Source organism: Papaver somniferum, chromosome 2 (assembly GCF_003573695.1).
Source record: "Papaver somniferum cultivar HN1 chromosome 2, ASM357369v1, whole genome shotgun sequence".
NCBI lineage: Eukaryota > Viridiplantae > Streptophyta > Magnoliopsida > Ranunculales > Papaveraceae > Papaver > Papaver somniferum.
Window position 1 is genome coordinate 62,468,554 of NC_039359.1, and position 72,089 is coordinate 62,540,642.

At 37.8% G+C, this 72,089-nt stretch overlaps 5 protein-coding genes and 1 pseudogene across 6 annotated transcripts; 4 read left to right on the top strand and 2 right to left on the bottom strand.

Moving 5' to 3' along the window:
• Positions 1-6,630: 6,630 nt before the first annotated feature.
• LOC113351197 lies at positions 6,631-11,721 on the bottom strand (annotated as a pseudogene).
• A 7,192-nt stretch (positions 11,722-18,913) lies between these two features.
• On the top strand, positions 18,914-20,851 carry LOC113353412 (mediator of RNA polymerase II transcription subunit 9-like). Of its 2 annotated transcripts, XM_026597017.1 has the most exons (6): positions 18,914-19,311; positions 19,430-19,492; positions 19,600-19,680; positions 20,195-20,253; positions 20,337-20,422; positions 20,530-20,851. In XM_026597017.1, exons 1-5 carry the CDS (start codon positions 18,985-18,987, stop codon positions 20,380-20,382), a joined length of 576 nt encoding a protein of 191 aa, XP_026452802.1. In that variant the 5' UTR covers positions 18,914-18,984; the 3' UTR covers positions 20,383-20,422; positions 20,530-20,851. The 2 variants fall into 2 exon arrangements, with proteins under 2 accessions (XP_026452802.1, XP_026452803.1); XM_026597018.1 differs by lacking the exon at positions 20,530-20,851 and having other exon boundaries at positions 20,151-20,253; positions 20,337-20,376.
• A 5,965-nt stretch (positions 20,852-26,816) lies between these two features.
• Positions 26,817-27,317, top strand: LOC113351198 (pentatricopeptide repeat-containing protein At1g62910-like). The gene has a single exon (XM_026595227.1). The coding sequence runs from the start codon at positions 26,817-26,819 to the stop codon at positions 27,315-27,317; it is 501 nt and encodes a 166-aa protein (XP_026451012.1).
• Positions 27,318-27,336: 19 nt separating this feature from the next.
• On the top strand, positions 27,337-28,136 carry LOC113351199 (pentatricopeptide repeat-containing protein At1g63330-like). The gene has a single exon (XM_026595228.1). It carries the CDS (start codon positions 27,360-27,362, stop codon positions 28,134-28,136), a length of 777 nt encoding a protein of 258 aa, XP_026451013.1. The 5' UTR covers positions 27,337-27,359.
• A 1,538-nt stretch (positions 28,137-29,674) lies between these two features.
• LOC113351200 (F-box/kelch-repeat protein At1g57790-like) lies at positions 29,675-30,547 on the bottom strand. Its single transcript, XM_026595229.1, has one exon. The coding sequence runs from the start codon at positions 30,545-30,547 to the stop codon at positions 29,675-29,677; it is 873 nt and encodes a 290-aa protein (XP_026451014.1).
• Positions 30,548-53,428: 22,881 nt separating this feature from the next.
• On the top strand, positions 53,429-55,411 carry LOC113351201 (protein trichome birefringence-like 2). Its single transcript, XM_026595230.1, has 4 exons — positions 53,429-54,051; positions 54,343-54,439; positions 54,523-54,731; positions 55,069-55,411. Exons 1-4 carry the CDS (start codon positions 53,429-53,431, stop codon positions 55,409-55,411), a joined length of 1,272 nt encoding a protein of 423 aa, XP_026451015.1.
• Positions 55,412-72,089: the final 16,678 nt, after the last annotated feature.

The window sequence follows — 72,089 nt, forward strand, 5'->3', positions numbered from 1 at the left end:
CTACAATTCCAAATCAGGAACTTTCTTGTGAATACGCAAGGAAAAATATCTTACTTGTCTATCCCCTCCAAATCAAATAGCCACTTAGACGGGTATACCACATCCGCACGATTATGTTTATCTATAAGTGAGCGTTCTATCCAACTGTAAACGCACCATGTGGTTTAGAGTCACTTGATTTGGGAAACAAAAGGCTATCAAGTACTTTTATAAATATCTGTTATCTCTTGATTCTTTCAGAGATACATAACATCCACATATATATGCTGCATTTCAAGTCCTTTTGGAATTACCAAGCTAACTAAGTAGCGGAACGCCACAACGTTCATTACAAGAGAACACTTCCAGGGATTTCTGAGAAACCTTGCGCCACAAGGAGAGTCTTTATACTTTAAGACGTCTTTCTTCTTATTATGATTTGTGATAAATTAATCATGTATGTCCAATAGGATTTACACTTAGTTGGTTAGCACTACCACACCAAATACTTGTATATTATTTGTCAAAAAAAAAAACAAGTTCTACCCTGGATTGTATAGGCCAAATATGCTATTCGTTGACATTAAGAAACAAGGAGCATAGTTCGATCTCATGTTTCTCTATTTCCTTAAGCAAGTGTATATGAAATTAGTCAATATGCTCGCACGATCTTTCCATTGACTAGTGCGCATTCTCATAATCCACTTGGGATGTCATTTTTCTCTGGAATCATTAAACTTCGGAGCGTCCTCCAGTTTGATTCATGGACATATTCAGAGACAATCTTATGAGATGATTTCTGATGATATAAATAAGTTGTGCCTTACTCACCTACTTCCTTTCTAGGTGAGGATTGATCGAACCAAGTGGTCTCTCCAACTTTCTTTATGGAGCCACAGCCTCAACCACCCTTCCACTAAGTGTAGTTGCAACACCTTAGTCTATGGTGTATATCCCTTATTGAGGATTTTTAACTTTGCAGGTAGGCTTACAGCTACTATGTGTGATCTCATCACTTTAGTGATATCAGTGTACATTCTGAAAATCGATTATTCTTTGTCACTTCACATTTATATTTGTGGAGAACAAGAATCAATATGAGACATAGTGGGAACATACCACGACAATTCATGTCGTTCCCTTAGAAAATACTTTTTCTTATCTCCCCTAAACAACGGGAAGATTGTCTCATTAAAGTGATAATCCGCAAATCTAGCGGTAAGAGATCTCCTGCCAAAAGTTTTAAAATGCGGATAATTGTTGGGAACTCATTTCCAACTGTTTGAGGGTGAAAACAGTTTCTGCTGATTTCGGTAATTTCGGGCGTGTAGGTGAGAAACGAGTCTAAACCCTAAACAATATACTGCAAGGGAGTACTTTATATTCGAGAGATCAATCTGTACAAATCCGGCCTAAACCAAGAAATGGCCGTTCCAGACTTGATTCGGTCACAAAGAGGAGGAGAAGGGTTGGTTTTGGGGAGGGAAGCGAAGAGAGTGTTGAGACCAGAATAGTTGATTCTGGAAGAGTAGTTGTTTTGTGACTTGTATCAGAAAGTGGGAAGCTAACAGATGGGAAAGCTAACAAACGTTTTTTTGTGCTCCTGACCATAACTTGTTGTTCAGTGGAAATAGATAATGCTTATTTATACAAGTCGAAGTGAAACGTACTCTGGTCTTATTAAGAAATGAAAAACGGGTGAGTAAATGGGAGGAGGTGGTAACCAGTAACGCTTGGAATTGATGTTCCATAAAAGAAAGCGTTTCACCATTACTCCCTGTATTTACTAACCGCCTCATCCTTATGACACTTTCTTATAACGAGTGTAGTGTACGCCGCACGCTGTAAACCGTCAAACCAATACCCAATGAGCATCCCCCAGTTTGTGACATGTGTTGATTTCTCGAGTGTTTTCGTGGAAAACATGTAGCATGTTGTTGTTGTCTGGCAAGTTGAGCTTGAGAGACTTGTCGTCTCGGTGGTGACCTCCAACGGTCGAGATTTTGCATCTTAAGAGGAAGGTAGCCGTCGATTATTGCATCCTTTCGTTTGGTAGCCAGTGGCATGAAAGTATGATCAGTATGGCTTTAATATGGCGCAGTTTAGGCGCGACCAAAAGTTAGGGTTTTATCTTTGTTTAGGCGCGACCAAACTAGGGACAAAGGTTGCCATGCGTTAGCTTGTAACCTTGGATGGCTAAGATCTGCATCTTAGATGAAAAAGTGGTCGTTGATTGTTGCAGGCCTTCGTTTTGGTAGCCGCATAGGGAAGGCCGGCATGGTATGGCGCAGCAAGGTGGTTGGCATGCCATTGGAACATGTGGCATGGCATGCCTTGACGCGGTTTGGCGTGGCCAAAACTAGGGTTTTGGTCCAAAGATTACCATGCGCTGTTTGGCGACCTTGTACGGATATGATTTGCATCTAGGATGGAAGGGTGGTCGTTGATCGTCGCACGCCTTGGTTAGGTAGCCGCATGGGGAAGGCCGGCATGGTATGGCGCGGCAAGGTGGTTGGCATGCCATTGGCACATGTGGCATGACATGCCTTGACGCGGTTTGGCGTGGCCAAAACTAGGATTTTGGGCCAAAGGTTACCATGCATTGTTTGGCGACCTTGGACGACTAGGATTTGCATCTAGGATGCAAGGGTGGACGTTGATCATCGCACGCCTTCGTTTTGGTAGCCGCATGGGGAAGGCCGACATGGTATAGCGCGGCAAGGTGGTTGGCATGCCATTGGAACATGTGGCATGGCATGCCTTGGCGCGGTTTGGCGTGTCCAAAACTAGGGTTTTGGGCCAAAGGTTACCATGCATTGTTTGGCGACCTTGGACGGCTAGGAATTGCATCAAGGATGGAAGGGTGGCCGTTGATCGTCGCACGCCTTCGTTTTGGTAGCCGCATGGGGAAGGCCAGCATGGTATGGCGCGGCAAGGTGGTTGGCATGCCATTGGAACATGTGGCATGGCATGCCTTGGCGCGGTTTGGCGTGTCCAAAACTAGGGTTTTGGGCCAAAGGTTACCATGCATTGTTTGGCGACCTTGGACGGCTAGGAATTGCATCAAGGATGGAAGGATGGCCGTTGATCGTCGCACGCCTTCGTTTTGGTAGCCGCATGGGGAAGGCCAGCATGGTATGGCGCGGCAAGGTGGTTGGCATGCCATTGGCACATGTGGCATGGCATGCCTTGGCGCGGTTTGGCGTGGCCAAAACTAGGGTATTGGGACAAAGGTTTGGCATGCCATTGGCGCATGGTGCGGCTAGCATGGTTGGGGCCAAGGCAAAGTGCGGTTGTCTTGGCATGGTGGGGCCAAGGGTTTGGCATGCCATTGGCGCATGGTGCGGCTAGCATGGTTGGCATGCCTTGGCGCGATAGACATGGCTGGCATGGTTTGCCATTGGCACAGTGGTGCGGCTGGCATGGTTGGCATGCCTTGGCGCGGGGATGGCATGGTTTTCCATTGGCACAGTGGTGCGGCTGTCATGGTTGGCATTCCTTGGCGCAGAGATGTGGCTGGCATGGTTTGTCATTCGCACAGTGGTGCGGCTGGCATGGTTGGCATGCCTTGGCACGGAGATGTGGCTGACATGGTTTGCCATTGGCACAGTGGTGCGGCTGGCATGGTTGGAATTCCTTGGCGCGGAGATGTGGCTAGCATGGTTTTCCATTGGCACAGTGGTGTGGCTGGCATGCCTTGGTGCGGTAGCATGAGAATTAGGGTTTTGCATAGATGATGTCGGTCAATGTTAAGGTTTTTGCCGTGGTACATGACACATAAAAAAAAGGTACCCTGGTAATTCTTACGTAGGCATGCTGATCGATTCAATAAATGTGCTAATGGTCATAGTGACGTCATGTCAGTTGTACGGTTTTACGATTTTAACCCTAAGCTAAAAACCACCATCAACACCAACATAACTACTTAGCAGTTTTGAAGACCCATCATAGTACGATGTGGAGTCGTAATGACACATATATAGTGCAACCAAAAATGCATAAGAACACGAATGTCAAGCTTAAATTCAGTTAACCAATTGGTATGCAAAAAAGGTTGACTAATTTTAGGTTCTAAAACTAATTAAGTAAAGATGCGTGTAATATGCATATCCCCAAAGAAATAAAGGGTAGGTTGGTACGCATAACCTATTCCTTAAACACCATCTGTAACCTTTGATGGTAGTCTCTGGGAGACCATTGGGTATAAATATGATCTATATTGATCCTATTAAACATGCAATATTCATCAAGTCCTTTTGATATAAATTCTTTAGCATTAACAAGGGTGGTGAGCCTTTGAACTTTGCATTGTGTAGTATGTGCTAGGAGTTTTACAAAAAATTAAACGCATCATTTGTTGTGAGCAATAACTGATTTAATGCGTCGAATCATCCACCAGAGCCATAAATCACTTGAATGTTCCACATTCTGCATGGATATATGTTCACTAACAACACTTTATTCTTCGAAAAATGAGTTAGTTACCATTTGCATCTAAGTAAAACAGGATGGTCTCAATCATGATTTACTAAAGAAAGATTTTGTAATATGAGTGACGTGTTTTCTTACTCTAAAGCATAATGAGGAGAGGCAGTGCAAATCTAGTAACTTTAGAAATCATTGATTGTGACAGATGCCGTAACTTCGCATTCTATTAGTTCATTATCTCGTACCCTCAAATGAAGTGATACCTGTGTTAGTACTTCAAAACGGAACATCATGTCACAACCAATGTGCCTTATGGTTATGTAAAAGTCTTTATGAATCAATCCCAATTAGTTAATTATTGGGGTTAATATGAATTCAGTAATTCAAGTTCCAGTAATTTACAATTCACTAGATTGACACATTAATTTTCTAAGGATATGCTTCCTTCCACATTCATTAGAAATATTTTATAGATGCAATCAACTTCATTATCACTGTAAGTTTACAAAAAGGTAGGTAATAGTTCATGCATGAACATCCTTTGGTGTGATTAGACCCTAGTACATACAGAGCTTAGACGTTGAGTCTTGAGAGATTTAATAAGTGGTGTGGCCTTATTACGTAACAAAAGTCGGATTCAACTCAATTACTTTAGAGAGAATATATGTTACGTTTCATCCAGATATATCTCAACTGCTTTAGAGAATTTATATCTCGTGGTTTCACTCCATAAGTGCAGACATTGGATCTAGTTCAACTGAATAAGATAGTCAATTGGCCAGGCAAAGTTCTAGTTGCCATAAAAATTGATGTAAAAATTAGTTGCCACTATGATACACACATTACATTGTATATATCAACACCTATGACCAGGTGCATTTTCAACTCTTTCATTTATGATGGGATCTAGAATTACATCTTAGCTTCATCCCATATTCAGTTGATACCTGTACTTTGGTGTCATTACTACTGGGAAAAAATACATCTTTGTCTCATAATATATATGTCCCCTTTCACATGCTTTATATAAGTCATTATTTCTAACCCTCATTACTTTGGGGTTCTTTCCTTTTTCAATTTTGCTACATTTAACTTAATTTGAGAAATTTCTTTATCTCAATAGGCCAAGAGAATTTCACTATACATGTCAACCAATTACTTTGGGTTGAATAGGTTCTAAAGATAATTCTCTTGTTGTCATATTTCAACATATACTGGTTCGTTAGTATCATGGATGAAGTAGAGAAATGGAAATTTGCTGACTCATATCATCTTTTGTGTGTCCTTCCACAAAATTTGGAATACATGTGATTTGTTTCACTACACCAACACATCCGATTTGGGACGGATATACGCGTTACAATGAATTTCACCAACACATATATCCGTTGGAAATATGGAGTAGCAAATTTGTGTGCAACGCGAAATCCGTTGGGAAAATTAATTTTTGCAACGTATAAAAAAGTTGGGCAACCTCTTTACCAACGTTTGTTGAGCAACACTTATGTACGTTGCAAAACCATTTACAGATAAAAAAATAATTCCAACGATAATTCCAGGTAAAAAAAAAAACTCCGACAATAATTCCGGCAGATTTCTGCACCTTCATATACCATTGTAGATCAACTAAAACACCCAATTTTTCATATGAACGTATGGTTGGTCATCACAATCCATCAAGATAAATTCATATATATCATCTTGTAATAAATATATGAATCAACATGTAACCAATGAACTATAATAAACCATATAATTATTTGGTTGATTCAAAGATAAATAAGGTCACGAATCCAAGTTTATGAATTTCAAAATATGAATTAGTTCATAAGAATACCTTCAGTTGTTTACATATACGTTGTATTAGAAGTACCAATGGTGGAAGAGAATTAAGTCAATATCCTGCAGAGTAGAAGACATATATGTTTTCTCTCAGCAGCTTCTTTCCTGTCACTACCAGATTTCAACTTAGCCAAATACCTACGATAACCAAGAATAGGAAATTAGGTGTCTGTGATGCAAACTTAGTAACTGAAATCTTAAGAATGGAACAATGAAATCTGTTATGCTGCACACTGATAGAAAAATATAATGACCAAGTAGAGACACAACAAACAAAATCAAAACCAAGGAAAGATATATACACTTGTCATTGTATGCTCACGCAGAAATTCAATCCTGATTTTTTGGAATGTACTTTTTGTGAAATTGGAACGAAAAAATTCAAGTATCCCACTTGGAAATTGCATGGGCACTAAAGAAAGTTCTGTATTCATTGGTGGCATGATATCTTGCATGTAGCATCACTGGGGTAGGCCACGGCCAAAATACAAAAGTTTCAAAGAACATTAAGATAAGTGAAATACCACTGGCATCAGGAAAGCGATAACATATAAAAGCTGTGAGAACAGCCAAGTGGATTCCTCCAAAAAATCCAACCAACTGCAAACATAAATGTAAAAATCCATTGCGATGTATTCAAGAAGGCATTGGACTACCAGTAACAAAAAACGGGACTGCTCAAAATAAAAGTTAAACTTTAAAGGAAATGAAAGTTTCCATACCTTCCAATATACTCCTCACCTTCTCACACATAATTGAAGGCACACCCGCAACACTAACTGGAACTTCAGGAATTTATCAAACAAATGGAGCATTAGAAATGTACGAAGTAAAAACTGCACAATTACGACCAGAATCTCATCTTGGGAATCCATACCAATCCCCAGAGTCAGTAACATACCCCGTGTGCGTAGGAAATTGGAAGATATGGTTTGAGAAACACCAAATTCTATCAAACCCATTTCTGTAAAATGCAGGAAACTGTGACCTACCTCTAAGTTTGGAACAAGTTGAAGAATTTTCATGTTCGCACGTACTCCAGACGAGCATTTCCAGCTAGTTTCATCAATGTTTTCTAAGATGAATGGATTGAGAATATCCACATTCTGCAGGATTCTACACAACATAGATGTCAGGAATCAACAAGGGAAATTCAAATAGACCAATAAAGCACCGATTACACCATATATATCATTTTCAAATTGTAACCGCAATCCAAACACTTACATCAGGCACTGACATGACTTTAAGTTGTGCGTATGGAAGATCGACAGAGATCCCGTCATATTTAATTCGCATAAAAGGAATTTTTGAATCCTTAGCGCAGAGAAGGTATGATACCTCTTGCCTAGTTTCAAGCATCTGGCGCAGAACAATAAAAAAATCCTCCAACACAACATTAAGAGAAAACAAATCAAAGGGTAAGAATCAATAAAGTGGACTACTCTTTGAAATCTTGATTAAGTTCAGGTGTTAGCTTGAAATAAGCCACACCCATTGCATATCCAACTTAACGGACTGAAATAACAAGAAAAAGGAACTTCCATCCTTGCTGGCAAAGTAGGAGCCAATACATAAAGCATCAATATCTGAATCAGAGCCATGAACCTAAAAGAAGTTTTAAAGACAATTAGTTTGAAAATGTAAAGGTCATGTTAATTGAGCAAGTGGCAACATCAATTAGACGAACAGAGAAGCAGCATTAAGCACCATTTCAAATGGAAACAAGTATATTCAAGAATGCAAATCCAAATTAAAAATCAAATTTGAAATACTCAAACCAAGTCCATAGGAACCATATGTCAATATTGTGGCGGAAGTGTAAAAAATTTGTTCTTTTGGATAACCACGTTGCCAAGCAACCATTTGTATCAATTCCATTACTATCTACAAGACGATCACCATACAAAATGTCAGATATTATACAAAGCCCATCAAAGTAATCTACAAAATAAGTTCTAAAGGCAAGTCTTACTAATTACTATCTGGGTCAAATCTTTTGCTCCACTGGATAAAATAGATTTAAAGGCTTATGAAGACGTGGAAAATAACTACCTCCTTTATCTACTCGGCTCTTTTAGATGAGCATAGTCCGATACTTAACCTGGTAGTGATAGATAGCACTGAAGTTTAGGAAGAAGTCCTGACAATCAAAAGCAAATTGAAGTGATAGCATTAATTGCAATCATTAGTAGAAACAAAAAGATAGGAATATCAAAATTGGATAGGAATATCAAAATTGGAGCTGGTCACAAGTTACTACTTCACATATGCAGAAAGCAAACATCACAGATAGGAATATTGGTCGGTTAACATGGAATTGAACTGCAATTTTTTAATACTCCACAAGTAACTGAACTGCAATCACCATGCTTGAAACATCATACAGATATATAACAGTGAAAAAGGGAGAATCCTCACCAGTAAGAATGATCGATACAAAATCAAACCTCTCAGGTATTGCATTACCACAAACACGACAAGGGCAGGAACACTTGCCAATCTATCTAAACATGAATATCATTAGGACCTCATGTAATTCCATGGAAGACACGACCCATTTTGTCCATGAATATCATTAGGACCTCATGTTAGTTATTTCTTCATTGCCACAACCAATAGAAAAAAAATAGTGGCAAGGTCTTGAAACGTCTCTAACAAGTATGGCATTTTGAGATCAAACAAGGGATTTGAAAAACATCCAAATCTCTACTGTAGCTTCTTAAACATGTAACGCAAAGTCACTAAAATACAAACAAAAGAACTGAAGTTTACAATAAAGCGTACTACAGTGAAAAATCCATTTTTCTTCATTAAAAGATGAACGCCGAATTGAGATGGATCGATCACTTACTATGTGGCAACCAAACTAAACAAGTACCAAGACTAACATGCCACAAAGTACTTAGATGGCTCTACCAAGTACCAAGTTTGAAAACATAAGATGACAACAACATTCTCTAAAAATTAATTTAACAGTAAGAAGTTCATTTAAGTAAACACGCTTTGCTTAAAGCTACCATAATTCAATAGCAAACCTAAATTCAGAATGTACTGAGATATGAAGATATATAATTTATATGCTTAGTCATTCAATTCGAGTACCACAATAGTGATAGAAAAAGATGATCTACTCAGAACTGGTGACTAAGAAGTAAGAACTGGTAACAACAATATGTCAAACACTATATGTATCTCAAAGTCGCAGAGAAATACAAAACGCCAAACCAAACAGACAGAAGCAATACTTGCGATTCCACTAATTCAAAATCTGGTTGTACCCATGTTAACCAAAGATACATACTTGAAATGATAAGCACATAGTATACCAGAAGCGCTCTAACATATTAATTTAGTTGTAATTTAGTTGAGATGTCGTAATGGTCTAAGTAAATCCATTTCGGAGCACTTACAAACTAACCTGTAAGATTCATTCCCATCACAACAATTGCCAAACAGTATACTTTTCTTTAAGTCGTTTCAGCAAGCAATTTACAAGCACAAATAACTCAAAATCCACCTCAAAGCCATAAACCCAACTTTTTATGCAATTCATTCACTTTTATATGAGACTTTACATAAGACCAACATCAACAAACCATTAAATTGATAGCAAAACACAGCCATGCCTTGAAATTTTACATAATACAAAAAAAAAAAAAAAAATCTAATACAGCAAGACTCCAAAGTAAAACCCCTAACTTCAAAACACCAAAACAACTTCAATAAACACATTAAACTGAAATCTGAATACACCCAATGCAGTAAAACTCCAACCTCACTGAGTTAGGTCAAACAATAAATCAAAAGATAAGCAACAAAATCAAAATTAAACAACAGAAGTAGCAGATAATGGTTTATACCTGATGATAATCAACAAAGCAATCAACTATCAGATGAATTGTTTTGGATTTCAGGAACATAATTGATTATCTAGGTTTAGGAATTTTTTAAGATTTTAGAGAATAGATCGAGATTTAGATTAGGATGGCAATTTGCCGCACCCAAACTCATGGATCCGCCCCTAAGGGTTAGGGTTTTACCTGTATAAACGGTGAACGGGACGGGCACGGGGAATCTCGGAAAGTAGTGACGCGGGGATGGAATTCAAGATCCCCACCCCATATCCGCCCCATACCATAACCTATTATGTCTGAACGGGGAATTTTTTTGGAAGATAATGAAGAAGATCATGGCGAGATGATTAACATAGAGGAAGATGGTTAATAATGAGGAAGTAAGAAGTAAAAGGAAGTATAATACTTAATTGTGGACCAATTGTTTACTTTATTTTTCAATTTTAGCTGGTTATTATAAAATTAAAATTTTAAAATGCACTGCTTAGGTTATTATTATTGTTTGAAACATTATAATTATTTTTAAATTATTATTATTTACAAAATTTTAAATATTTATTCTAATGTTATGTTAACTCATGGGAAATCTATCCCCTACGGGGATTCCCCATACCCATCCCCGCCCCATTCTTATGGGGAACGGGTAGGGAACGAGTTTTGGTTTTTTGAACGGGGTAGGGGATGGGATTCAAGGTCCCCACCCCATACCCGCCCCATTGCCATCCCTAATTTAGATATTGATTACTGAAAGAAAGGTCTTGATTAATAAATCTAGAATGATCTCTGGGTTTTATTATGAGAGAAAACTGAAAGAAAAACTGGGTTTGATTCGTTTTTTCACGGAAGAAAAGTTCTCTGGAAAAATAAACAAGAGAGAGTAAAAAACGATTGGAAATTTTCTAAAAAAATAAATACTACTATAATAAAAAAGAAAATCTTATATTAAAAAGACTAGGCTACTAAAAAACCCGAAAATATATGATATTACATATATGCCATTGATGTACAACGTTTTTACATTTTTTAAAGACGTTGCTCCATTAATTTCATTTACTAAAGCAATATTATATATTTTGCACACCCCCGAAATTGATGTGTTGGAAAATACAAGATATGGTGTAGTGTTTGCAACGTATCTTTTGAAAATACCGACTCTTAATAGTCCAGTCAGTGGATTGCATCTCACGGAACATTTCAAATTTGGGAAGAAAATATCAAGTACTCAGTAATGGTGCTCAAGTACTTCTAAACCCCACATAAATACATTGGAATTGAGTTGGTACAACCAATTAAACAAAATACACCATTCAACTATAGCCAATATCATATTAAAGAGAACAAAATAACACTAAAACCAAAACTCTTAATGGTCGAGATCAACAGTCATAGTTTAAGTTGACCGTTTATATGTTATGGACTTATCTTAAGACAAAAAAAAAAAAAAAACCGGAACTAGGCTTGTTTCTAAAAAAACAAATAAATAAGCCCAACGAATATTCGATATAAAGACCCTACATTGGTTACATACCTCACTTTTTTTTGGGTGCCCACTGTATATAGACAAGCCCGGAACATCCTTAGTCACGCACGTCACAGAAGCAGAACTGAATGTCATGTCCCTTATCCATATTTTTAGTATATCCCTAGTTAAGGGATACCCATTTGGGGCACCCTTTGTTTAGTAGAGTTAGCCGGGTCACGAGTACATCCTCCATTCTTTCTCTTTGGAGTATGCCCTTTATATTCTTGGGTCTGTATCTGATTTTTTTATCCAAATTGAGTAATATAATTATCCTTCTCTTTATCATTATTTACATGTAATTCTCTTATCCATGGCTTTTTTGTCTAATTCTTCTCTATTCCTGTTCTAATTCTTCAATAACCTCTATCAACCAGAGATTTGGGTCGCTTCTGAGCATCATTTGTAGTGTAGACCACTACAAATTGGTATTAGAGCAGTCGATTCTGCGACTGCTTCCGTTACAATGAAGTATTTATCACGAAAATTGAATGAAATTGTTAAGATTCAAGCTGATTCCATTAACGAAATTGATGAACTCAACGAATTACTGAAATTACCGTCAGAAGGATACCTTAAAGCTATGGGAGACATGTTCAATGGGGTGTTGGATAATTATTATGATAAAGGTTTAACGTTAGTTGTTTCAGATTGAGCTGTAGGTTCTTCTCCAACAACATATTATTCTAACAGATCTGGTGAATCGGATTCGAAGATGCTCGACAATAAAATGGACATCAATTTGAAATCATTTCCACCTGATTCAAGTGAATCTGATTCGGTAGAAGATTTCTCTCAAAATTCTTTCACTCTTACAACAACAGATGAAGGTAAATTTCAATCTAAACTCAAAATTGATTTCTCTACTGTTGATGGAGCTACAGATTCAATTCAGGATTATCAAGAGGATTTACATATCAGTTTTAATGCTACTGTTAAATTCTTACGTAGCATCGGTTCTGATGTTATCAAAGATTTACTTCTTCAACCTGTAAATCAAGGTACCTCTATATGTGATACATTGTCTGGTTTCAATTTTATTCACATGTTGTTTGATTGAGGAAAACTTCCCGAGACCATGTTTTGGAATTCTTTGCCGAAAAGTTCAGATGTCGATTGTTCATATTTTTGTCAGCGTCATACATAGTTGAAGTGAAGAATTCCGAAAATCCTTATTACTTGAAGGAGTTGTATATACCAAACAATTTACACTGTAAGGACTGTTCTTATCTTCTTCTAGTCGACATACGCTCGTTATTCGATCTTGGTAAGTGTGCAATTACAACTTGGAATTCTTATGAGAAATTGATTTGTCCAGTATTACATACCTTAGGGTGTCAATCAGAAATAGTTTTGTACCTTCAATTATTTTTGTATGTGTTAGTGATAATCTTATTAGTGAGGCTGGAAAGATCTTGGTTCAATTTTAATGAGTTATTATATTAAGAAAATTACTTATGAGCCATATATTAAGCTTTGGTATAGCTTGGGGTTATTGTATGTTTATTCAAGTGTGCTTGTAATTGTTGAAAATGGTGACAATGGATATGGTTGGAAGCTGTTTTTGAAGATGTCACAAAGCAATAGTATCACCAATTATGGTTGTGATCTTATGTTGTTTGGTAGAGGAAGATTGGATGGAACCATACTATGGAGTTCTCATTCAAAAGGTTTTAATGCTTCATGTTTGATCTTAATTCATGATATCCATAAGTACACATAAATGATTGATCTAGGGTTGGTTCTTATGTACGCAAAAGGTGGAGAATGTTATTATTTTTTCCTGGTTTTTGCTGGGAGAGTAATTGATAGAGGAAGAATGTTTGGGTTGAGAAGGAGATCTTCTTATTATGGAAGCATCAACTCTGCATTTTGTGTTTTTATTCTTACCTCTCGGGTAGTAGCTCTTAGTATATCGGTTCTAAGGTATAATTATGATTGGAAATTTGTGTACGAAATTTCTCTTAAACTTGGGTACTTACTCAAATTTTTGTTCGTGAGTTTAATGGTGATTTTGAGTGTTGAAGATGGTGGTAGTTGTGCTGCTAGAAAGCTATCTTACAAAATGCAGCTATAATGTGATAATCTTTAGACCACTAACTTGAGTTTTCATATGTCAAGGCAAGGGGAGTATCGCAATGCACAAGAAATTTTTGATCGATTGCTTGTAGAGAATTTTAAGTGCAAGTTTCTTTCAATCGAGATGTTGGCTATCATTCTTCACGGGTTCTTAAATTTACAGCATTGGGTTCTATTTTATCCCGTGTTTTTGTTTGCTATGAGTCATGGAATTTGGCTTAGACAATTTTTTAGAGCTTATTATGCATCAGGTAGGAGAATATACTCTAAGTTTCTTACAGTTTTTAATTCAGATGGTGCAACAAGTGGTTCTAGTAAGTTTTTTGATGACTTTTTGCGGCACAGTAAAATTCTCTGGCAATCTCGATTCTTCTGATGCCAAAGAAAACTGACTATGACATTTCACCGAGACTGAGTGAGCAACTACTGGTGAAAGATTGTTGTTCTTCTATTCAAATGTTAGTGGGATGGAAGATATTCTTGGATTTGGAGATATTCACAACCAACTGGGGAACATTACTACTTTGGGAACTCGTCATTCTCATAGAGTACAGCCTTTTGGTTTCTTATCTAAGTGTGAATTCACCATGTCTCTTTTTTGGTTGAGTATGAGACTTTACAGTAGTTTAAAATGGTTTCCCGTCATGTTACTTGGATCACCTAGTTCTACTGTTAATTGTGTGAGTAAATGGAGTTGTAGTTTGGATAGGAAACACTTATTGTTTTCTCTTACGAATGGAGTTTATGAGAAGATAGAAGAAACTAGAGCACAAAATTTGTGTTCTTATTGTCTGAAGAATTCCAGACAGGGAATAAATGTTCCAAGCAACTTCAGTTTCTTATGTTACTTTTACCCAGGAAACATTAGATGCAATTGGTGGTGGTAGGGATAGCAATTGAAGTTGTAGCCAAATACATGGCATCAATATACATAGAAGTATCCATTCGTTACTGGGATGGTAGCAACGAAACTAATACCCTTATGCATGTAATTCGGTGTCAATTGACTGCAACTAACAATGGAGGAGGTCAGGTGCCACACTTGCAAAACAATATGGAGTGTGGAATATGTCATTTATATTCTTGAGTTTGTACCTGATTTATTTATCCAAATGAAGTAATAGAATTATACTTCTCTTTATCATTATTTACCTGCAATTCTCTTACCCATGATTTCTTTGTATAATTCTTCTCTATTCCTGTTCTAATTCTTCAATAACTTCTATCAACCAGAGATTCAGGTTGCTTCTTAGCATCATTTGTAGTGTAGACCACTATACTGAACATGACAAAAAAAATTGGACCAGGTTGGCTAGGTTGGATCGAACCTGGTTGGCTGGACAGGACCGAACCGGTTGACTCTCTCTGACCGGACCGGGTTGACTCTCTCTGGGTGGACCGGGTCGGACCAGATCGGGTTGACTCCCACATCGAAGGCTGAAGTTTTTTTTTTCCTTTGGATCTGGAAGAATCGACAAAGGAGTGATCCTTTGATGTATTTCCCAAACACTTGGGATAATCAAATCCAATTGGTGCCATTTTACAATACATGTCCTCAAGTTTTAAAATGTTTACAAACAGAGACTTATTAAGTCTAATGGTGTTTGCCCGCTCTATACCAATTGAAAAGGAGAGAGTACCAAGTGCATCACCAACTTTTTCATTCGGAAACATGTATGGACAAAACCTAATACAAACGCAAGCAGACTAACTTAATGATTCTTGACAATATGTATATAGTGTTTATATCTCTATCTATTCTCAATCAGAAAGTCTAGACAATGGAGTTTGTGAACCCGATTGTTAAGAAGAATACACTGTCGATCCCAAAAATCAATATCAAAGATCAATATAGTCGTATTCGATTAATCCAATCGGAATTTTTCCAAGTATGAAACTTGTTATCTATCCTTCGAATTACGAATTCTACAAGAACGAGTCTCGTAATCGATCACAAACACTATGAACATATCTACTAAGATTGAATATGTGTAAATCAAATAATAAAGATAAACAATATAATGCGGAAACGGAAAAATACAAGATACCAGAAGTTTTGTTAAAGAGGAAACCGCAATAACAAAAAAATCCCGGGACTTTGTGCAGCTAAGATCACCAAACTGGTATTATGCCGTTACAAATAATAGCATACTCTCAGACTTCATACTGAAATGTAGTTGAGACCTAATCCACCCTCCAAGCGATTTAATTATAGTCGCGCTCATTACGTTTCTTGAACCTCACAAGGTTATACGCAATTGATTCCCTTAGCTGATGTCCTTTACATCCTAAGAGTTGGTTCAACCTAAATAAAGACTTTTGATACCAATCTTCCTATAATAGATAAGCCTATTTGGTTTCCCTTTAGATAAAAGATCAAGGCTTGGAAATCTTTTGTAATACACAAAGCCAGCAAACCTCACAATTCAGAACACTTACACTTAGTTAGCTGAGAAGTTTATAGTTATCTATCTTGTGGAACGACAAATACTGAGACGAAGAGAACTATACGGTTTTTATCTAGTCGTATACCTAATTTTATTTCTTAGATGAAACTTAGGTTAATAAAGGACGACTCTAGCTATCAACTAGGACACGGAAGTTTCAAAGATTGAATTTGTCCAGTTGAAAGAACATCTTTTTTGATGGATGTTCAAGACTGAGGGTTGCTAAGAATTCAACCTAAGATAGATGGAGTTTTAAGAGCAAACCCTTTCTCTATTTAGATGAAACTCTAATTAAGGTTTCAAGTAAGCATATGAGAATTAGTCTTGAAATTACATACAAGAATATACACAGAAGTATGGTTATAGAACCGTGTATAATGACCGTTCTTCAGAAAATATGCCTTATGAACCATAAGAAATTTGATGTTTATTTAAAAACTTAAGAATTTAATCATGATACAGATACATAGATGTTTTAATGCTAAATGATGTCTTAGAGATGTTTATGAGACTCATAGCGATGCTAAACATATTTGAAAAGTAAGTTTGTAAGTATCTGCTAATTTTATTGGGACTGCTCGTGAAACGGTTCCTAAACCGTAAGACAGTTGTTCGCAAGTCAGGGCGCAACTATTAGTGAACCAGGTTTTCCAACCCTACTCGGTTCGAGAACTCAGATGGACACGGTTCGTAAACCGGGTTCGCCAACTACTTAGCCTTTTACACCAATATTAAAAATTTACATCACCACGGTTTGTGTATTGTCCCGTTCTGGAATTACGGTTTGCGAATTGGTTCACCAACCTTCCTGTATTTTAGAAACTCAGATATCTATGGCTTGCGAGATGGTTCGCTAATATACCCTGACTGGAAATATCAGAAGTTCTTAATTTATGTCTTTTGATATTTGAAACATTCCCAAATGATAAAATCATTGCTTGGCCAATTTTCAATTGATCCACAAATTAATTCTTGAACCATAAATTGAATCGATCTAATATTGTTAAGGACCTATGAATATCCAATACTTGAATCATATTTCGAGATGTTTAACAAGATAAGCTTGACCCAAAATTTCTTTTTTCAATTAAATCTACTAGATTCATACGACATAGTCTCAAATAGATAAAATGGTAAGATAGTGAGAAAAATATAATGATTCAGTCTTCACATACCTTGTTGATGAAGTTCTCCAAATGTCTTTGTCGATCTTCAGTCTTCAAGGGTAAGTGATATCTGATACTTAACTACCAAATTGTAAACCTAGTCCGAGATTAGATTTAGTAGACTAAAAATTAAGATATAGATTTGTTCCATTAACATTGACAACAAGTTTGAGATAGAAAAACTTGTGGGTTAAACCAAGCAATGCTCTAACAGGCAGCCATGGCTAAATTTTTCTACCAAGCTTCTTTCCTTTCTTATCTGACCATGCTTCCAATTGTTCTTGCAACTTTCCCTTGTTAGTACAAGTTATGTCATACTTTGTTATGTAGTAGTACCACGCTGAGAGAGTAGTTTCAAAGAAGCAGTGGGTGATTCACATCTTCTGATTTACTGTTGTTATAAGAACAATAATTAACTTCCATTCCATAATCTCTTTTATCCACCACCGGAGTATCTTTTTGCATCACAACTCTAATGAATATATGCACTTTAAGAGGGACAAAGTTGACCCGTATATTTGTATGAGGAGTTGTTAGGAGTCTGATGTAGTTGTTGTTGTACCCACATCTTTGGCAGTATAGTTTATTTTTTGAGTTGCAACTAATTCATCTTCAGGGTCTTCTGCCAAGGGAATCATCCAAGGTATTGCGTAAGTCTATGAACTCCTCTAGTTATCTTTTTAATGTGATTTTTCACCTGTTTGTTTCTATCAGATCTACAATCTTGGCATTCTTGTTCACTACCAGTTTGAAAGCTATTGGATGAGACAAGTATAGTAGATTGCTATTATCCATTTGGCATACGTATATCGTGGAATAATTAAGAAATGAATCACAACCTCTAAGGCGTAGAGGCTCCTTGACATATATGCCTTCTTTATAAGGACAACATAGTGGGCTTTGCAACTATTCTATACTTGTTAAAATTGAGTGTGCATATGTAGATTTTGTGACAGGTTTATGATGTGCATCTACTCAAGCGAAGCTCAGGTATTACGTCATGGGCTATTGTGCCTGTTATCCATAATCGGTATTCAGATAGATTGCATATAATTGATTAGTATCCTGACTGATTTCCTGGAAAAAAATCCATGATAAACTGAATCAATAATCATCGTCAGCAGAGATATTCTTGCAACTCTTCCTCAAGCAACCTGCACTTCCATTCCTAGATATGCCATTCGACAATGGATATTATGCCTAAGGACGAGAGTTTCCGATCCCCTCACTTATATGCAAAAAGTAAATGCAGTAGAAATATTCACAGCTTGTTTGGTTGGGTCTAAGTTGGGAATAAAATCTAACTCGACATTTGAATCGACGGAATCAGATGTCAGATCTTTTTTTTGTCAAATCCAATCAGATTTTTTTTTCTTCGTCTGACTCGAACTGTCGACCTCCTATTCGAGAGTCAGACTCCCCAACTGGGCTAATCCAAATAGTTTTTTTTTGAGGTGGATGTAGTTAATCACATTAGACGGGAGCTCCGACTCGGGTTGGTTGTTGTCAACATCCGTACTGTACAAAGGAAATCCCAACCCGGTATATGCCTTCTCTTATACCGGTTCGATTTCACAACAAAATTCTAATGTAAATATAGGTCTCTTCTCCGTTCCGCCTTCTGAAAAAACTCCGCTGTAACAAAGTGACAAAGGAGAGAAAAGTTAATGGAGAACCCATACTCAGGAGGAAATTGGGTTTCTCTCCCAAATCCCCAATCTAACAATCTTACACCAACTTCTTCAAATCAAGAACGTTTCCTCCTTCAACAGCAACAGCAGCAGCAGCAACAACAACTTCTTACGCTTCAGCAACAACAGCAACAACAACTCCTTCAACAACAATTACAGCAGCAGCAGCAACAAAAACAGCAGCAGCAGCAACAACAGCAGCAATTACAGCAACAAAGACTTATTCTTTCACCGCAGCAGCAACAGCAACAACAGCAAAATCAGCATCACCAATCTTTAGCTTCACATTTCCATCTCTTACATGTAAGGAGAAACCCTAATTTATACTTTTTTGAACATATTGGATTAAAGGGTTTTGATTTTTTGAACATATTTGTAAAGTTATGATTTTTTTTTTTAATTTGGGTTTTTTTTTATTCAGTTGGTGGAGAACTTATCTGATGCAATTGAGAATGGAACTCGTGATCAACATTCTGATTTGTTGGTAAGTATGAAATTTTTTTATATGTTTTGCTCTTTGAACTGTTGTGTGATTTTGCCCTGTACAAATTTGTGATTTTGCCCTAAATAGCTTAGAAATTTTGTTGGTAGGTTACTGAATTGACTAGCAATTTCGAGAAATGTCAGCAGCTGTTGAACTCTATAGCCGGATCGATTAACACGAAGGCTGTGGTAAGGATGATTATCTAGAATTCGGAATTTTGTTTTTCGGTTGTAGGGTAAGTTTTATTTGCTTATATTTGATACTTCTGTCGTTGCTTGTTGGATAGCGTCTATCCAGAAACCGAATAAGCATGACTTAGTATGGGACTGGGCTAATGTTTAGGTTAAGGGTACTTATAGATATTAGACATTATAACATTACTGTTTCTAGGCTATTTGATTAGACGCAGATGAAAAATTTGTTGGGTGTGACATACTTAGTAACTAGTCTAAGTCTGAATAGATTATCTTGACGTATGAGCATAAGGTTAATTCGCTTAGGTTATAGACACTCTACTTGTGCAAATACTAGTAATCCCATGAATTCTTGATCAACTGGAGCATCCTGTTAGCAAATAGTTGATTTTGCATCCTTTGAGGCATAAAACTGCAGACATGTGTAGCTCAGATGTGACTGAATCTTACAAGTATTACCTCAGTTGGAGTCAACTGTGATGTGGACCTTGTTTTGTGTCAATCATAGACTGTTGAGGGCCAAAGGCGTAAGCTTGAGGAGGCCGAGCAGCTACTGAATCAACGGAGGTTTGTGCGGCCTTTCTACATATTCTATTTCCTTTTAACAAATATTAGTTAGTACTGAACACTATAAACTGCTCTTGACACAGGGATGTAATTGGCAAATTTAAAAGTTCTGTTGGGGGGCTGATTTAATTTGATTGAAAGGCGATAATGTGTCATCTTTCTAGAAACGGTAACGGGATTTCCATATACCTTGTCTACTGCTAATCATTTAGTAAGATGTCCTGTATGCCAATATTACTATGCGTGCATAACTCTTCATTTTATTGGCTGTACTAGGGCATGAACCGTTCTGCAATGATGGCATGGGCTTTGGACTGTCGTTTGATACTGCAATTTGTGGCCTTTTGAACTTATTCGATGTTTCTCCTATAATATTTAATCCTTAGTTTTTTTTTTTTTTGGTAACACCAATTCTAGATATTTCACTCCATGTATTTTGTTCAGGATGTACCTTAGTAATTAAGGCCGCATAATACTGAACACTTGTGAATACTGAATTCAAGAATGAATTTAGAAAAAATCATGTCATGCCAAATGGATTGAGTGTAGGTTCTTCGTTGATTTGAATGGTATATATATCCAACTTAAAAGGTGGGCTGACCTTTGGATATTTATTTTTTTGTTGTTCACAAATTTTGTAAATGTGTATCTTTTGGTGTATATATCATTTACATCAAAGACATTTACATCAAAGAGTTCGGAGAATCCTGTCCTACCAGCCGGGTTTGAATATCCAGATAAGAATTTGCCAGCTAACAAAGAGTGTCAGATAAGAATCTTGTCCTGCAGTTTTCAGGAATTGTTTGCAGGACAAATGAAGGTTATTAGAGCGGTGCAGTGTAGTTGGGCTCTTCCAATTGATGGTTTTATCCTTATTTATGGTGATGGGGCTGCAAAAGGAAACCTTGGAGCTACTGGTTTTGGGTTCGTAGTAAAAAATCACATTGGTTTGGTTTGTAAAGCTGTTGCAGGTGGTCTGGGAAGTGCCAGGAACTCTGTCAGTCTTACAGAGATTCTGTTGATTCTTTTTTGCCTTGGAGTAGGTTCAAAGTCTTGAGTTGAGGTCTGTTAGCATTAATTCTGATTCATAGCAAGATGGAGAAGCAAGTTGCTTTCATGAAGTCTTGGTTATCATTTTATCCCCTGTTTTTCTGCTTACTTTTGAATGGCCTGAGCAAGCTTATTTTCGTTTTGTATAACCGCAAATGATTCATGCCATGGATTTGAGGAAGAGTTTGGATGATTTAGTATCAAGATTACTTGAACCCTGCTTGGTCTAACTGCCTTCCCGAACCCTCTTGCTAGCTAGGAGCCTTCTGCACATGCTCAAATATTGTATCAAGCCTCCAGTCTCAGGCCTATGTATTGCTAATGGGCTTCGGTTATATTGTACGAAGGGAATGAAGTATCTAACTCGGTGTTGCGGGATATCTTACAAAGCTCTTCGCGTTTGATTCTGAATTTCCGATGACTGTTTATGCGAAACTTGTAATCTGGTAGCAGTCTCGTTAATAACAAAATTAAAGACGCAGTATCCTTACTTTTTCATATCGAGCAGACAACCAACATCAAGAGAAGCTTGGATGTGCATCAAAAGTTTAAAAAAATGAGCCCATACGTGCACATATTTCTTCTTCAGAGAATCTGATCTGAAGTTATGGGAACCCTATCCACATCGTGCTGTTGTGATGTCATTGCTCGATAAAAACTTCATTCCAGGAGATAGTTAAAGGGTTGCCCTTTTCCCTGAAATGTGGGAATTTTACATTTGGGATGCCTCCAGTCCGGGCTTAGCCACATGAATCACTAATGGGCCATGAGATGGGATTCCTGATTCCTTAGCCAGGCACAGGCAGTGATCCCTGTGTATCTTGCAACATCGTAATGGTGAAAGTTTCACCGACAGTGGAATGATATTTCCTTTGTCTCTGCTCTCAAATTTTGGAGTGGTTTGATGTATTGTGCTCGTGCTGACCCGGCACACTTTACACCTCTAATGTTGTCCACTGTTATACGGGGCTTAGTGTAGTTCCCCCTCCCCTGTTTCTCGTTAATTTATTATAAACCCTTTGGAACTTCTGTTATTTAGAAGAAAAAAATTGTTAATTAGCTCCCCTTGAATTTATGTTTTACCTAATTAGCCTTTTCTGAAAAACATTTCTGGCTCCGTCCTGCTGTTATCCTTATAAAATCGAAAGATTTGCACGGAACCGTAAACTACAGAAGCCTAGTGAATATATCTTTTCAAAAACCAGTGGGACTATACCGAAAAATCCTAGGCTGCTTATAACTCATAGGATGAGATTGAGTTGCATTTGACGTGTAATCCAATTGTTGTGCCAGCTTGTTAGATATATTGTCAAACAAACTGATATTGTCAAAGCTGAGTTGAACATGTCACACATCAAACCAGCAATGATTCTACCCGTACCCCCACAAAAACAAGATAAAAACCGCTCTCTCACGTGAGAGCGGGTCCATACCCTTCGTGAATAGCAGGGGGTCCCACTATTGGGCCCATCATATTAAGTTTGTGAGAGCGGATTGTTTTTGGCTTTTTTTTGGGCGGTATGTTAAGATTTGTAAAACCAGTTAAGGTAACACAAAATTAGTTAAAAAGGCCAAAATCAATAATTCCTTGATGAAAAGGACATTTAGATTTTGATACCGTTTAAATGGACAAAAATGTAAAAAGAGCCGAGATGTAAACAGTTTCATCCTACCCATTTTCAAATATTTTTTTTATTTTTAATCTACATCAGGATGATCCAGTTTCATCCTTATTATTTTTTAAGTTCAAGTCAGGATGAATCCAGTTTCATCCTTGCTATTTTTTTGGTGTCCATTTCACCCATACTAATTTTTACTCGTCCATTTGAACCATGTTTTAAAAATATTTGGACAAATGACTCATTTTCCGGTAAAATAAATAGAAATAGTCATAGAGTTGCTTTACCAAGCAGTGTTTCAAATTTTAATTGTGTACATTATTTTTATTTATATTCTTCATGGTGAAGAACATTTAAGCACGATTTGGTTGTTTGGTTTATGTTGAACATGTTTAGATTTCTAATAAAATGTTGTCTCTGTAAGTTTTCTTTACACGAGAAGCGCCGGCATTCAAATGTTTAAGTTCCACAACACCGATATTGGTTCCGGCATTAAAAGCAATTTAAATTCTATGCCGCCATTTGTACCGCCATTGGTCTTACACAATATTAGAACTGTTGAAGATCCATAGCTATAACAATGAGAAAGCATCGGTCTCGATCATTGTTATACAATGTCATAGTATTATTACACAGTGTCAAAGTCCAATTGTATCACAACTTCAACAATAATACTATGGTGATATGTATCACTCCCCCTTAGTCAATACTACATCTCACATGGAAACCACCCCCCCTTACACAATGATCCGAAAATCATATGTATTTTTAGTTGTTTGAGAGTGAAAACAGTTTCTGCTGGTTTCGGTAATTTCGTGTGATGTGGGTGAGAAACAAATCTAAACCCTAAACAATGTACTGCAAGGGAGTACTTTAGATTCGAGAGATCAATCTGTACAAGTCGGGCCTAAACCAAGAAATGGTTGTTCCATACTTGCTTCGGTCACAAAGTGGAGGAGAAGGGTTGGTTTTGGGGAGGGAAGCGAAGAGAGTGTTGAGACCAGAATAGTTGATTCTGGAAGAGTAGTTGTTTTGTGACATGTATCAGAAAGTGGGAAATAGGTACTTCCTATTTATACAAGTCGAAGTGAAACGTACTCTGGTCTCAATAAGAAATGGAAAACGGGTGAGTAAATGGGAGGAGGTGGTAACCGGTAACGCTTGAAATTGATGTTCCATAAAAGAAAGAGGTTCACCATTACTCCCTGTATTTACTAACCGCCTCATCCTTATGACACTTTCTAATAACGAGCGTAGTGTACGCCGCACGCTGTAAACCGCCAAAGCAATACCCAATGAGCATCCCCCAGTTTGTGACATGTGTTGATGTCTCCAGTGTTTTCGTGGAAAACATGTATAATGTTGTTGTTGTCTGGAAAGTTGAGCTTGGGAGACTTGCCGACTCGGTGGTGACCTTCAACGGTCGAGATTTTGCATCTTAAGAGGAAGGTAGCCGTTGATTATTGCAACCTTTCGTTTGGTATCTAGTGGCATGAAAGTATGATCAGTATGGCTTTAATATGTCCCAGTTTAGGCGCGGCCAAAAGTTAGGGTTTTGGCTTTGTTTAGGCGCGACCAAACTAGGGCCAAAGGTTGTCATACGTTAGCTGGTAACCTTAGACGGCTAAGATCTGCATCTTAGATGAAAAAGTGGTTGTTGATTGTTGCAGGCCTTCGTTTTGATATCCGCATAGGGAAGGCCGACATGGTATGGCGTGGCAAGGTGGTTGGCATGTCATTGGCACTTGTGGCATGGCATGCCTTGGCGCGGTTTGGTGTGGCCAAAACTAGGGTTTTGGGCCAAAGGTTACCATGCGTTGTTTGGCGACCTTGGACGGCTAGGATTTTCATCTAGGATGGAAGGGTGGTCGTTGATCGTCGCACGCCTTCGTTTTGGCAGCCGCATGGGGAAGGCCAGCATGGTATGGCGCGGCAAGGTGGTTGGCATGCCTTGGCGTGGCCAAAACTAGGGTTTTCGGCCAAAGGTTACCATGCGTTGTTTGGCGACCTTGGACGGTTAGGATTTGCATCTAGGATGGAAGGGTGTCCGTTAATCGTCGCACGCCTTCGTTATGGTAGCCGCATAGGGAAGGTCGGCATGGTGTGGCGTGGCAAGGTGGTTGGCATGCCATGTGGCATGGCATGCCTTGAAGCGGTTTGACGTGTCCAAAACTAGGGTTTTGGGATAAAGGTTACCATGCGTTGTTTGGCGACCTTAGACGGCTAGGATTTGCATCTAGGATGGAAGGGTAGTCGTTGATCGTCGCACGCCTTCGTTTTGGTAGCCACATAGGAAAGGCCGGCATGGTGGGACCAAGAACAATGGCGGGATGGCTTGACATAGTGGGGCCAAGGATTTGATACGGACCGCTTGTTTGCCTCCGACACCAGTCGACAATATTAGAACTGTTTTCATTTTGATTGCTATATTTCATAGAATTTGTGGTGAAGATTCTATTGTCGCTCAACTCGAAAAATTCATGGACTGCATTATAAGCATGGAACTCTTCTTAAGAGCATCCACAGTGGGCGAGTATAACCAAAAATTTGGGATGAGATCGTAACACAGTGGGACGGAGTAAAGATCAAATCCCAACCAAAGATCAAATTCCAGACCAAATATGGTCGCGACCAAATCCCAAATTCTAATATAGTCGGGCGTAAATTTAAAGTACGCTTGTTGCTGGGCGTAAATTTAAAGTACGCTTGTTAACGGGCGGAGATTTAAATTACGCCCGATGAAATTTTAATTAAATAAAAAAAAAAAGAATGAGGCGGACTTTTAAAATCCGCCTGATGAAAGTTATAAAGAATGGGGCGGACTTTTAAAGTCCGCCTGATGAAATTTTACAGAAAAAAATTGGGGCGGACTTTTAAAGTCCGCCTGACGAAATTTTAATCATGTACCGTTGCGTCACAACACGGACTAAACCCAAATTTTGGTCTTTTTTTGATCTTTGATCGCACCACTGCAGTTGCTCTAAAGATAAGCTGAAAAACTAAAAAATTTGGCGGCCAAACATAACATGGCTAGATCTGGACCATTGGTATGATGTTGAACCGGAAATCTACATGCAAATAAGCTTAAAATGAATAAAAAGAAGGTTGTGCTTCGGCCGAGGACAGCACCTGGTGAATCAACACCACAGCACCTGTACATGTTGTTCACGGCTGGAACACCAGCCTTCGAATTTTATAAACGTAAACAAGACTACTCATCTTTCCAGTGTGGGACAAAATACGTTAAGCTAAAATTTCACAATCCAAAACTATAAGTCTTTTATACCCTTGAGGTCACTCCGCAGTGGAGACCATTTCTTCTGTTAAAGAAAACATAACCCATTCCCCTTTTCTTTTTTAAGCATCTCTCACTCTGTTTACCTTAAAAGATTTCAAGTAACTGAGAAAATGAAATTGGGTGCAACACTACTGCAGCTTCATCATACAAGAGCAATCTTCAGCTATTACCATTCATTTCTGCATCATCATCATATGATTGTGAGAAATTATCATGGTTCAAGAGGAGGTGTAACACAACTTGAGAGTTTTGTAAAGGGATGAGTGTAAATCTGGAAGGACTAAAAAGCTTGATGATGGATTGAGTTACTTTGACCAATTGATTTCAGAAAGGCCATTACCATCCATTGGTTACATTCTGTCATCTGTTGGGATCATTAATGAAGATTAGATGTTATTCAGATGTGATTATGTTGTATAAGAAGATGAGTTTAATGGGAGTAAAATCTGATTTATATGGATTCAACATTTTGATTAATTGCTTCTGTCAATTAGACCAACTGAATCATGGGTTTTGTGTGATTGGAGAGGTTATCATCCTGATTCCGTCACTATCAATAGGGTGAGATTGAACCAGCCTTTCAACTGTTCGCTAAAATGACTCACACAAGAATTCAACCTACTTCTGTTACGTGTAATACTCTTATACATGGGCTTTGTAGAATTGGTCAACTGGGTCGTGCTCTTCAGCTTAAAAACGACATGGTGAAATGGAACTGCAGACCTGACGTTGTTTCATATTCTGCCATTATAGATACTCTTTGTAAAGGAGGTCTAGTGGATCAAGCTTTGGTTCTCTTCTCCGAAATGCACAGAGATTCAAATGCTGTACCCATCAATATATTAATAGATGCACATTGTAAAGATGAGGGAAAGAGAGTCTTTGAAGGGATGGTTAGTAGAGGAATCTCTGCTGATATAACGACTTATACTACTTTGATTCATGGTCATTGCCTACATGGTCAATGGGAAGAAGCAAGAAGATACTTTGATGAAATGATGGATCGAGGGATTTTACTCAACATAGTCACCTTCAGTATATTAATAGATGCACACTGTAAAGATGGGATGACGCGAAGATGCTTGGGGATTATTTAAATTGATGGACAAGATAAACATAAAACCTAATCTTATAACTCAATGATCGACGGTCTGTGTTTGGCTGGTCAGTTGAAAAATGTGGTAAATCTGTTTGACTCGATGGTGGATAAGGGCCTTCAACCGGATGTTGTCAGTTGCAGTACATTAATCGATGGCTATTGCAAGAATCATAAGGTGGATGAAGCTATCCACCTATTCGAGAAAATGAAACGAAATCGATTGAAACCCACAACAGTCACTTACACTGTTCTAGTAAGGGGACTATACAGAGATGGAAAAATGAAGACTGCACAAAGGTTTCTTAATGAGATGCAATCTTTTGGTCAATCGCCAGATGAACTGACATACACTACCATCTTGGATGGTCTCTGCAAGAACGGAAAATTGGAGGAGGCAATAGAATTGTTTGAATTCATGGAGGGTGCAGGAATCTCAGCTAATAATTACAGGTACAGCATTCTTATTCATGGTTTGTATCAGGTTAGTCGGTTGGAAGATGCAAGAAAATTGTTTAATGAGATTCCAGACAAAGGATTTGTTCCTAATGTAGTAACATATAGCTCAATGATCAACGGCCTCTGTCGTAACAAGATGGTATTGGAGGCTGAAAAACTAATCATGGAAATGGAACAGAAGGGTTGTTTACCAGATGCCCGAGCATATGATACTATCATTCAGGCTTTATTTATAGCAAAGGAGACTGACAAGGCAATGAATTTTCTTTGCAAGATGCGCGAAAAAGAATTTGTACCGAATGATTCTGTAATATCCTTTTTGATGTACACTCTCTCAGCAGATGAGCTAAAAAATCTATAGTTTCTTTATGTGAATCTTGATTATGAGAAAATCAATGCATAAAGCTTTTATCCTTGGTATCTTCTTGTTTCCTTTTTCTTATCTTCATTTTATATTTCTCGTATACTGCATTAATACCTCCTGCAGAGTACATTCTTACAAAGGGGTTGATGACCATTTATCCTAAACTTCGAAGCCGGGGGATATTGATGAGCTTTTCTCCAAGAATTTGGAGGTAATGTTTCTCACTGTACTTGATTACACACTGACAGTAGTCATTTTCTTTTGGAAGTAGGATAAGTATCCATTAAACATGAAGACCTTGAGATAACTGTAGTGTATTTCTTTTCCATTTCGTTTTCAAGCTATATCTATTATTGTTTAAGCGTTTTTGTTAAACATATATTGCCACGGAATCCAAATGATTGGGAAGTGCTCATTGTCCATAATCCATTCTCTGTAGCCTTTGTAATCTCTGGTTACTTTGATGAAAATTAAATTGGACACCTGTTACTTATGAATGCAGCTGTTCACGGAGACGTCAACTTACCGTCATAGAGCAGCTTACTTGAAAATTAAATTATTTACTCATGTCGACATAGGATATTCCTCTGTAAAAATGTGAATTCCCAGTGAATTTACCAAAAGTAGATGCAATTGGGTTTTGTTTTATCTGTATACCATCAGGGAACGCACAATAGATTCTTCTTGTCTAGACATCTTTTAACCCCCAAAATATTACCTAACTCAGTGAAAAAGAGGCTAGAATTTCACAGGTCTCTCTTTTATACACCCACCCAATAGGACCCCGGAGAAGTGCAAACCGGCCAGCCCAGTTTTCCAGCCAGTCAACTGTTAGTCAACCATCAAAGTCAACTGCATGAGAAGAGCTTCAAGAATATCACCTACAGGATCTCTAATTCTCTTTTCTAGGCAAGTATGTTCACCACCTGTTGAGAATCACCCTTCACTAAAACCCTTTTTGACTGCCAACTGAGAGAATTTGACTGCTGGAGAATCTGAGAACCAACCCCTCTGAATTGCCTAGCAGCATTTCTAGCCACTGCAGCTCCTAGTCGGGCTCTTCGAATCCTAGAGAATGCTAACAGAATCTCCATTACCAATATTCCAAGAACGACCTTCCTTCATCGGGTCTCTAATTGCTATCATATAGCATGACCCTGATTCTTCTTGCAGCTCCAGAAGTTCCGTCTCTGAAAGTACTTAGGCCTTGAGAATTCCAACACAAAGGGACTGCTCAGAGTTCAAGAACCTCCACACAAACTTACCCATCATTGTAAACAAATCATGAGAAACCTTTGTATATCAGCAACCAAATGGAATTCAGATATAGTACACATAATTGTGATTACCCAGCAGAAATGGAAAATCAAGTAAGAAACAAACACTTTAAATCAATAATTTATAAGGGTTGAGCCACATGGGTAAAACCCATAACTTCACTACAAGAAAACGAAATGAGCAACAAACAACATAAAATTTAGAAACCCCCGGGTACGAAAAATAAGCTAGAACAACAAATACAGGCTAGTAAATGTTCAGGAAGGAGGAAGCATAACCCATTCTAGCTCTTGAGCTGTGGATTTCACCCAATTGGGTTCAATCCAAGTGCAGTTTGCATACCAGCCTTCTGTATTATAAAAATCTGTGGCAGAATGCTGACTTCCAAAAGAGGAGTAAGTGGCTGCTTCTAGAGAATAGAATACAACCCCTTCGCCGTTAAGAAATAATCTAGGGAAATAGACTTTGTTCTCCATGTGACTAGTAGGAGCAATTGCAGAGATACATGAGGTGTAGCTGACGAATAGCATATGCTTTCCTAGACTTTCAACTCTCATCCATTCCATCTTGTTGAAATCCAGTCTAAATATCCCTAACAAAGTTCCGTAACGTTCTAATTTCACCAGCAAAAGCTCTCCTCCACTCTCTACTAGGAAACTTGGATACATTGCACCAAATTGTTGATGGGGTTTCTCCAGAACTTTCCAACTATTATCCTCTATGTTAAGTATACCTAAAGCTCCATTATAATCTACACAGTAGAAAACACCATTGCATATAACTGGAGCATTATGCAATGGGATGTACTTTTCGGTATCAGCATTACCAAAGACGAAAAACCTCCAAAATGCTTCTCCCTTTCTAATGAAGTAGAGCGAGACTTCACAGTTTTCACGCCCTCTTTGTTCAATAGCAAAAACTACACAGTCTGACGAAGTTGGTAAGGAGGAAAAGGAGATACCTGAAAAGCCATATATCTCTTCAACTGGCAGTTGCGGAAGCTTGATGGTCTCTCTTGTGAAGGGGTTGTAAAAGAACAATGAAGTAGTTACCCAATCCTCCTTAGACATTAGTAACCAACCTCCCTTTTGAAAACGGATTACACCATGGTTTTGCATCATTGTCCCCATGGTTTTAAAAGAAAAATGATTTCAATAATCATATCACAAAATTAATCAAGAGGGTAGTTTAGGTATTAATATAAGTATCTGTATAAGGGGTGACCTAGATTTACTTCTAATGTCTTACCTAAATTAAAACAATGGTCCCAAAAAGAAAAAAAAATGATGCCCAAAAAATCGTTCATAAAATGGGACCCACATTAGCCCATTTACCAATTGGAAGAACTTTCGTCTCTTCCGCCTTGGCGTACTTTTAATTTTGAAATAAACAATCTGAGGTATATCAAAACGATGAATCACCAAATTTTTTCACTTTAATCGTAGAATTTATTTTAATTTTAGTGAAAAGAATGCTTTTTAAAGCTTACAATTTACCTAGTTAGGACATATAGGCTCACAAGTTTGTCTATTTTGTAGTCTTCTAAATGGACAACAATCTAGTTTGGAAGCGCATTTCTTATCAAATACACTGACACTAAAATCTCAATCTTTGCATAAACCTCCCTGATTTTTTGGATGGTTTCCTTTTTTCCATACTTCTACTAAATTTATATGTTTATCTTCTTGATCCTGATTATCTTTTGCTCCACTACAATATGATTGAGCTTCGTTATCTAAACCTTCAATTACTGACCCATCACTGTCGCCAAATCATTTTTTATTACTATGATTCACCTCCAGCTTCTCAACACTTGATTTGGTGTTGCAAATATTGAATATGGAAAACATATAGAGTGGCATTATGTTTTCATCCAAAAATTATTGCAATATCGATAAAGATCTTTCATAATGGTCTGAATACAACATAACACGGTATCAAAGTCCACGAATCTTTGTGGATCCACTAAAAAAAATATTATTTTAATTAATTACTAGTATAGCATGCACGCGCGATGCGCCTGCTATTTCGCAATTTTGTTTCTTCATGTATTAGTCAACAGGTTAAATTTCACAACGTGTCAATAATCAAAGTCAACGAGCAGCACCAAGTGGTCAAAATTCATTTCATGTTATTGTGCAAAAATAATCACAACTAAACTTAAACTTTTCATTTAAAATTTTTCATTCATAAATGTCCTTTTACATCAAGAATGTGTATTTAACTCTATTTTTTTAAGATAAAAAGACTTCTTTATATACAATATTTTTCGTGTACGTTCCCTTCTTTTTAGCAATGGTGCCTTTAATCAATAATTCTTTCGTGTTGCTACTTGACACTCCTCTCGAGAGAGCAACAGACAGTTAACCATAAATGAATACATGTTTAGGAAAAACATACCGGTGTTTTCAATCGTTTGTCCTTGCGCCTTTTTGATGACTGTAAAGACGAAACACAAACGGATCGTAAATTATTTACGTTTAAATTTATATGGTAGCTTCAAATTCTCAAATGTCTCCAGTGGCATCATAATGTTAAACAAACACAACGCGTGCGCGATGCACCTGCGGTTTGAATCTCCTATCATTTGAATCAATGAACGCACATTCTATAATTTATGCCATTCTTGCAATTGGAGCGTCAATATCCATTTACACAACAAAAATAAATGCCAAAGAAAAACCAAAGTAAGCCTAATTTTCTTACTATTTTTGCATTTGGATTTTAAGAATCACTTGAAAAAAAATCTCTCCATGGTTTATTTAAGGATTCCTTACTTCAACAAAAGACTTTAATAATCAAAAAACAATAAAAGAATTTAGGCTTTTTTTTTCTTTTTCTTTTTTTTCCACATTTCCGAGGTGCTTATCGGATGTTAATCAATCCGTTGGTTATTCTTATTCCATAAAATCATATAAATAGAGTTACAGAAAAATCTGGGAGACTTTATTGCATATCGTATATTCTCCCAGATAAATAAGGTAACAAAAATATATTGTCTATTACACCCCCTTAGTCATAACGGGAGAGGAGCACACGTTAAGACTAGAACGAAAACGAACAAACAATACTCGAGGAAGGCCCTTGGTGAAGATGTCTGCATATTGACTGTCAGAAGGAACGTGCAAAACATGAATCTCATCGATACGTACACGCTCTCGTACAAAATGAATATCAATCTCCACATGTTTAGTGCGTTGGTGCTGGACAGGATCCCCTGACATGTAAATAGCACTAGTGTTATCACAGTAGACAATTGTGGCACGACGTAGAGGGATGTGAAGCTCGAGAAGTAAGTTACGTAACCAAGTAGTTTCAGCAACGGCATTGGCAACTCCTCGGTATTCGGCTTCCGCACTGGAACGAGATACAGTAGCTTGTCGTTTGGACGACCAAGAAATCAGGTTGTCTCCAAGAAAGATGCAGTAGCCAGATGTCGACCGACGAGAGTCCGGGCAACCCGCCCAGTCAGCATCAGAGTATGCAGTCAAGCCCGTGATAGGGGAAGCGGAGAGAAATAAGCCGTGATCAAGAGTGCCTTGAAGATACCTGAGAATACGCTTAATAGCTTGCATGTGTATCTCCCTGGGATCATGCATAAATAAACAAACCTGCTGCACGGCATATGAAATATCAGGGCGGGTGAACGTCAGGTATTGAAGAGCCCCGGCCAAGCTTCTGTATAAAGTCGGATCCTCGAGTGGAGGGCCAGATGTAGTACTGAGCTTCGGTTGTGTATCAACAGGAGTAGTGACTGGGTTGCAGTTCGTCATTGATGCACGAGCAATAATATCTTGTGCATATGAGGACTGTGATAGAAATAATCCTGAATCTGAGCGAGTCACAGTAATACCCAGAAATTGATGTAACGCGCCAAGGTCAGTCATAGCAAATTCACATTTCATCAACCCAATGAAACGCTCTAAAAGTGCATCATTAGAAGCGGTTAAGACAATATCATCCACATATAATAATAAGTATGCAGTGTCCGAACCAGAGTGATAGACAAAAAGTGACGGATCACAAACACTTCCACGAAAACCGCAACCAGTAATAAATTGTGCAAACCTTTGAAACCATGCTCGAGGGGCTTGTTTAAGGCCATAAAGAGACCTACGGAGGCGACAAACATAATCAGGATGAGCGGAATCAACAAAACCTGGTGGTTGATGCATATATACTGTTTCAGCCAGATCACCGTGAAGAAAGGCATTTTTGACGTCTAGTTGACGAATGCCCCAAGAACGAGATGTTGCGATACTGAGTACAGTGCGTATAGTCGCTGGTTTAACAACCGGACTAAACGTCTCAAAACAATCAACTCCAACCTGTTGAGATTTGCCATTGGCCACTAGTCGAGCCTTGTAACGTTGCAAAGTTCCGTCAGCGTGAAACTTGTGACGGAAAAGCCACATTGACCGAATGATATGAGCGTTACTAGGGCGAGGAACCAGCTCCCAAGTGTTGGTCATAATCATAGCATTATATTCGTTCTTCATGGCAGCATTCCAGTTTGGGTCCCTAAGTGCATAAAGATGAGAACGGGGAAGAGGGGAAATGGGAATTGTGGATTGGACATGAAGATTGAGTTTTTGGATGGGACGGAAGATGCCCCGGGAGGCCCTGGTGGTTGGACGGGATGCCGCTCGAAGCTGTGGGCAGGAAGGTGTGGCTTGGTGAAGTGGGCTGGAAGAGGCAGGCACAGAGATGGGCTGAGTTTGTGAGGTTGTTGGGCTGTCGAGGGAGATGGGCTGTATAGAAGTGGGCAGAGGAGAAGTGGGTTGAGTGGAAATGGGCTGAGTAGAAGTGGGCTGAGTAGAAGTGGAAGTGGGCTGGGTGGAAATGGGCTGAGAGGGATAAGCTAGCCTGCGGTGTGGAGGAGTGTACAAGGTCGAAGGAGATGGGCCTTGTTCAGGAGGTGGAGCGGAATGGGCGTGGGTACAGGCTCAACAGAATTTGAAGGCACAGGTGATGGATAGGTGGAGGAATCTAGGAATGAATAGAGAGGATGGGTTTGTGGGTCGTGAGTATGGGAAGAGCTTGGACAAGAGGAAATAGAGAAGGGAAATACGTTCTCATCAAACGTGACATGTCTCGAAATAATGATTTTGTTTGTGGAAATGTCAAGACAACGATAACCACGATGATTGGGTGGAAAACCAAGAAAAACACACTAGTGGAGCGAGGAGCAAGTTTGTGTGGTGTGGTGGAGGAGAGATTAGGGTAGCAAAGACAACCAAAAATGCGAAGATGAGTATATGTGGGTTGGCGTCTATATAAGATGGACATTGGGGATTGGAAATTGAGGAGTCTAGTAGGAAGAATGTTGTGGAGGTAGACAGCCATAAGGAGAGAATAAACCCAATATTTGGGAGGAACGGAGGCATGAGACATTAGAGTACGAGTGATATCATTGATTCGGCGAATCATGCGTTCAGCCTTACCATTTTGAGATGATGTGTGAGGACACGAGAAGCGAAAAACCATGCCATTTTTACTAGAAAAGTTGTGAAAAGTGGAATTGTCAAATTCGCGACCCATGTCGCATTGGAATGATTTAATTTGGCGTTCGAATTGAGTTTGAACAAAAGATTGGAATTCCAAAAATTTGGTGAAGACTTGGGATTTTAATTTTAGTGGAAAAACCCATAAATAATTGGTGAAATCATCCAGAAATAGAAGATAATAACGAAATCCCGTATCTATATTCAACGGAGACGTCCATAAATCACTATGAATAATATCAAAAGGAGCAATACTAGTAGACTGAGAGTCATAAAAGGGAAGACGAACATGTTTGCTAATTTGACAAGAGTGACAAAGATTGGAGAATTATCCTTATTACATTGAATAAAAGATTTTGTGCGTAAAGTATCGAGGACAGCTTTGCCAGGGTGGCCGAGGCGACTATGCCAAACGGTAGGTGAGCATACGGCAAGAGAATATTGGTGAGGTGGTGGCGAAAAAGAGGATTGCACGGCGGAGGTGGTGATGGGATAGAGCTCCCCAGAACTATCACATCGGAGAATAGTCTTCCTCGAACTCAAGTCCTTCACAGAAAAACCATAAGGATCAAATTCAACAGACACATGATTATCAGTGGTAAATTTTCGAACAGAGATTAAGTTTTTGATGATGGAAGGGACGACAAGGGTGTCGTTGAGGTGAAGGGTGTGAGTTGGAAGATTTATGTACTTAGAGCCACTAGCAGTTACCGGAATGCTATTGCCATTTCCCACCAAGATAGAACGAACATTACTAGAATTAAAAACTTTTTGTAATGTACCTGGATCCGAGGTGATGTGAGAGGTTGCTCCGGTGTCCATATAGAAATCATCATCAGGTGTCCGAATGCTCATAGAGCTGTAGGCTTCGGCGATATCTGACGGTTGTAGGTAGTCTGTGGTCGGAGCAATGTAGGCTTGCGGTGATCGACCGGCAGTAGGATGGCGACCACGACCCCGTCCTCTACCACGGTTCTGGCGACCTCGTCCGCGGCTGGCAGGTGAAGCAGCATTCCAGGGAGAAGCCCAGTAGGGAGTAGCCGGATATGGGCCAGGTGCAGCAACGTTCCAGGGAGTAGCCGGATAAGCCCAGTGTGGGTAAGGAGGAAATGGGCTTGCTGGGTTGGGCAGTAGTGGGCTTCTGTTCGATTCAGTAGGGAGCTGCGGTTGAGAAAGCACTGGGCCTGTTGGATTTGGAAGCAACGGCGCTGTGCGATCCAGACTTTGTTGATGACGCTGTGCAACAACAGGAAGGTGATGGGAGGTGTGCGGTGTTCCGGCAGCAAGGGCAGCATGAGTATTTGATGTAGATTGATGTTCACGGCGAATCTCTTCAGTGCGTAGTTGAGATCGAGCAGTGTCAAACGATGGCATCGATTGTTGAATGAAGGAGGCAACAGTATTATATTCCTCCGGAAGTCTATTGACAAGCTGGATAACTAGTCGTTTTTCATCCATTGGAAACTCGAGGTCACTCAATCGACTGGAGAGTGCCTGTAGCTTATCACAATAATCATCAACGTTGTTACAGTCAATAAATATTAGAATGACAAACTTACTTTCATGGCTGGCAGCGCGGTTTCCTTTGTTGTCTTGGAAGAGACGTTTGAGACGATCCCATAAATCCTTCGCAGTTTTTCCAGTTTTGAGAACAGTCAGCATCAGATCTTTGGTCATGGTGGAGAACATCCATTGACGGCATAGGGCGTCAAGCTGTAGGATGGTGGCATCGTCAAGATCTGGTGTGGGGGAAGAACTATCTATAAGAAAAAGGAGGTTGTGCGCTTGAAGATGAAGTTGAAATAGGAGAACCCATGAAGAGTATTCGTCTTGTTTGATATCTAGTGTAACAGGGATCAAAACTTTGATGTTGGAAACGGCGAAAGCCGGATGTAAGGTGTTTTTATTACTCGGTAAGGATCGATTGTTTGCCATTGATGATTATTGGTGTTGTTGGTGTTTTTAGAGGAAGAAGAAGGAGGACCGTTTTTGGCCTCGTGATACCATATCGGATGTTAATCAATCCGTTGGTTATTCTTATTCCATAAAATCATATAAATAGAGTTACATGAAAATCTGGGAGACTTTATTGCATATCGTATATTCTCCCAGATAAATAAGGTAACAGAAATATATTGTCTATTAGTGCTAAATGTGCATGTTGTTGGTACCAAAGTGTAAAGCCTCATTGCACGTGTGAAACGGAGTTGTTTTCTCTCCCGGACACATACTGATTATCAAAAGAAAAAAAGGTTAACACCTGTCCCGAAACCCCATCACATGCTTTTACTGGAGTATTTCGTCATCTCAAAGCGGCAAGGAAATGCCGTGAAACCCCTCTCTTTCTTCTCCGGCATTTGATCATAATCTGTTCTCTCCTTTTTCTTGCTTCTATCTTCCGCTTTTTGTTTCTTTCTCTCGGGAGAATATTAGAACAATTAATACCCAGAACTCCGAACAACCAAAAGCATCAGATTAGTGGAACAAATTTGTGTAACTCCATCGTGTTGAGATTATTAGTCCCACATTGTTGGCCAATCTAAGATCCCGCGGTTTTATAATCCTTAAGGCCTCTTCACTCATTGCCAATTGATTTTAAATTGGATGTCCGTATTTTAACATGCTATCAGAGCAAGCTATTTGCGGTGAATCATTAGACCGCGCCTTTACTCCGCATCACTCGATTTAATTGTCCACGTGTTAGACCCAACGAGGTTACACGTGAGGGGGGGGGGGTGTTGAGATTATTAGTCCCACATTGTTGGGCAATTTAAGATCCTGCGGTTTATAATCCTTAGGGCCTCTCCACTCATTGCCAATTGATTTTGAATTGGATGCCCGTATTCTAACAGATCGATTGAGTCAAATGGTTGACAGCAGCAACTGGGTTGATGAATATGGGTGTAACTTACTGCTCTGCTTGAGGAGATGAAGGCTTTCAAAAGATTTCAAGATCAGTACGCGTTCATTTTTTGATTTGAGATAAGTTGGACTTGAGGTTGATCTAATTTGCTTAAGTTTGAATTTGCTTAAAAGGAAAAAAGTATTTGTTGAAATTTACAAAATGGGTTAATTTAATTGCTGGTAAGATTAGGAAGTTTGGGAAGATTCAATATGAAGGCTTAATAATTATGATCTCACCCTTTAACTATTCTCAAATTAACGGTAACTGTGGTGGACCTGGTGGTGCTACTGGTTATGGGAGTGGTAGCGGTGAAGGATTCGGGCCATTCGCAATGAATTGACAAAACTGAATTTTCAATTATAGTTTTCACGAAAGTCAGCGAAAGTGCTGGTTATTGATTACGGTGGTGGTGCTTGTTACAACATTGGTGGTGATGGCGCTGGTTACTTTGGTGTGATGGTTGTAATCTGTTGACGGTGGAGGTGTTCAGGGAAAAGGAGGAAAGCGATAAAGAAAACGAAGATCCAAATTAAGCGTTTTTCAATTAGATTGTCAAAGTTACAGCGTTATCCTTTGGTGCATTATTGTGATAAGAAAATAAGCGAGGGCACTATAGTAAAAAAGGGAGGTCATGGTTGAAAAGTCCTCCTTTCCTTTATTATAGTAAGATAAATGTAACCGGATTTGTAATCATTTGGATGAGAAATATCTAAGATTTTCATAGCTACATATTCTCATGGGTCAAAATAAGTTTTGTAATACTTTGTAGTATTTATTTAAATCATTATGGCCAAAAAATATTCAGTCTAATCTGTGCCGTTATGGCGCGGATTATTTCTAATGTACCCACAAGCAATAACACTATTTACCCTCCGTACTCCGTAAAATAATGTTATAATCGGCTAGCCCGATATGTTTATATCTATTGATTGTAATCATTTTTCAACATAGAAAATTCGGATTTGGTTCATAATAATCGGTTGTTATGCAACTAATTATGTGCCGATTATAACCTGAAAAACCGATGGAGGGAGATTTATGAAAACTAAATTTATTGTTTTCTTATTATTATTTGTATTTTATTGATCTATTAAAGAATTACAACCATTTGGCAATAAGTTGGTGGGTAGCCCAGAATTTTCTTTTTTTTTTTTATAAACAATTTATCTCTTGAATAAGAAACAAAGACTAAAGGAAACCAAAAAGAAATTACAAGAAATTAGTTGGAAGCCTGAAAACAAGTTCGGCTCTAACCCCCTTTTGAATGACAACACCTATCCTATACAACAAGAAATAAGCACCCTTAAGTGTACCTTCATGCATGGCAGAATAGTTGCGAAGACGCTTCAAGAGATCAACTGCGCATCATCACTGAGCTCCCCTAAAGTGGAGAAGGCAAGCACACCAAAACCATATCTGTGACTCACACACTGGTCAAAATACTTGGTACGTTTACGAAGAAAAACAATTAAAATTCGGATTTATTAATTAGGTAATTTTAGAATAGGTTAGAAGTTTTTTTTTAAGAGTTTTAATAAGTTAGGAAAGTTGCCTAAAGGTAGTAGATACCTTGGGAAACAAGTTTTTGATATTTCTTTAAATTTAGGGGTTGTTTAGAAGCTACAATTGGGAGATACTCTCACAAATTGGAGAACACTAAATAAATAAAAAAATAAAAACATTATGAAATACTTTAAGTACCTCTTATCCAAATAATTTTTATAATGACTAACTTATCCTTAAGTATCCCCAAACATATTAACTGTCGGTAACTAAAAGTGTTATCCAGCAATACCGACTAACACAGTCGGGATTGGTTTCATCAACAAGATAATACCGACTATTACATTCGATATCCCATTCATCTTTATAACAATACCGATTAATGGAAACCCACTTTATTATAATCTCTTCTCTATACGATTCTCTCACTCCCCACTTCAAAATCCATCTTCCTCCCACAAGATTTAAGTACGTCTAAGGAAAAAAACAGACAAAGACAACAAACTTATTAAATAAATAAAATCCAAATTCTTATTAAAGTAAGACATGATTCATAAAAGATGGTGCTTGTAGTCCTCGAGGTCCTCCTTCTCAAGTCTCTTATGTCCAAAAACAAAAATTGGGAGACTTTTTGATTAAAAAAAATATTTTGTTATTGTTAAATTTTTTGTTTAACTTTATTACGAATTTTATTTTTAGTCGGGTGAAACCTGAGATCAAAATAATCATCATATCTATAATTGTGATTCTTTGGAGTTGTGAAGTCTGGATTATCATTGTTCATAGTCGTTATTCTTTGCGTTTGAGGGTCTGAATAATTTTATTGGTTATTTTTATTAATTTTGATTCCACTGCGACAATTATCATCATTAAAACACTTCCGAATTGCACTAATTTTTACCAACTCTAAGTCTCTAACTAATAGTACAAATCGGTCGTGGAGCTGCTCCAAAAGATTTTGATGCATTAAGAGAACAAATAATGATAGATATCGAAGGTATAATGGTTAGACATAACATTGATGGTATTTTCATGATGCTCTTGAAGATGATGAACCTACTGATGAAGTTGTTTGTAACACCCCGTATTTTTAGCATGGCGCATGTGCAAAGATGCGTCATGGCATAAGATGAAGCTTCATCTCAAGCTCAGTTGCGTGTTAAGAGGAACATTGTCCTAGAGCCAATATGGCGCCATGTAAGGTGCATTGGGAAATTATATTGTCCAAGAGGGTACAAGTTGGAAGTTGTATTGGCCAAGATCCAATCTTGCACCAAAGGTGCTTCAGGCCAGTTGGGTGGGTGGCCTAGAAGAAAGTAGCGCCACAATAGCGCATTACGCATGTCATTGGCCTATGGATAGTATCGAAACATGAAAGAGCAGGCTGGCCTTGACAATGCACAACCACCACGACTGGACATTAGAGTGGCATATGGGCCAAAGACGAAAATTCATCCATCACAGCCCTTCACTGGACCTGGCTCAAGAAATATTCAGCCATCATGGTCGGACATTGGAACTGGCATGTGAGCTAGAAATGAATGTACAACTATCATGGACGTACACTGTAGTTGTCCATGGTAGTAATGTGCACCCATCACGACCTTGTGATGTGGAGATATCATTTTCCTCCCCTAATATAATTAGGTTCTAAAAATGTCTTTAAAACATATATAGGGAGGGGTAGTTGGTTAAAGGTGCATATGCGGACCATGCACCAAGAAAATTTCATGGCTTAGCCGAAAGAATATAAGTGATGGTTATGCCTAATTTATAGATCAGTAGCCTTTCCAATGGAGCATATTAAGCATGGGCATCACTATGCCATGCCGTGGACCAAATATGCATCTTTTAGATACATTTGGACGGAACGTCCTATACGGACTAGGCCATTCCCGTTATTGCTTGTCCACGACCTTGCAAACGAGTTGGCTTAAGTTTATGTCCCTTCGTGGATAAACTACGGTCTGTGCTTGATCTCTTTAGAGTAGGTAAGGGTACGTAGGCAGACGCAATGAGTTGCAACATTGTCGATCCATCACTTTGTCACTCATATCATCTAATTTAGATATGATTGCGGCATATTGGCCTCTCATATCATTTGGCTCGGTAGTTCGACGCAAAATATTTTTGTGGCCAAACTTGATGCGGAAAGTTGCATTCCACTCTTTGGATGCTCATACTTCCTATCAAGGCGTTCAATTTAGGCATATACCAATGGCGCATTGGGTATGGCCTCGAAAGTAAGCTACATCGATGTGCAAATTAGCAGATCTTGCATAAACCTAAAGAAAGTAGGTAATGAGCCTGATTGATACACACTTGGCACGAGTAAGATAAGTGCATTCTTTCAGAAATGCCTAAGCTAAGGTATTAGACCTACAATGACCTATGGGTAAGTTCAAGGCATGTCTTCTTCCTGGACAAGACTCGGAAGCCAATGATACATGTAAGGTGCATCGTCCATAAATTTCAAGGCTTTAAACCCTTTGTACAACAAGGGTAAGTTGGAATGGTGTGGAAGCTAAGTTAGCTGCATCATGCTCCATGAGCATGCTAGCAAGGGAAAATGGACGTGCATTTTCATAGCTTTAAGGCCCGGATTATAGGATCATCATGGCGCATCGGGAAATCATGGCCTGCACGCCAGGGGAATTTTTCCGGTCCTTCACAGTTAGTATCAGAGATAACTCTAGGGGAATGGACTCATTAGCGAGTATCTTCCTTGAATGGAACCTTAAAGCTTGATAGTATGTCAACTTTTGCATGCAGAAAGAGTTTGTAACTGCTATGCCAGTTAATATGAGAATCGAGTTGAGATTGTTTAACTACTGTGAGCATGCCTATCCTAAGTGGCCGCCTACTTACGAGTGGATATCCGAAAGACAGTTCAGAATGTTAGGCGGACAATGGGACTGATCACCCCCACACGTTGGGAACTGGCCAACGGTGTACGTTTTCTGGAAGATTAGCATCTCACTTACGAGTGACAATCTGGATGACCGTTAAGGACGATGGGAAACTGGATCTTGTTCCACACAGTACCACAAAAACAAGTCGCCTGTTGCGTTATACTAGTGCCAAATATTTGGCACTAACCTTATGAACCTTAGGGATTCCTGAGTGGTAGTACGGGACGCCATCTAAGATACCTTATTGAGATATCATTTTGGAAACTATCTAATTGAGATTCTTGGTAACGTTGTGGACTCTTTTTGGATTTCTGAATATGCGATATGGGACGTTTTCTCAAAAGATCCAAATTGTCGTCCGCGATAAACTAAGAAACCTTGTGATTTCTGAGCATCTGGTATGAGAATTTTGCTCAGGAATACAAATCGAAGAGCTTGTCCATAATAATTTTTGTTTTGAATTTCGGGGACGAATTCTATATATGGGTGGATATTGTAACACCCCGTGTTTTTAGCATGGTGCATGCACAAAGATGCGCCATGGGATGAGATGAAGCTTCATCTCAAGCTCCATTGCGTGTTAAGAGGAACATTGGCGTACAGCCAATACGACGACAAGTAAGGAGCCTTGCAAAGTTGATTGACCAATATCACACCAAGAGGGTACAAGTTGTAAGTTGTATTGTCTAATAGTCAATCTAGCACCAAAGGTGCTTCAGGCGAGTTGGGTGGGTGGCCTAGACCAAAGTAGTGCCACAATGGCGCATTACGCAGGTCATTAGCATATGGAAAATATCGCAACAAGCTAGAGAAGGCTGGTCTTGTCAATGTACAACCATCACGGTTGGACATTGGAGCGGCATATAGGCCAAAGCCGGATATACATCCATAACGGCCCTTCACTAGACCTGGATCAGGAAACATTGGAACTGGCATGTGATCTAGAACTGAATGTACAACCATAACGGTCGTAAATTGCAGTTGGCCATGGTCGTAATGTGAACCCATCACGACCTTGGGACGTGGTGAAATCATTTTCCTCCCCTAATATAACTTGTAAAAATGTCTTTAAAACATATACGGGGAGAGGTAGTTGGTTGAAGGTGCATATGCGGACCATGCACCAAGAAAATTTCATAGCTTAGCCGAAAGAGTATAAATGACGTTATGCCTAATTTATACATGAGTAACCTTTCCAATGGAGCATATTAAGCATTGGCATCACTATGCCATGCCGCGGACGAAATATGCATCTTTTATATACGTTTGGAAGAAACGGCCTATACGGAATAGGCCATTCCCATTATTGCTTGTCCACGGCCTTGCAAATGAGTAGGCTTAAGTTTTTGTCCCTTCTTGGATGAACTACGGTCTGTGCTTGATCCTTTTAGAGTAAGGAAGGGTACGTAAGAAACTTCAATGAGTTGCAGTATTGTCGGTCCAGCACTTTGTCACTCATATCATTTAATCTAAAGATGATTGCGGCATATTGGCCTCTCGTATCATCTAGCTCGACAGTTTGATGCAAGATATGATTGTGGCCAAACTTGATGAGAAAAATTTGAATTTCACTCTTTGTATGCTCATACTTCTTATCAAGGCGTTCGACTTAGCGCATGTACCAATGACACATTGGGCATGGCCTCGAAAGTAAGCTACATCGATATGCAAGTTAGCGGAGGTTGCATAAGCCTAAGGAAAGTACGTCATGAGCCTGATTGATGCACCCTTGGAACGAGCAAGACAAGTGCATGCTTTCAGCATTGCCTAAGTTAGTTGCATCATGCTCCACGAGCATAATTTCAAGGGAAAATGGACGTACATTTTCCTAAATTTAAGGCCCGGATTATATGATCATCGTGGCGCATCGGGGAATTCATGGGTGCGTCAGGCAAAATTTTCCAGTTCGTGACATTGTTCTTGGAGATCAAGGAGTAAACTTTGTGATGGTTTCTCATATCTACCATAATAAGAGAAATTTTTTTGAATCAACTTATGAAGATCTGTTTTGGGTTTCCACCAATATGCCTCATGCTTCTTTACGATGCGACTATGATAATATATGTGGCCCGATCACATCTTAATCTAAGAGGCTTCTTAATGGTGCACATAATACTTTTTTTACGACATCAATTCGTGTGCTCAAAGATTTTCAACAACAAGTTACACATGCAGAACATGGTACCCGCAAGATTTAAGGATGAATCTTCTCCAACACCGGTAGAATGATGGAGGGAGATTTACGGAAACTAAGTTTATTGTTTTCTTATTATTATTTGTATTTTATTAATGATAATTTTAGAAGAAAAACAATTAAAGTTTAGATTTATTAATTAGGATAATTTTAAAATAATATAGAAGTTTATTTAAAGAGTTTTAATTAGTTACGAAAGTTTCCTTAAGGCAGTAGATATCTTGGGAATAAGTTTTTGATATTTCTGTTAAGTTTAGGGTTTGTTTAGGAGGAGTTATCTATATAAGGAGCTCCAAAAAAAAATATTATGAGACTGTTTTGATTAAAAAAATATTATGTTATTGTTAGACTTTTTGTTTAACTTTATTGCGATTTTTATTTTTAGTCAGGTAAAACCCGAGGTCCAAATAATCATCTTATCCATAGTTGTGATTTTTTGGAGTTGCGAGGTATAAATTATCATTATTCATAGTCGTTATTCTTCGAAATAATTTGAGGTTTGAACAATTTTATTGGTTACTTTCATTACTTTTTATTCCACTGCGACAATTATCATCATTAAAATGCTTCCGAATTGCATAAAAAACCTATATAAAGGTTGAGCACTTCCTTTAACTAAAATTGGTCGATGTTCATGTCCACGGGAAACCGAATCTGGGTTGATGTTCAACCACAAAGAATATCAAGAACAATCAGCAGATATGGTCATGAATATTAGCCGATTATTAGGTATCGTTCAGTATGTATATGAAATCGACCGATTCTAGTTAAACCGAGAAAACCAATGTTTTTTTTATAATTTTTCAATTTTTCAATGAATAAACCAAATACAAGCATAATTAAGTGCAATTTGTTGCTATGGATGATGTTCGTTTGAAAAATATTTGAAATAAGCAAAATGAAATTTCCTTTAAATCGATAGACGTAGTTAGGTTTTAGTGTTAGTTTGTAAGGGAAATGAGTTGAATACGTCTCAATTTTAGAATAACAAGACTTACGATTAGATTTTAGGGGTGAAGGTAACTTAATACTTTTATTAGTTTAGACACCATTTATCTTTTTATATTGGATGGACGAAAAAAATCAATTGGCCCCAACTAATTGAGATATGAACTGAATTAGCCTGGTTTTTTATTGACAACTTTGTTAGAAGGTTTAAACTTTGTTGGTATCAACACCCAACATTGAATATCCAATTAAAATATTAATAACTGGTCAATATGAAAGTTATTGATGTTCCGACCTAATTAGAATTATGCTCGGGGCATAGGAACCCTTATTTTAGGAAGTAATGTATCAAGGAAATTGATGATTGTCTAGGATGGGTAGAGAGACCGACTGACCAATGAGTATGAGGACCAGACATTGGTGGTGGTGAGACCTGCTAAGAGGTGCATGGAGAGTTGTCCAATTGGTGTTAAGCGGACTCACCCAAATGGAGGGTTAATCAAGTGATTAATTAATGAATGTAGTGGACCGTCCATGGTGACAAGGGATCGTTCAGGACCGTCCATGGTGATGCATGGGACGTCACGTCGACGGATGACCACTCCTTAGAATTTTGGTATGTTTTGGTGGCCATTCGAACATTATTCTATATTTTCATAAGAGTTTGGTAGTTCCATGATATGGTAAATTTAGAAATAAGAGAACTCATATTGACTCTCAAAGTTACTAAAATGTCATGCATCATGTATGCAAATATTGATGAAAAATAGATAAAAAAATAACAGTGAGCTCAAAATGCATTTGTGAGCTAAAAAAGAAACCATACTGAGATCATAGATGCGCATTTTCTTCAGAAGATTTGAAATTTATGAGAATCATGTCCACAATGATTTGTGCTAGTAATATTTGTTGGTTAAACTTCAACATAGAAGTCACTAACAAGCTGGTTAGGACAAGATTAGGAAATTGATGTAATCCTAAGGGAATTAGAAGTCATCTAGTTCTAAGAAAAGGAAAGACATGTAATAAGGTAATAGGACTAGGAAAAGGAATTCATAGTTATATATATATATGATCACCAAAGTTGTGGTTGATCATATGAGCAAGATTAGAGCTTGTGTTTAGTTTTGAGAGATTTTCTAAACATCAATAAAGAGAGTTGTCTTTATATAAGCTAAGTTTCATCTTGCAGTTGCCATTAATTGGTATCAGAGCTTGTTTTTGAGCCATGGAAAACGAAACCACCATTGTGGGTGCAAAACAGTTCACGCCACCATCAATACAAGTTCCAATCCTCAAAGCCACAAACTACACAGTATGGGCCATGAGAATCAAGGTACTGATGAAAATCTACAAAGTTTGGGAAACAATTGATCCTGGTACATTTGACCCAGACAAAAACAATGTTGCCATTGGATTACTCTTTCAAGCAATACCAGAATGTCTTGTTCTACAAGTTGGTGAACATGAAACTTCAAAGAAAATTTGGGATGCAATAAAGGCACGTAATCTCGGAGTTGATCTAGTTAAAGAAGCCTGTCTGCAAACATTAATGTCTGAATTTGAAAGAGTGAAGATGAAAGACACTGATACTATTGATAGCTTAGTAGGAAAGCTATCAGAGATAGCCTCAAAAGTTGCGTCACTTGGACAATCCATTGATGAAGATAAACTGGTAAAGAAGGTTCTCAATAGTTTACCAAGATCCAAGTATATTCATATCATAGCCTCTCTCGAACAAGTCTTAGATTTAAAGAAGACTAACTATGAAGATATAATTGGAAGATTGAAAGCATATGAAGAGAGAATCATTGATGAAGAAAACAATGGAGAAACTCAAGGAAAACTCTTGTACACAAACTCTTACTAACAAAACTCTGCGACAAGAGGAAGAGGTCGTGGAAGAGGTGGTAGAGGAAACAAAGGCCTAGGAAGGGGAGGAAGGTTTAACTCACAAGATAGAACAACAAGTCAGAATGATAAAAACCAAGGGAAAGAAAAGAAGGATAGATCAAACATTATTTGTTACAGATGTGATAAACCAGGACACTTCTCCTCTGTATGCCCTGAAAGAATACAAAAGATGGAAGAAGCAAACAAGAATGAAACAAGGGAAGCAGATACAACTCTTTTCATGCACGAAGTTGTATTCTTAAACGAAGGGAAACTAATACCAAAGAACTACGAATCAAAGGATGGAGAAGAAGGAATCTGGTATTTAGATAATGGAGCCAGCAATCACATGACTAGTAAGAGACACTACTTTTCTGAAATCAATGAGAAAATCAAAGGACAAGTGAAGTTTGTGGATGGATCTTCTGTAGAAATTGAAGGGAAAGGATCAATTCTATTTCATAGCAAGACCGGAGAACAAAAGCTTGTCACAAACATCTACTTCATCCCAAACTTACAAAGCAACATTCTAAGTTTAGGACAAGCTACAGAAGTTGGATATGATGTTAGAATGCGACAAGATTATCTAACAGTTCATGACCCAAGTGGAAGACTTTTAGTTAGAGTCTCACGCTCACATAATAGACTCTACAAGATAAGTCTCATGATTGGAAGGTCATTGTGTCTGAATATGAGACTGGAAGATCATACATGGAAATGGCACGCAAGGTTAGGACACATAAGCTTTAGAACTTTAAAGGCAATGTCTCAGAACAAGATGGTTCGAGGACTACCACAGATAAATGATGAAGCAAAAATCTGTGAATCATGTTTAGTTGGGAAACAAACTCGTCAAGGTTTCCCAAAAGTAACAACATTCAGAGCCTCAAAGACATTAGAGCTTTTTCATGATGATTTATGTGGTCCTATTACACCACAAACCCTTGCAAATAACAAATACATATTTGTTATTATAGATGACTTCTCAAGATATATGTGGTCTATTCTTATGAAAGAAAAGAGTGAAGCATTTGACAGATTCAAAGCTTTCAGAAATCTGATAGAAAAAGAGTTAAAAGAGGAGGTCAAAATGCTTAGAACTGATAGAGGAGGAGAGTCCACTTCCTTAGAGTTCAACAAGTTCTGTGAGTCAAATGGAATCAAAAGGAAACTCACAACACCATATACACCACAACAAAACGGAGTGGTGGAGAGGAGAAACAGGACTCTAATGGAGATGACAAGAAGTTCTTTGAAGGCTATGCAGGTACCTAATTATCTATGGGGAGAAGCTGTACGACACTCCACATACCTAATAAACAGGATACGTACGAAAGCTCTGAAAGACATGACTTCATATGAAAGTTTGCGAAAGAGAAAACCAAACATAGATCATTTAAGAGTGTTTGGTTGCGAAGCATACGCAAAAGTTGATTCTGCAACTCTGAAGAAACTGGATGATCGATCTCAGACTCTTGTGAATCTAGGAATTGAGCCTGGATCCAAAGCTTACAGATTATTCAATCCAACAACGAAAAGAGTGCTAGTGAGTCGAGATGTGGTATTCGATGAAAAAGCAAACTGGAACTGGAAAGAAACTAATAATGGACCAAGTAGGGATCCAGGAATGTTTCACATGAAATGGGGTCAAGTAATTGATGAAGGAGAAGGACCCATAATCATCAATACCAATGGAAACAATGATGTTAATCAAGAAGAAGAAGAGAATAATGAAAACACTGAGAATAACGAAGAAGTAGAAGAAGAAGAAGAAGAAGAGATCGATGAAATAACTCAACCCATTCCACTGCGAAAATCAACAAGACAGATACAAAATCCACAGTACCTGGAGGATTATGTTCTTCAAGCTGCAGAAGAATGTGAGATTATGCTACTTTCTGTTAATGATGAATCAAGGAATTTTCAGGAAGCAAAGGTCTCGACTAAATGGACACAAGCATGTAGAGAAGAAATTATTTCAATCAACAGAAACAAGACTTGGTTTCTAGTTGATAATCCAGGTGGGGTAAAAGTGATTGGTCTTAAGTGGATCTTCAAAATAAAACGGAATGCTGATGGTACTGCCAACAAATATAAGGAAAGACTTGTAGCTAAGGGATACGTTCAAGAATCAGGCATAGACTTTGATGAAGTTTTCGCACCAGTTGCTAGACAAGAGACAATTCGTCTCTTAATAGCATAAGCAGCATCAAACTCATGGGAAATTCACCACTTAGACGTTAAGACATCATTCTTACATGGTGAATTGCGAGAAGACGTGTATGTTGAACAACCAGAAGGTTTTGAAGTAAAAGGACAAGAGCATAAGGTTTATAAGTTATCAAAAGCTCTATATGGTCTAAGACAAGCTCCTCGAGCCTGGAATACAAAGTTAGATCAAATCTTAAGAGAAATCAGATTTGTTAAGTGCTCTAAAGAAACATCAGTATACAGAAAAGAAGAAAAGGGAACGCTTCTTGTGATTGCAGTCTATGTAGATGATCTATTTTTGACTGGAAACTCCCTTAAGGTGATCAATGAGTTCAAGAGAGAAATGTCATCAAAGTTTTAGATGTCAGACCTCGGAAAACTCACTTATTACCTTGGCATAGAAGTCCATCAAGGAGTAGACGGGATTCAGATTAAACAAGAAGCTTATGCAAGGAGAATTCTGAAAGAAGCAGGACTTGAAACTTGTAACCCAACTAAGATACCAATGGAGTTTGGACTTAAAGTTTCAAAGGCACAAGAAGAAGCTGAGATTGATCCAATGAGTTATAGAAGAAATGTTGGATGGCTTAGATACTTGTTACACACAAGACCAGACTTGGCTTTCTCTGTGGGAGTAGCAAGCCGTTATATGCAGAGTCCACGCAAGTCTCATGGTGATGCAATAAAGCAGATATTGAGATATCTAAGAGGAACAATCAGCTGTGGATTGAAGTATGGTCGAGGAGGATCAAAAGGAATTGTTGGCTATAGTGAGAGCAGTCATAATATTGACCAAGATGATGGAAAAGGTACAACTGGTCATATATTTTATCTAGGAGAAGCACCTATTACATGGTGTTCACAGAAGCAAGACACAGTAGCTCTGTCATCATGCGAAGCTGAGTTCATGGCCGCAACAGAAGCAGCTAAACAATCAATATGGCTTCAAGAACTGTTGGGTGAAATCAAAGGAAGAGAACCTGAAAAAGTTCTCATCAAGATTGATAATAAGTCTGCAATTCCACTCACTAAAAATCCAGTGTTTCATGGGAAGAAGAAACACATTCACAAAAGGTATCATTTCATACGAGAATGCATCGAGAAGGAGGTCATTAACGTAGAACACATACCTGGAACTGAGCAGAAAGCAGATATATTGACAAAGGCATTAGCTCGGATCAAGTTTGAAGAAATGAGACAATTTATTGGAGTACAAGATATGTCACGGGTAAGGTTGAAGCTTAACGGGGAGAATGTTGGTTAAACTTCAACATAGAAGTCACTAACAAGCTGGTTAGGACAAGATTAGGAAATTGATGTAATCCTAAGGGAATTAGAAGTCATCTAGTTCTAAGAAAACAAAAGACATGTAATAAGGTAATAGGACTAGGAAAAGGAATTCATAGTTCTATATATATATGATCACCAAAGTTGTGGTTGATCATATGAGCAAGAATAGAGCTTGTGTTTAGTTTTGAGAGATTTTCTAAGCATCAATAAAGAGAGTTGTCTTTATATAAGCTAAGTTTCATCTTGCAGTTGCCATTAATATCATTGCTTGATAGATAAAGTCACAGATACTGTTATGATTGAGTGACCAAATTTAGGGGATGCTTCAAGTCTCAGGTCCACGTATTGGAAATGGGCTTCCTTTAACACAGTTTTTAACATTGTGTGACTGGTTTAACATTGGTAACCTTACAAAGTTTTTCTCGCTTGATTCTAAATTTCCGATAACTTTTACGCGAATCTTGTAATCTGGTAGTAGTCTGATCATAGTAAAGTAAAATAAGCACATGAGCTTGCAATGGATCTGCGACACCAGCTATACAGCCGCATGATAGACTTCGTAGTAACTTCCTGAGTGAATTCTTAAATCCGACCCTTGTGCGCCAATGTTAAAAAATGGTATGTAGTACTGGGAATACATTCTCCTGAATTATTGCATCAAAATACCAGGCCTTTGAGTTATACCATTCCCTTGTCATATCGAAATGTAGCAGACAAACAACAATGAAAGAAGCTTCACTGTGCAAATATAAATGAACTACTTTCTATTTATAAAAGTAGGTAATACAGTGATGATACAGTAATTTTTATGCAATGATACGGTAAGTTTTATGATGACATGGTACAATTTCCCCACCCACACACATAATATTTGATGTTTCTGTGGCTTCATTTAGTTGTTGCAAATTTATGCGGCTCTTGTAAGCCAGTGGAACACTGATCATGATTTTTTCTTGAAAATGTTGAATTTTCCACCTCCATTTTCAGTTATCCCGTCAATGCGTGCCAGGAACCTACACTCCATTATTTTGTGTGAGACTTGCATCGGATACAGTAAATATGAATCCGGCGTGAGTTTTGGTCTTGGCCTCTCTATTGAGGCACTGCAGGTCTCCATTTCTTATTCGTTTTTGACATTAAGTTTTTTTACCCTACTGAATTTTATCTTCTTTAGCTATCTCATGTTCCTCATCTAAAATGTGGAAACATATTTAAAGTCTTATCAAATCTGAAACCCAAAACCACAAATCAATCATAATGACCAGAGATTGTGAGTTGTGATGTTAAAAATTAAAGTTACTGTTGAGATTATTAATCCCACATTGTATGGGCATTTAAGATCCCGCGGTTTATAATCCCTTAGGGTCTTTCCACTCATTGCCATTTGGTTTTGAGTTGGATGCCCGTATTCTAACATGGTATCAGAGCCAGGTTATTTGCGACGAGTCATTTGACCGCGCCTTTACTCAGCGTCACCCGATTTAATTATTCACGTGTTAGATCCAACGAGGCTACACGTGAGGGGGCGTGTTGAGATTATTAGTCCCACAATTGGCAATGAGTGGAGAGGTCCTAAGGGATTATAAACCGCAGGATCTTAAATATCCAGACAATGTGGGACTAATAATCTCAACAGTTACTACATAGAGAGGTAAAAGATCATATGAGTTGTGGGGTAAAAAAATTAAATTTATTGCAGAAAGCAAAAATGAGCTCATGCAAAAAGAGGTAAAAGGTCATATGAGATTATGAGTTGTGGGGTAAAAAAAAGATTAAATTTATTAAAGAAAGCAAAAATGAGCTCATACATACACATTGTCTTCAGAGAGATCTGAAGTTTATGGGAACCCTATCCACACTGCGCTTGGAATATCATTGCTCAATTATCATTTCATTCCGGAGGATACTTAAAGGGTTGCACTTTCCTCTACACCAGTAGTGTGGGACTAGACATTATGGAGTAGGATGGTTTAGGAATTAGCCAGATGTATCACTAATGGGCCTATGGGGTAGCAGCATAAGCAAAAGGTAAAACAAATAGTGTGGATAGGGTTCTAGTTATAGAAATCATGAAATGGGACTTCTTATCCCATCAATGGTTGCCTACATAAAGGCAGTGATCCTGATTCCCCTATGTATCTTGTAACATTGTATCGGGGAAATGAGAATGGAATGGGGATTTCCTTTGTCTTTTAAACCTCTTCAAAGTTAGAACAGCACGATTTGAGAATCTTATAGGACTCACGTAATTAAACTATCGAGTTTCTTAATTCGAAAATTAAACTCTCTTGACCTGCGAAAAAAATTATTACATACGAACAAACCGCAGCTGAGCACATTGGGGATCTGTTCGTATCATTAAACACCTCAAGAATTGTCGGTGCAAAACTAAAAAAATGAATGTGTACTGCTTAAATTTAATTAAGACAAGCAATCGACAGTTTTGATAACAGTAAGTGGGATTTTGAAAGACTACATTGCAAGTTGCAATATTGAGTTAAAACTTGAAACTTCGATCTCGGTATTAGTTCAAGTGTAGCTGCATTTGTATTAGTCTTTGTCTTTGATTTTTTGTTAAGTGTTGTTGCTAAATACAAAGCGAATTTTCAACAAAGTTTTCTTGTCGACTCATGTTCAACAAAGTTTTCAAAATGAAGCTTAAGCCTTCAGAGCAGTTATGCAGCATGTTGGAGATACCATCTCATCACCGTTCTAAGCGAAAAGCACCATTGATGCTGTTTTGTTTTGGTTTCAATATCCTTGTAGCTAGAATCCTTGTTCTTACAACTGTTTTCTTCATCTCACCGTCATCTATTTCCCCATCACTCTCAGTTAATTCGTTCCATTTCAAATTTCTTTTTCCTGCACATTGGCCTATTTATAATTCAAGTAGCGCCGTTACTACTAGTATTGCGACTTCTTCTACAAGGATAATGAAAAACTCCACCAAAAACAAGCTAGCAGGAACAAATTATATCGAAAATGGTTTTCAAAGTCCGAGTGCTGTTTCGGATGATCTTCCTAATGTTGGGGATGAAGTTGTTACTAATGAAACTTCTTCTGGTTCTATGGATAGCAATTGTGATATGTTCGATGGTCAATTGGTAAGGGCCAAGGACCAAAAACAATACTATTCTCCTGGTTCTTGTCCATATGTCGATAGACAATCTTTCGCTTGCTACGAAAATGGAAGACCTGATGATCAGTACCTCCAGTGGAAATGGCAATGGCCATCAACGCAAAAAAATGCGGCAGGGTGTAACAATGTGCCAAGGTAAATGCCTAACCTTCAACTTCAAGTCATATGACCATAATAGTTGGGTACTGTTTCTTCTCGGGTAAAAAACCGACTCTAAATTAAAGTTCGAATTTGATGAAATAGCCCGTGACTGCATTTGTTAATATCGATTGTAGTTGACCCCAAAAGTATGGTAATTAAGGCTAATTAATTAGTTTGGGTCCGCAGCTTTCTCAATGCAACAGATTTCCTCGAGAGACTGAGAGGAAAAAAGATGGTATTTGTCGGGGATTCTTTAAATTATAATATGTATACCTCTCTGTCCAGCATATTTGGGAATGCCATACCGGATAAAACCAGAATTTCTAAGCCATCCGGCAAAACCGAATTCAAGTCAAGAGGAGATTTTTCGTTAACATTTGAGGCAAGTCTAAAAAAGTTTACCATCAGTTATTATGCATCCTTAGGTTATTTGTGCGCAAAAAATCTAATGAATTCTAAATACAGGACTATAACTGTACGGTAGTATTTGTATGGTCTGCATTCCTTGTTTATGAAACCCATTCCAAGCGTCGTAGGAACCAAGGTGTATTAGAAGGGCCAGCGACTCTAAGACTGGATTTGATTGACGAGGTTGAATCATCAGTTTATCGTGATGCCGCTGTTGTAGTATTCGATTCATTTCATTGGTGGGTCGAGGGGAAAACTAATAATGGGTTAGCATCGTATACTCTTTTTTGGTTTAAAACGATTGTGTATATATGTGCGTGTTGTGGAATATGCCTGTTTCTCACAATAGTGCTAGTTCATTACAGAATTAACTTTTTCCAAGAAGGTGATTACTTGCACCCAAAACTGTAGATGATTAAAGCATATAAGAAAGGTCTTACTACTTGGAGGAAATGGATCGACAAGAACATCGATCCGAACAAAACCCAAGTTGTTTTTAGAGGATTTTCCGAAACTCATTATGTGCAAGTACATACTATTATATTGCTACTACAAACGATTTTTCTTATCATTTGAATCTCATATTCAATTTTCTTTATGTAGAGGAGGGAGATGGAACACAGGAGGAAAATGCAACCTAGAAACGGAACCAATCATGAGCAATACGACATTCATACCTATGTCACCTCCACATGCGAAAATACTAGAAGACACTCTTCGGAAAATGAAGACTCCTGTTTTGTATCTGAATGTTAGTGAACTTACTTATTACCGAGCGGATGGACACCCTTCAGTGTATGCAAAAAATTATACTGTCCAAGAGAGAATTGTAGCCTTGGATCACCAGGACTGCAGTCATTGGTGCTTACCAGGTGTGCCTGATACATGGAATGAGTTGTTGTACCTATCTCTCTTGAAAGCTGGTAAAGGTTCATTTAGTCGTTGATATTAAAAAAATAATCAATTTTGTTCATTTGAATTCTTTCTAACATAAAGGAAACAGCTAGACACTTTGAGATTTTAATATATAATGTCTAAGATCTAATCTCATGTAGTTTGTGGCAGTACTCTAGAAACTCTGTTCACCATGAAATGTTTTATAGAGGAAAGCCGAAAATTTGTAAGTGTTTACTCTAGTTCTCTTGGCTTGAAAAGTGCAGGCGAAATACCAAACAAGCCTTATTCTCTATATAAAAATAGAGTTTTTTTCGAGCAATGTGGTTAACCGGAACTCCTCGTTGATTCTGATTCCACCGTGTTTTACTTTTTTAGTAATTTTATAGTATTTTAGCAAATAATATTTAAGGATAATATATTTTTCCCACAATATATCTTTTAACTAATCATAGTGAAAAAAATAAATTAGCTAAAATAACTAAATCTATAAAATCTTATAACATTCCAAAAATATACTATTTAATCCTAACATTATATGGAAAAAATTTAGGAAAAAAAACACATCATGATTTCATCAGAAATTCATCACAAAATTAAATCCAATATCCAGTTACAACTTTTCTTTATAATTAAAAATTATTCCTAATTACAATTCTGATCTACTGATAATTAAACTAACCCCAATTACATTTCCAGTTATACTAAAAAACCTTTAATCAATAATCAGATTTACTGATCAAATACACATAAAATGCACAAAGAGAAATGTGGATACTTACCTGAGGTCGAAACTTGCTTCTTTTTCCACAAAAAAAAATCGATTATCAACCCTGTTCAATAGTCAAAATACAAAATCATTAACCAAAAATCATGGAAGTATTAGACTATGATTTAGCAAAAATAAGAACGAAAAAATAAAAGAAGTCCAACGAAAAGTGCAATCTACCAAAATGGATGACTTTCAAAATTATTTTTGTTAATATTGATCATTCCATATTAATATAACTTTTTCTTTTTTTTTTGTGCAAGTAAATATGGTAAAAATATGATTTTTAAAATACCACAATAGGTAAATAATCTAGCAAAAAATATAAATTTAATAGATTTTTAAGATATTATTTAATATTTTTTCAAAACTAAAAAAAATCTAGATATTTTTAGATATTGTTTAAAAAAAATTCAAAAAAAAATCTTCTTATTTTTGGGTAATGTATCTCCTATATAAAGCATGGATCATAAATCAACTATCCAAGCCTCATCGAATCATTCGATGCCGTTTTTCTCTTCTAATGACATCTTCGATTTTTTAGCTTTTTTTTGTTTAATGTTTTAGCTTTTTTTGTTTAATGATTTGTTATTTTGTTATTTGATCCGCAGGCTATTGTTGCTTTGCAGGCATCTTCAAAACCATTTGTTGGACGGTTGGCATTGCAAATGTTATTTCAATGAAAATTCTAATTGAATTGTGCATGGAAGAAATTGGTAAATCTCTATGTCTTTAAAATATTAGCATGTACAGATACCCATTTTTTTATATGTGTTAGAGGGAGAGTTGGAGAGAGCCATACCCAGAGAAAAATTTTCCACACTTAAACAATGGGAGCACGGAGGTGAAAGAAATAGAAAAAGTAGTTTTATTTGATAGACCACAAGGCGGGTGACAACTTTTTATTGAGAATATTGAGAAAAGCGTTTGGTGCTCTATAACCACTAGTATATTGAATTAAGGTTAGTTCAGACTTCATTCTTCTATATTTTGAGTTCCAAACTTTTTTTTTTTTTTTTTATCTTGTGCCGCATATAAATTTACGTTTCCTAATTTTATTTTTTCTTTTGATGCCATATATAAAGTTTTATATAAATCCGAACTTTCTGATTTTATTGTTTCTTCTTAGTGAACTTTATTTTGCATTTCTTAAAGCAATAAATCGTGTTGAAGACATCTTAGAAGTGAGTTTTTTTTTTCTCAATTAAATTTATTTTTTATTTAATGCAAAAATCTTTGGTTAAACGATATATTGTGATTTTAGTGGCGTGCAGACATGCAACCATTTCTTCTTTTATTGTTTGGTGATGGTTGAGCTGGTGAAATTGGAAAGATGGGATGACTAAGGACCGCATATAATAGGTTCTAAGATGGATTCCTATATCTAAGCTTTCTTTGTTTTCCTGTTTTCGATGAGCATCTAATTTTTTCCATATATATATATATATATTTTTTTTTTTTGGCATAAATACAACTACTCTCCCTTACTTTGGATAGCAGGTAGACGTGCCCATGAGTATGTATACATCCAGGCAACTGAAGAACAGAAGAAGAATGTGGTTCCTATAATTTTATTAGGAAGCCGTTTTGTTTTGGGTTGTTTTTTATGGGTTTTACTCTTTTTGTTGATTTTATATTTTCTTTTATTTTTTTTTCATCTACCGGATCATATAAACTCTATTAGGAAACCAGTTTTTTTGAGAGGTAGTATTCTTTTAAATTCTTTTGTTGTCTTTAGTCGTACCACACACTGAAGAATTAAACCATAATTCTGAGATCATCCTGGTATCAATGGAACGATGATCTATTTTTTACGGTTTCATTTTTACGTCGACGGATTCATTCTTTGAGTTTTGGTGACATGCGCATGTCTAATGAAGATGAAGTAGCCCGACTTTAGAGGAAAAGCCAAGTATCCTATATTAGCCCTAGTTATCTGCACATCCTTTTTCATTCCGGGCCTTTTTAATTCTGAGCAAAAGATTAACTTTTATGTATTTAAAGTTTGTGCAAAATGATGAAGTAAGAATAGCAATGGAAGTCGAAGCTCATGAGAAACGTATTCGGAAAAAGCTAAAGGAACAAGATATTTTAAGTAAAGGTGTTTTTCTCAGACTCACGTATTTTACTTCTTTAAAGTTTTTGTTGTTTTAATCTTACTATTTTTTTTTCTCTAGCTCACTTCTTTTCTTTCTTAACTATCTTACTTCCAAATTGTGAAGAGAAGAGCAAATACGTCAAGAAATGGAAAAAATGTCCATGAAAGACAGAAAGTGGAAGAGAGGTTGATGCGTGAAAATTAGCGAGAAAAGAAGAGATTTCAGAGAGAAAAGGCTTGGACTTCCATAAGATTTACGCAGAAAGAATCAGGTAAGTTGGTGTGATTCTTTTTATGGCCATTGCTTATTCATGATCCAGAAAAAAACAATATGCGGGAACAGATTTATATTCATACGAACCTTCCAGCATTGTGATAGTTATCCTTTTTTATCATATGTCTAACGGAGGCGATATGATGTGATATGGATGACTTTTTATGAGCAAGGTTTCTTCAATACGCTTTGTGCTCATTGTAACCAAAACTTTGTAGTCAGATTAAATACAAAAACTTAATCAATTAAAAGGTGTAGCAACATGTGTGCCTGTAATAGGCTTGTGAGCGGATTCATCTGAGCCAACGCCAACGCACAGCTCAACCATTTTGAAAAAAATCTAAAACATAAAATATTAGATTTATAAGTTCATGCATTGATGTACATCTACACGCAATAATCACATGATGAGGCTACAAGATTCGCGTAACAGATTAGTATCACTATCTACACGCCGTAATCACAAAAAAAGTAAAATATGGCTAAAACCAACAAATTCACGAGAAGAAGAACAAGAAAGATTTAAAGGACAAATGAAAATGCAAAGGATATTTATATCTACCCTGAAAAATTGAGATCAACAAAAAAAACAAACATACAAAACAAAACAAACAAGTAAACCATAGGAGAAAGAGGTCAGAGGTGTGATTCTTCAAGATAAGAATGGTATGGTTCTGGAATATTATCGGGAGCTAATTTGATTCTTAGCTTTGTATTATTTTTTAGTTATTATTCATGAATTATTGAATTGTCTACAATAACCTGATTCAGGTAAGGCCTACTTCTTACTGCTTTAAATTACATACGTTTATTAAATAAAATTAAATAAATAAAGTATACTCAATTCAATAATTTATTGCAGCTGTTATTGGGAAGTTGAAGGATGCGCGAATTGAGATAATTAAGGAACCAGATGAGAACCAAGATACATACGAAGAAGTCCCTACGAGAGTAATAATCGAAAATGAAATGAATAGTAATACATTTCGTTGGTAGAAAAATCTTTGTTTTAGCAATTGTACGTATATATCTGGCTAATTAATATAATTTTAATACAGTGCAAATACTATGGTGGTGACTTTATGGGATGAATGACCAAAGTAATACTCCTTCCGTATGGATTATATAGGCGGAATTTTCATTTTTCTTTGTACCAACATATAAGCGGAGTCCAATTTCCTAGATGAATATTTCCAAGCATACCTTATTTATGATACATAGATAATAGTGTTATGAATAAGATAAAGGGTAAAACATGGAAAAGCATAGGAATTTATGAGTTTAAGACACTTTTATTAATCTACGAGAATTGACCCGCTCCATTTATATATGTGGTAGGGAGGAAGTAAAAAATGGAGTGGTGGGAGCCTGGGAGGCGGTAATACTGGTCCAATAATCGTCATGGTTACAGGATCCTTTGAAAGAGAACACCTAGGTGAGTACTCTGAATACTAAATATTCCTTATGAGATCAGTTGTTCAAAATATTGACATTGCCTATCTAACGTGTCCTTGGCATAATAGGTAGAATTTCCTTGCTACATCACCTGTGTCAAGCATATTCGTTAATTTGGATGTACCATGGGTCCATGAATTTTGAGAAATGTATGATTCATAGTCTTGGAAGTCAATATTTTTTTGTACTCTTTACCAAGATAAAGATAATTCGAAAATGTTTCTACAATCTTTTCAGTATGACGAGCGTCAAATTTTCCACAAACAAGAAATATACCCGTGCATCGCACGGGTGAAGAACTAGTAATGTTAACTATAGACTACAATCTAGATGCAGTAGGTTTTTTGCTTTAAAAGAAAATCATATCGAGTTTAAAAGAAAAATATGATATAATCCAACCCTACGTTGTGCCAGCTTGTTAGACATTGTCAAACAAGTTAGCTGAGGAAGCTGTTAAACAGCATCACCGGTTCATCATGATACAAGAATCCAACATATTCTATAAGATCACACAATCTGCATTTTTAACTATTAAATTGATCTACAATTCACAAGGCCTTGTATTCAACTACTGAAGACGCGTTTTGGTGACGGTAATGATATGTTGATGAAGGGGAGAACAAAATCTAATCCGGACATCATTACCACTAATCCAAATGTAAATTAGTAGATATAAAAAGCTGTTGAATTACTAAAACGGAAAATGGGTCATTTGTCCAAATATTTTTAAATCACGGTTCAAATGGATGAGTAAAAAAATATTATTGGGTGAAATGGCCAAAAAAAAATAGTAAGGATGAAACTGGTTTCATCATAGCTTAAATTTAAAAAATAGCAAGGATGAAACTGGATACATCATGTGTAAATTAAAAATAAGAAAAAATATTTGAAAATGGGCACGATGAAACTGGTTACATCCTGCCTATATTTACATTTTTATCCATTTAAACGGTGTCAAAATCTAATTGTCCATTTCACCCAGGAATTGTTAATTTTGGTCTTTTTAACCAATTTTGTGTTACTAAAATAAGTAATTAGTGGTTATTTTATCAGAATTTCAGCTGGAGATTAGGGATATTTGGCAATAAAGCATTAGTCTTTTGAAGTATCCTCAAATCAATCAAAAGATATCTCAGTTTGAAGTCGATCCTGCAAGAGTGCATGCAAGAACCATGTCTAGAACTCCAATCACTACTATGTACACTGGTTTCTTCTTTGTTTTGCTGGTCATATTCATTACCGGTAAGCAGTCACGCAATTCCATTCAACTTTCAGTTAATTTGTTTTCTTTTATATATATAAATATCCGGCATTGTTAATGTGTATACACTCTACGTGCAGAGACGGCATTTGGCTACCAAAAGCTCGAACCTGAGTCAACCCCGCTAAACAACGGGAAATTACAGATCAAGGGAGACGGAAAGGAGAGGTACGTGCAGGGAAAGGAACAAGTCAATGCAGTCGACAACAATGTTAAGGAGACAAGAAAAGGGAAGCTGATTGTAAACCCGGCAAATGATGAGGGATTACATGGGAGGACAGACGGGTCTAATAACATAGGTCATGGGACTGTAACGCAGGGTAATTCACTCCGTGAAAGGGGAAGCTTGAAGAGTATGAGGGGAAGACTAAGGGCAAAGCAGGCGGCGAATGTGGGCAAAGGTCTAGCAACAGCAAAACTGCATGTGCGGCCAAAGGGAGATTTAAACAAGGGAAACTTGAAGATAGAAGAAGGGTCAGGCTCGGTGGGGGTTGGAAGAGGGCTTGTAGAAAAGGAAGTGGGCCCCAAAAAAGGGGTCAACTTACAAAAGAAGAAAAAACATACTACTTTTTTTTACTCGGTCAATAAATTAGAATTAAAAAAGCGAAAATGTACAAGGGAAAGGTTAATTTAGTGCTAAGCCAAAAGGCCTCACACTAAAGAACCTAAAAACGATAATACACCTCTCCAGGCCATTCAACAGAATGAATAAAACCTGGTCTACCCTCATAAAATTCATAATGTTCCTCAGCCAACAAACAAGCTTGTTTGGCCGAGACATCCGCTGAAAAATTAGCCTCTCTGAAGCTATGAATATAGCTAATATTGTTATAAAAACTCTTCGCTATTCTCCACCTCTGAATTAGCTGCCATGGCAAATCGCCTTTTTGAAGAGCATATAAACAACTCATCGAATCAGATCTTACACAAAGGTTCTTCACATTCCATCGTTGAGCAACTACAGCACCATATATCACCGCACAAACTTCAGCAAAGAAGTTAGTCTGCCAGCCCAGGCCAACACACAAAACTCCCAAGACAATTGAGCTAGAATCACGGAAGACAACACCACAACCAGCCTGCCCCGGATTACCGAGAGATGCACCATCACAACAGATCATAATCTCACCAGGATTTGGTGGATTCCAAGTAACTTCAACTGGAACAGAGTGATCGCAAGATCTATGCGACACTCTAAAGAAATTCACGATACGCAAATCATCCAAAGTATTATGCATATGGCCCTTCAATCTAATAGAGTTATCACGAATTACCTGATGAACTCTTCCTTTAAACTCCAGCCAACGAACCTGCTTGTTCTCGAAATAAGCTTTGTTACGCATCTTCCACAACTCCGTAACTATTGCAAGATTTGCAACAAGCCACAGATCCTTAATCATACGACTCCGTCCCTTTGCAGCCTTGTAGGAGGCCACCAAGTCCTCATTCGGCGTCAATCTGAATATTTCAGCAGCCCACTTCCAAATTCTTTTAGCAATTTTGCAATGCCAAGTGATATGGCTAACATCTTCACAATCATCTCTACATAAACGACACATCGAAGGCATCTCCCTACCAGTTTTCCTCATAACATTATCATCAGAAGCACAACACTGTTTATGAAATAGCTTCCAATACTGCACACCCAAAGTAGGATGTATAACACTTCTAGAGAAAAGTGCCGCAGCTGGCAAAATTTCAGTTGGCCCACGAATAGCAGCCTTGGCTGACTTGACAGTGAAAACACCTTTACTGTCCAAGTCCCAAATTTTATAATCATCTCCACCACCAATAAGAGGCAAATTATCAACATCAATATTGCATCGTAACATCAATTCTTTAGTCTTTGGAGGAATAGCCCAAGAGCCATCAACAATAATATCACTCACCTTGGCCTTAAAATCATTAGGGCCTCTTGTGGTGATGCCAAGACGCTGAGCAATTGAAAAATCAGCACACCAATTATCAAAAAATAAGGAAGTATTAGCACCGTTACCTATAATTGAGCGCGTGTGTTTTTGAACAAAGTTATGCACCAATCTAATGCCAGGAAAAACCGAGGAACCCAGCTTATAATCAACCAAGTTGCCATTAACTTTGAAATATTTTGCCTTCAAAAATCTAGCCCAAGTCTTATCAGAGTCGCGAATCGAAATCCACAACTTCATAAGCATGGCCCTATTAACATCATTTAACTTCTTGAGACCAAGCCCACCTTCACGTCTAGAAAGGCATAAAACATCATAAAGAACCGTGAAGTGTTTGCGCCTCTCAGCATCTCCAGACCACAAAAAGTTGCGGATGGCCCTCTCAACAGATTTGATGGCCGTACATGGCCATTTGTAAACAGCCATTGAATGAAGCAAATAGCTAGAAATAACTGATTTGATCAAAACTAACCTGGCCTGAAAAGACAAGAGCTTACCCTTCCAACCTGCCAGCTTGTCCATAATCTTCTCCATTACCTGACGTACATGAATATGACGCACAATACCAGGTTTCAATTGGATTCCCAAATACTTATCCGGGAAATGCGCCCTCTCCATGCCCATAAAATTTGCAATAGCAATAGCACGAGATTGCCTATCTCCACCATAATAAAATTTGCTTTTGGCGTAACTAACATACTGACCGGAAGCACGTTGATACATGCCAAGCATCTCCTTCAAGTTCCGCAAGCTATGAAGATTACCCTTACAGAAAATAAGAATATCATCCGCAAAGAGTAAATGGGTTGGAGCCACACCTTTCTTACTCACCATGTGATGCATACTTCTAGCAGCAAACAACTTAGAGAGATTGCGGCTCAAAACATCTTCAATAAGAACAAAAATCAAAGGTGAAAGAGGATCACCTTGACGAAGGCCTCTTGTGATACTGAAAAAACCTTCAGGGCTACCATTAATCATAATAGATATACGGGCAGAGTTAAGAATACTCAGCAACCACGAACACCATGCATCAGAAAAGCCATATTGACGAAAAACTTCAACCACAAACTCCCAACTCACCGTGTCAAAAGCCTGGGCTATATCCAATTTAAGGCCAACGTTACCATGCTTCCGTTCAACGCTAATCTCATTGATCAGTTCCGAGGCCAAGGCTATATTCTCATGAATGTTTCTTCCTTTCATAAACGCCACTTGCTCTTCAGAAATCAATTTGTTCAACACCGTGCCAAGTCTGGTCGCCATAATTTTGGTAATGATTTTGAAGAAGAAGTTGCTTAAACCAATTGGTCTATAGTCTTTAATAGCATCAGCCTTATTAGCTTTTGGAATGAGCACAATAAAACTAGAGTTAATGCCATTAGGAATCTTCCTCATCGCCCAACAGTTTGCAATAGCATTAAAAAGATCTCTAGAAATAATGTTCCAACAGACTCGAAAGAAAGAACCTGTAAATCCATCGGGGCCAGGAGCAGAATCCGCTCCAAGATCAAAAACAGCCTCCTTAACTTCATCCAAGGTAGGAATAGCATCCATACAAGCACTCTCAGCAGCTGAAATGCTTTCATGCTCATAATCAAATAGTCTCGGATCAATATGGACAGCTCCACCGGTGAACTTTGCACGATAATGATCAACAATGTAATCTTTTATTTCATCCTGCAAAAACAAAGTAGAGTTAGTAGAAATCTTCAGCTCTGAAATTGTGTTTTGGCTCCTCCTCATTCTTATTGAATTGTGAAAAAAACGAGTGTTCTGATCACCATCCTCCAACCAGCTAGTTCTCGATTTTTGCTTAAGCATAGTGGCCAATTCATACCGCACATCATCAGCAGCCTTCTTAGCATCAGCAACCCTCAAAAATTGGACTTCACAACTAACATTATGGTCCAAAATATCATTCTCCTTATCAAGATTCAATTCCGCTTGCTTTAAACGAAAGTGAACATCTCCAAACACCAATCTATTCCAAATCTTCAAAGCCTCCCTCAACCGCTTCAACTTTGAAGTAAAAACAAAAGGAGGAGCACCATCCAGCCTAACACTCCAATTGTCTTTGACGAAGTCCAAAAATGATGGATGAGAAAGCCACATCTTCTGAATTCTAAAAGGAGCCCTCCTCGGCCTAGGACTGTCAAAAGCAAAACCAAAAAGAGGAGAAGTGGAGTCCGAGCAGATTCTCGGCAAAGTTTTGCACCTCCAATTAGCAAACTTATCAAGCCACGCACCATTAATCACGGCCCTGTCGTGTTTAGAAACAATTCTATGCATACCACTCCGACAATTGGACCAAGTATACTTCTTCCCAATAGCATCGGCCTCAACCAAACCATTGTCAGATATCCAACTTCGAAACTCATTTATAAATTTCTTTGATCGGCCTACCACCCTTCTTCTCATCAAGACGCAGAACACAATTGAAATCCCCCAACACCAACCAAGGAATGGAAATATGTCCCAGACCCAATTGCCGCCAAAGAGATCTCCGTGCAACCGCATCAAAAGAAGCATGCACAGCCGTGACAAAATTCCCAGAAAAATCCAAAGTGATAGCCTGCTTAGACGAAGATAAAACAATCGGCCTTGCTAGAGTATTCCTCCAAAAGACCCAAATATTTCCCCTCTGGCCATGCACCTCATTAGTAATAACATCTTCACAGAAATCAAGCAAATTAAGCTTCCGAACAAAACGTGTAGTGCAACGAACCTGAGGCTCCGCAATACAAATAACGTCAGGTTTGTGCAAGTAGTAAAGCTCATTCAACTTGGCCCTTGCACCATCCTTTGCCAAGCCTTGAGCATTCCAATAGAAGACACGCATTAATTAACTCTATTCTTTGAAGGGCTTGCCGAACCCTGTCTAGAAGATTTTCCACTTCGTGTTTGAACTTGACTCACCGTAGCCACAGCAGCAGCAACTGTCTTCTTCTTAGGAGCTTTAGATTTTTTCTTCTTGTCCGCCATCTCCTTCTTCTCATGATCAGCTAACTCCTTATTAGCAAGAATCTCCAAACCTCTTGCATCCTCCTCAGCTATGCTTGAAGTGTTAGTTGCAACAACATCTTCAATCACATCATCAGCTTCAACAATCACCTTATCAATCTCCTCGGTCCCAGTTTCAAATCTATTAGAAAGTGTTAAGTTTTCTAAAGATCTAGCTGGTGAAGATCTTCTTGAAGTCCTAGTGGCCTCACTAAAACTAGCTTCCTCGGTAACAGCCACACTTGGAATTTTAGCCGGAGATTGGTGCAAGTCCAAAACCTGCTTCCTCAAGTTCTCTAGCTTAGCTCTAGCAATATCTTGTTGAATTTTGGCAGCTTCAGCATCAGCCTCCCGTTGCCTAGTTGCCTCCTTCATGGCCTCATAATTTCTGTAAGCTTCCATCTCTTGAATCTCCAAATCAACATCATCTTCCTTAGATAAATTATCATGCACCAGCTCCTCAAGTGCTGCACCAACACTTCGCAAAACCAACTCCGCATCATCATTGCGGACATACTCCGCATCTTCTGTACGCAAACCAGGTAAAGCTACTTCACCAGCAATAGCACCATCTCCTCGGTGCTTAGATAAGCCACCATCCTCCATTAGCTGCACAGACTGGATATCACTGCAGGCTTCAGCAGTTGCAGTAATATGCGGCACGGACAAGGCATCACCTTCTGTGTGATCCGATACAGAATCATCTTCTAATGTATCACCAGTACTCTCACTGTGCTCAGAAAAGATAGTACGTGTTCCAGTTGCTATCTCAAGGATAGATTTCTTCTTCGTCAACGTTATGGCCTCCTCACCATGTTTAGATTGCTCGGTTTCTATTGGAACATCCGATGGCATATGCTTCTTACCTTTAGGGATTCGTTCTTTTTGCCAAAAATTCTTAAGATCATCCATATCCGCCTCAATTGCTTTTTTAATTTCAGGATCAGTTTCAACTTCAGCCCTATCCTTCAAATCATCAAACTTTTTTGTTCTACAATCAGATTTTTTATGGCCAATAGATTTACAATAATCGCAAAAGCTAGGCCTGTTTAAAATTTCATATTCCTGAACAAAAATTTCATCATTCTCTTCACCATCAATCAAAATTCGTCTCAAAGGTTGAGAGAAATCTATATCAACCAGGGCTGCAGCAAAGTAACCATATTCATGGCGTAAAGTACGCGGATCAACCGAAACCGGCTTACCAAGCCCTCTTGCCAGCCTAAAAATAGTCTCTTCATCCCAAAACTCCATTGGCAAAGCTGTGAAACGAACCCAAACTGCAGCTCTAGTAATCTTATCTTTCCCAGGATCAAACATAGGTGTCCATGGATGAATTTTAAGCTGTTGAATCCCGTTTGGAGAATGAACCTTCCATGGACCATCATAGCTTACACGTTTACGATCATCCTCATTGTCTAGTTTAATAACAAAATATCCCTTCTTCCATGGAATAAATTGAACCGAACCAGATAGCTTCCATTGATTCAATAATTCTCTTTTAACATCATCAAATTTTAGGGTTTTAAAGAAAACCAAACGACCAACCAAGCTGAATCTCCACACAGCCTTAATCCTTGTATGAGTGTCTCGTGGTATCTTTATCAAAACATCATTATTTGTTGAAGAAAAAATTGGAGGATGAGAAAGTGTCTCGGCATCAATTTTGGACAAAACATGGGTTCTTCTCTTTAATATAGATGCATAGGAACCTTCAACACCATCATCACCCGGTTTCCTAAAAGAATTAGGATTTCTATCTTCCTTCCTAGACGCGCCAGGCACATCCGTCTCCATCACCTTCCTAATTGCTGTTGGAGCAGCGTTAGGGTTTGTATCATGATTCCTAAACGCTCCAGGAATTGCAGCGTTAGGGTTTGTATCATCTTCATCAAACTGTCTTCCAAACACGGAAGCCTTAGGGTTACCAGCAGAATTTTTAGGGATATAGATAGTTTTTGATTTTGATTGATTCCATATCCTTGTTGATTGATTATCGTGGTTATGAACAAAAACCGGAGGATTTTTGTCTTGATTTTGCGCCATTAGAGCGCAAAATCAAAAGAAAATTATGCACGCCAAGAAAAGTTTGAGGGAGAAAAAACCGGAGCCAAAAACGTGAAACCCTAGCTTTTTCGCTTTTTTAGAAAAAACATACTACATATACTACATATAGGAAGCCTTTCAGACGGCTAAGGATGAGGCGAAAACAAATCAACCTCCTCCCATGAATAATGAATGGGGAAATTAGGGGAAACCCAAAAAAAAAAATATTTTCGTTCTCAGGCCCACAATTAATTTTGTACACCGTGACACCCATAATTATATGATATTATTATATGAATCAATACATAACTGGTTATGCATACTATCTTTTCAGGCATAACTCGTTATGCATACTATCTTTTTCAGGGGTATAATTGGCAGCGCAACTTGGACATAACATATCTAAAAATCCGCGCCTTAGAATTTTACAAATTTTATATCGTTGGAAATCTTTTTAAAAGAGCTACGCAACGAGTACAAAAAAGAATATCAAATTTTTGTTTTTAACGAAAAAATCGGAGGTGATCCTCATTTTAGGGAATTTTTTTGAAAACTTGATACTTAACCATTATACAGTCACCAAAAACGATGCATAACACATTCTGCAGACGCATAACGAATTATGCAACCATTTTTCGACTGCATAACAAGTTATTGAACCATTGTTTTGGTTGATTTTAGCCGTACATATAAAAAATTGATGCATAATGCAGTATGCATCCATATTTACGGATGCATATCAGGTTATGCATCTATTTTCTCGATGCATAATGCATTATGTAGCCATATTTTCGGACGCATAACAGGTTATGCAGGTTTTCTGGACTGCATAACAAGTTATGCAACAAATTTTGTAGATGCATAACAGGTTATGCATCCATTTTCACGAATGCATAACATGTTATGCAGACAGTTTCTCGACTGAATGACATGTTATGCAGTCATAACCACATCATCATCTTCTTTCATGTTTCATTAACTCCCATGCAAACCATTATCTTTCAGTTATTCGGGGGCTCTTGGTCAACATCATGTATTTACACCATCATCTTCTTTCATGTATTTACACCATCATCTGCAATTAAACCTTCTTCACAACTCATCCAGTATTGCTTACTCCAACTCAATTCACGGCTGAGATTTTCATAAAAATCTGAAATTCATTTCAAAATCTTCATTGAAAACAAGTTTTATTGGGAACCCTTGCTTGTCACACCCTCCCATAATCTTAAAAACATATCCTTTGAATTCCTATTGGGAAAAAATAAAAAATGCATTTGGAAACTAAGATGCAAACTTAAAAGTAGTTCAGCAACATTTGAACAGTAATACATACGTCACCAAGAGCATCTCCACTAACTTCCGGAGACACCCTCTTGTCGTGGAATGCACACCTACACACAATCAAATGACATTAAGCATAAGCAAAGGCAATATCAAATGACACTAGCACATGGGAGAACCAAATGCAGTTAAGAGTTAGCATCACCAACAACTAAAATAAAACACTATCATGAATTAAGGTGTAATCTCCACATTTATCACATATCACATCCAAAACGAAGGACTATTTCATATTCCTGAGGTTTGAAGCTGCAGATTAGAACAACTTGAATCAGCATATTCAAAATTTGAACAAATTTTTATCCATACAAACTACAGAAAGGTATCCTATATAAAGTACCAAAATCAACTGGGGATTTTTCCTCCTCCAGATGGAAGAAGATAACAATAACAAAAATCTAATAATCCTAAAAACTAAACAATCCAGATTAGTCATTCCAAACCCAAGATCATATATATTCAAATCCAACTACAAAATGGTAATCCCATATAAAATTAATAAATACCAAAATCAACTGGGGATTTTCCTCCTTGAGATGAAGAAGAAGATAACAAGAAAAGTCCAGATGATACTAAAAACAACGACCTAATCATCTTTCAAAATAAACAGTCGAATTAGTCATTCCAAATTCTAGATTATAGATATTCAAATGCAACTACTGAATAAACAATCATTATAGTGAGAAAACAATGTAGAACTTACAGTTTTTGGTCATCATCGATTTCCAACTTCTTTTGACAACCGGTTGTTGGACTTTTGTTATCACAGTAGAGAAGAAGAAGAACGCCAGCAATTCACTATGTTCTTCCTTCTTCTTCTCGGCTTCAGGGAGAGGTCTTGATCTATGGTGAATACCCATCGAATCCATGGCCGACGGCTAGGAAAATAGTGCAACATCTCACGATTGGAACCAGAGAATCAGTTCACAGTCGAGAAGAAGAAAAACAATTTCGGAAATTATGGGTGACGGAAATTTTAACCCAGAAAATGGGTGCGTGCCTGAACTTTTATGAGCGTGAGTTTCTTAGTATAAAAAATTTGAGAAATGGGTGTGGTAGTAGTTTTCACGTAATGAATGGTTCTTAAGGGTTACGCGGTCAATTGGTTACGACGAAATATTTGATAAAACTACACTTCTTCTCTTTTGTTCTACTGTCATGTGATGATGGTCCAAGTAAATTGGAAATTGTTATTTTCAGCTGATAAAGGTTCATTCAGCTGCCGATAAATAATTATTATTTTCAGTATTTCGAATTAAAGTATTCTTCTTTGGCAACCGTGGCAAAAACTATGTACATCATGAAATGATTTATACAAATTACAAATATTAAAAACAAGGCTGCTACAGATGTTACTAAATTCTCACGGGATAACAGGGCCAAGCAAAAACCACCTTTCAAGCTTGTAGAATTTGGTAACTCTCCGCAACAGTAATGCATTAAATGGAGAAGTGTACCTGGTTTAGGGTGGGAAATTGTTCATCTGTTAGCTAGTGTGTGTATACTCAGTCCTTCCGTATATATAGAAGATCTTTTCCACTTTTTTATCCTCAATTGTCCTCTCTATCCCCTGCAAAATCATAAAGTTTGCATAATAGTGAACTACTGAAGCCTAGGAGCATCTCTAATAGAATTTGTAGATTTTATTGGTGGGTCGAGGGGGAAACTAACAATGGGTAAGCAACATATTTATGCTCTTGTTTGCTTTTAGAATGAATGTGCATGTTGCGGACCTTGTGGTGTATGCTTGTTCCTCGCAATAGTACTAGTTCGCAATTATAGAATAAACTTGTTTCAAGAGGGTGATTACTTGCACCCAAAACTGGAAATGGATCGACAAGAATATCGATTCTAACAAGACCCAAGTTGTTTTTAGAGAATTTTCGGAAACTCATTATGTGTAAGTATACAGCTACAAACTATTTTTTTACCATTTGAATCTCATTTTCATATTTAATAACACAGAGGAGGGAGATGGAACACAGGCGGAAAAAGCAACCTAGAAGCGGAGCCGATCACTAGCAATACCACATACGTACAAATGTCACCTCCACATTAGAAAAATACTAGAAGACACTCTTCGGAAAATGAGGACTCCTGTTTTGCATTTGAATGTCAGTAAACTTACTTATTATCGAGCGGACGGACACCCTTCGGTGTATGCAAAAAATTACACTGTCCAAGAGAAAAATGTAGCTTTGGATCACCAGGATTGCAGTCATTGGTGCTTACCTGGTGTGCCGGATACATGGAATGAGTTGTTGTGGTCTGTAACACACGATTAAGGAAAAAGCAAGAAAATATAAAACTTGTCCTTTTGATCTAGAACTTTGACATATTAATTTATTATGTCCAGATCTAATCTCATGTAATTAGCGGCAGTTCTCGCGCGAACTCTGTTCACCATGAGTTGTTTTATAATGTAAAAATTACAAAATTTAAAACAAGGCTGCTGCAGGGGGTACTAAACTCCACTGGAGGAACATCAGTACCGAGAAAAAACCACCTATCAATCATGTACCGAGCAAAAACCACCTCTGTGAAATTGGAAA

Bases quoted from the DNA above. Each gene is read 5' to 3' on its own strand.
- LOC113351201 (XM_026595230.1), top strand. From the start codon at position 53,429: ATGAAGCTTAAGCCTTCAGAGCAGTTATGCAGCATGTTGGAGATACCA. The intron at 54,440-54,522 runs GCAAGTCTAAAA...TTCTAAATACAG, and splicing joins ATTTTTCGTTAACATTTGAG to GACTATAACTGTACGGTAGT. The intron at 54,732-55,068 runs GTTAGCATCGTA...TTCTTTATGTAG, and splicing joins GAGGGGAAAACTAATAATGG to AGGAGGGAGATGGAACACAG.
- LOC113351199 (XM_026595228.1), top strand. From the start codon at position 27,360: ATGATCGACGGTCTGTGTTTGGCTGGTCAGTTGAAAAATGTGGTAAAT.
- LOC113351198 (XM_026595227.1), top strand. From the start codon at position 26,817: ATGACTCACACAAGAATTCAACCTACTTCTGTTACGTGTAATACTCTT.
- LOC113353412 (XM_026597017.1), top strand. From the start codon at position 18,985: ATGGAGAACCCATACTCAGGAGGAAATTGGGTTTCTCTCCCAAATCCC. The intron at 19,312-19,429 runs GTAAGGAGAAAC...TTTTTTATTCAG, and splicing joins CACATTTCCATCTCTTACAT to TTGGTGGAGAACTTATCTGA. The intron at 19,681-20,194 runs GTAAGGATGATT...TGTCAATCATAG, and splicing joins CGATTAACACGAAGGCTGTG to ACTGTTGAGGGCCAAAGGCG.
- LOC113351200 (XM_026595229.1), bottom strand. From the start codon at position 30,547: ATGGGGACAATGATGCAAAACCATGGTGTAATCCGTTTTCAAAAGGGA.